Source organism: Acomys minous (assembly GCF_964271855.1).
Source record: "Acomys minous genome assembly, chromosome: 8".
NCBI classification, from domain to species: Eukaryota; Metazoa; Chordata; class Mammalia; order Rodentia; family Muridae; genus Acomys; species Acomys minous.
Window position 1 is genome coordinate 115,239,478 of NC_140489.1, and position 71,871 is coordinate 115,311,348.

The window sequence follows — 71,871 nt, forward strand, 5'->3', positions numbered from 1 at the left end:
GAGTTTTCCGGAACTATTTAGGTCCTCTCTCTAGAGTGTTTTCTCTTTCCAGCCTCCCAAGTCAGACAGTCTGGAGTCACAGGTCTTCCTCCAACTTGAAAGTAGAAGTCGGACAAACCCTCCTGCCTTCCCCAAGCTTCAGTCTCTGTCTTAGTTAGGGTTTCACTGCTGTGAAGAGACACCAGGGCCACAGCAGCTCTTACAAGGGGAAGCGTTTAGTTGGGCCTCGCTCACAGTTTAGAGGTTTAGTCCGTTGTCTTTATGGCAGAAGAACGGCAGGATGCAGATAGACATGGTGCTGGAGACGTACCTGAGAGTTCCACATCTGGGTTGGCAGACAGCAGATGTGGCTTGAGTTTATAAGACCTTAAAGCCCGCCCTCAGTGACATACTTTCTCCATCCAACACCAGACCTACTCCAACAAGGCCACACCTCTTATGGTACAGCTCCCTATGGGCCAATGGGGGCCATTTTTCAAACCGTTACACTCTTCTTGGGTGATAATCATAGAACTTCCCTCTTAGATAGTCATAAAGAGTGAACAGCAAGGGCTGGAGAGATGGCTCAGAGGTTAAGAGCACTGGCTGCTCTTCCAAAGGTCCTGAGTTCAATTCCCAGCAACCACATGGTGGCTCACAACCATCTGTAATGAAATCTGGTGCCCTCTTCTGTAATGCAAGTGTACATGCAGGCAGAACACTGTATATGTGATAAATAAATAAATCTTAAAAAAAAAAAAAAAAAAGAGGGAACAGCAAAGCTCTGGCACAGATCCAGCTCATGGCACTTTTGTTAGAGCGCATGCATACAAGGGGCTTATCTTCTATAGAAGGCCTTGGACTGCATTTTCAATGATTCACAAGTAACTGGGGAGAAAGGCCAGTCAGCTGCTTGTTTTGCCTCACAAAAGCAAACGGTCAGTTAAGAGCATTGGCTGTTCACCCAGAGGTCCTGAGTTCAATTCACAATAACAACACAGTGGCTCACAACCATCTACAATGGGATCGGATGCCCTCTTCTGCCATGCAGGCATACATGCAGATAGAGTACTCATATACATAAATAGATAGTCATAAAAGAAGAAGAAAAAAAAAGCCAAAGAAGAAGCTGCTGATAGCCCAGCGTGGTGACAACCCACATGGAGTCCTAATACTCAATGGGCTGAAACAAGAGAGACAGAGGTTCAGGGTTCCTCTGAGCTACATAGTAAGAGCCTGCAGAGGTGGCAAGGGAGGCGGGGCAGGCCCTATCACCACATATGTAATCTGTAGAATCACCGTGTGAGAAGGCCGTGCTCCCCTCCTATAGATGAGAAAATTAAGGCCAGGGAATCCCAGCACAATTGCCCCCATAACAAGAAGAAAGCAGCAGCCAGCGGAGGCAGAACAGAGACAGTGCTCCCAGCTGGAGCCTCCAACCCACCATGTGGCACTTCCTGGTTGTCACTAGCTCCCCCTGATCGCAAACCTGTCCATAGGGATCCTAAACACAGGCCACATGGAAAAGCGCCTTCCCAAGGCTTTCAGCAGCTCACATCTGGAAAACAGCCTGTCCTTTCCAAAACGCTTTCCCATTTTTTTTCCCTCCCTGGGTCCTAGGGAGCAGAGTAGCTGCCTATGCACGGGTCATCCTTACCTTCAGGCAAAGGCTGTGGCCTGGGCTCTGTGGGCTGTGTGGCTTATCAACAAGACCGTGTTGTGATTGTGTTTCATGGATCGGTGGCTCGCTGCCTGGGAGGGCAACACCGGCTTGGCATCCAGTAGAACGTTCTAGGAGGAAACAGCCTCGTCAGTATGCAGGTAACGCACTCTCAATTCCAGAGCCTGGTTTTAAGCCACACATCTGCAGTGGGCATATGTACTCGGGGAGATGAAAACAGAAATGGTTTTCCCGTGTATCTGTATTATTAGATTTGACCTCCCATCGAAACAGCAAAGAAAGAGTGGAAAATTAAAGGTGATTTGATATTAGCCTCCCATTCATATTAGAAAAAGTAACTGCTCTTGCGGTTTTCCCCACAGAGGTGTCTTTATTCATTTGACACGCCTTTAATAACTAATGCTGGTTGTCTGGTTGCCAAGAAAGATTTCCTACGGGCTGACTTGAAAGTGACTCGGAACTCTTTGCATGCCCGGCTTCAAATGATCCCAGAACAGCAAACATTCAGCTTGCCTCCAGACTTCTAAAGTGTGGGAGTAACATGAAAGACTGGCTAGGGATCGGTCTGCAGGCTGCACATGCTGGGAAAGAGCCGTCTGGCAGAGGCCGGCGTTCCATGGACCAGGCATAGTTAGATTTGGAAATAATCTCATGAATTTGATCTGTGGAGTTGGCCAAACCAAATGATTTATTTCAAGAAAATAAATCTACTTTGAGGCCAGAACAATCCAGGCCAGCCATAAATGGACTGTGTTTTCCCTCTGTGTAGACCCGGGGAGGAGAGAGGAAAACACACGGAAAGCCGCTGAAGAGCTCTCAGAGGGTTGCAGGCAGATAGAACACAACACGAAGGTCTGGGCAGTGATACTCAGCTATGAACGCCACGCTGAGCAGATGGCACACTGATCCCATTCGGCCCTCACAACAACCTAATCATTGAGGTGACAATGCCTTTGTTCCCATTCCATGGATGAGAAAACAGCCTTTGAGAGTGTCAAGTCGCTGTTCTGCAGACAGGTTTCTTGAGGCAGCCGTCTGGTTCACCAGGTAATTAATTCTCTCTTCTTCCTGGGCACATGGCAAGAGGGCATTTCCTAGGCTTCCCTGCAGTTATGTGCAGCCAGGAGAGTCAATGACGCTCAAAAGATGGATGGAAATGACATCTTCCTGAAACCTCCCTACCCACAATTCTCTTCTCCTGGTCAGTGGCCAAATGGAGGGGGCTTCCGAGAGCCAAAGAGAAGCGAGACTCCCAATATGGAAGAACACGGGATGTTTTGGAACTATCTTGAGCAGGGCGCTCCTTTACGAACCTGTATCTGATGACGGCTTGCGTCAAAAATATTCTTGCCCTGCGTGAAGAGCCCTGAAACGCGATTGTTGTTTCCAGCTGAAAGCTAAACTCACAAAAAATGTAAAAGCTATTTCTGAACACAGGATTGCAAGTCCGCGCTTCTCCTTGGCCCGGTTTGCTTTAGCTCTCTTTACCAGCTGCGTAGACACATTTCCCACGGTCAAGCCGCCCTGTGAGAGATAAGGCCCTGTAGCGCTGTCTCTTGCGTAGCCTCACCAAATCAGCGACTACTGTCTCCTCCTTGACCTCCTCTTCCTCAGCTAGTGCTCTGGTCTATGGTTCATTATCTCTAGCCCTATTTTCCCATAATACCTTTCAAATCCTTTGTCCCTGCCTGCCCTCTATGTCCTTGCCTTCCAAAGCACCTCCCTAAAGTAAGCCTCGTCCCAGCGTCCTCTCCTCTACATTCTTCCTTAGGAAGTCCAACAGCAGCAAACGTACAAATATCCTTTGACAAGCAATTTCATGTCTATGAATGTATGGATTTCTTTTTGGCACAAAACAATTTACACACAATGATACTCGCCACACCATAAGCAGAATTTTACGAAATGAACTCTGGAGCTCAACAGATTATAGTTGGGACATCTAATGTCTGCAGTTAAGAAAGTTGGGTGGGGTGCAGTAATGTATGAAACACACTAATAGCATGAAAAGTATTGAGGTCACACAGTCGCACACATGTTTGCAAAGACTGACTCTCTCCACATGAACGCACAAGAAACCGGGGACAGCAGATGCTTCTGGGAGGGGAGGTGGGTGCCCTGGGATCAGAGAACTATTGTTTGAAGATTTCACCATATGCGTGTTACGACTTTAAAACATTAACATAAAACCCTGCTTCCTAGTGCTTACTTGATAAAAACCCAAATCCCGTAGAATGAAAAGCTCTCCACATTCTGGCTCCAACATGTTTATCCTGCTGCTCTCTCAGTCAACCGCACCATTCTCCGGAACATTCCTCCTGCTCCCTCACCTCTGAGCCTTTGTGTAGGTCGCTCCCACCCCTAGAAAGTCCCATTCCTCATCAGCAGAAACTAACACCACCCCACCCCACCCCGCCCACCACCTTACCTCTTTGCTTTCTTTATAAGCCATGTTGCAGCTCTTCATCCTGGGTTTCTCTGCCTGAAGAGTAGTGCCTTTCTAGCCTACAAGACAGCATGAGGTCTCACAGAGACCGGTCCAAAAATACCCGCAGCTTGAGGCGATTATAACCCTACATGACTCCGCAATGGTTTCTGGCGGTGGCTAGAAAGGAACAGAGAGAGAGAAAGGCAAGTGCTTTTCTCTGGGAAAGGAACAGGATTGCCGCCAATCTATCCCATCAGGGTGGAGGTTTGACACACACCTCGGCTTGGGACATCTTGCGAGAGCAGGCATCCCTCCTGTGCTCCACTTGCCAGGCCACCTACCCACTTGTAGCCAAAGACCCAGCAAGTCAGTGATGCTTATCCCACTAAACACAGAGCATAGATGCTTGTGGAGTCAGGTGGACTGCCTGGTGCTTCCTGGGAAGAAAGACATCCATTGCCCTGGACCACAGTCTAGGGTTTAAACTCAGTTGTCACAATTATTTGAAGCCTATTAAGTTTATTTATGTTCCAAAGCAGGTCCACTAGAGAAGGACCATCACAGTCGTAAATATCAGGCCTGCTGTTCTCCAGACACAGCTGGCCTAGGGCCCCTCCCCTTCCCCTTCCCTTTCCCCTTCCCCTTCCCAGCTCTGCAGGCTTTTGCTAAGGGGCAGGAGTCCTGCACTCTGAACCAACAGAGGATCGTTCCTACCAGCCCAGCCTATGGAGCACACGCTTCTACACTGTTGTGTGCTGAGAGTGAGTTTGAGTGAGGCATTCAGCCCATGTCATGGAACTGTGGCTTTCAGGCTTTCTCCTCAGCGTTCCCTGGTGTCCTACGGCTGGCCGTCGGGTCCTACAGAGCTGGTGTACTTTTCAGCCCAGGACTAGCCACCCCGGTTCTGTGTCGGCTGAAGATGCCCTTGGAGTTCTTGGCTGGATGCTGCCTCATGGTTTTACTCATCCTCGCAGGTTGGAAAACACCGCCTTGTCCTAAAAGTAGCATTTTCCAAAGCATACCCCTCTTGTGACAACTTTGAGGAAGTGAAGCAGATTCTATGATTCAAAAATTTGCAAAGCACTCACTCCTAGGCTATCCTCTGAGCATATTCAAAATTCACATTTGCATATCAAAGGCCCTGAATCCTACAGTGAAGAGACTTGTTCCCAGCTTTCTCAAACATGTTTTTTTTTTCCTTTTAAAGTGACATTTACAAACATCTCTTGGCAGGAGTGTTACCTGGGACCCATTTGGACAAAAGCTGCCTTTAGAAGCCTGTGTGTCCCCACCATGCTGCCTGAGGCCTGACAACACAGGGGTGGGGAGTTGGGGGGACAGTTCTCTGTCTCCTCCCCAGCACATATACCTTCTAATTCTCAAGTGATGGGCGCGCTCTCTCCCTCTCTCTCTCTCTCTCTCTCTCTCTCTCTCTCTCTCTCTCTCTCTCTCACTCTCACTCACTCTCTTGCTTTCTCGCTCTCTCTCCTCTTTCCTTCTCTACTTCATCCCCAGAAGCGAGCAGAAAAGGGGACTAGCAGCTTCAACATTGTCCCTTCCAGCCCGTCTCCTACCTACCTGCCTGGAGTTTGGCCCTCTCACTCTCTAACCACTGAACCCTTTAATTCTTACTGTCTGTTCTGGCTAGCTTTATGTCAACAAGCTAAAGTCATCTGAGAGGAGAGAACCTTAATTTAGCAAGCATGTAGGGCATTTTGTTAATTAGTGATGGGTGAGGGAAGGCCCAGCCCATTGTGGGTAAGAAAGCAGCCTGAGCAGTCAGTAAGCATCACTCCTCCCGGCCTCTGCACCAGCTCCTGCCTCCAGGTTCCTGCCCTGTTTGAGTTCCTGTCCTGACTGCCTTTGACGATGGACTACGTTGTGGTCGTGTAAGCCAAATAAACCCTTTCCTCCCCAACTTGCTTTTGGTTCTGGTGTTTCGTCACCACAACAGAAACCCTAACCCAGACACTGTCCCTCATATCATTTTTAAGAAATAAGATGGGACAGTGGCTGTACTTCCTGCTTCCCCTTTTCTACCTCCAGGAAGCCCTTCTCAATAACACGAGCATCACTGTTGGCTCAGGATAGTGGTTGTCACTGGGGGTCCAGAATCAGCAGCAGCAGCTGAGAACTTGCTAGAGCTACAAATTCTCAGACCCCTTTCTGTATTGGATGCTCTGAGGGGAGGGGCCTGGCCACACCCACCCGAGCAGCTCCCAGGCCCACTCCCTAAGTTCTTAGCTTTCTCTGAACACGTTCCTTTACACCCAACTCACAGTTTCTTACTTATATCACAGTCGGTTCTTTAAAACTGTGGACAGGCAATACCACAACACCCAGATGCTTGTGCGGTTAATAAAGGGTGTTAAGAAAGTGTCCTTGCTCCAACATCTTCAAGGCTCCCCTATCTATAACTTCTCCGGGTTCCCAAGAGGTCCTCCTTGACCATCTCCAAATACCCACCTCCTTCTCTGCTTTGCTTTTCTCCTTGGTGCTTATTACCATGTGGCTCCCATGCCATTTCCAAGTTCTGGTGTTTGTTTTCTCTCTGCCCCCACTCCCCCATGTATTTGATGAAAGCATGAGCTTTACTGCGAGAAGGCAAGCCTATTGCTATGATGAAACAAGTTCCCTTCTGAGCATCTTAGAAGGCAGAGATATGAAAGCTTCTTTATTTAACAGTGGGGGATCAGACACTCCACCTGGAATTGGCAGAGTCCTCCCTTTTGCCTGAGAGGCCTCTCTTATAGAGGTGAGAGGGAGGAACGTAGGTCCAGACTTTGGGCTAAGGTCAGAGCAGCCCCGGAATCCTGTGTCGTGTGCCATTCCCACTGATCCCAAGCCAGGAAGTACCTCTTCGCCAGTGAGAAATCAGCAGACTACTGCCTACACAAATTATGGGAAAATGTCTGTTTATTTGCAGCTTGGGTATAATCTATGGAATCTGTATACATGGATTCAACTGATGTGGACCAAAAATCTCTGCGTGTGTTGGGGGGAGGGAAATGTGTCTGTGCTGAACATGTACAGACCTTCGTTCTTGTCCCAAACAATGCAGTATGGCAGTTACTCATTCTGTATTTACTTTGTGCCAGGAATTATAAGCAATCTAGAGTTGATTTAAAGTGTATGCCAGGATCCGTATAGGTCATACAAACACAATGGTTTACAAAAAAAGACACTGCACATCTGTAGATTTGGGTATCTGGAGTCTTCTGGAGCCAGTGCCCCTGGATACTGAGGAACACCAACACTCTGCTTGGTAGTGGATATGCAACGAGATATGAGAAAAGATGTGGACAAGCACTCTACCACGTTGGTATTTTGTTCAACTGCTTGGAAGGGTGGCCCCTCCCTTCGGAGAACATATCCAGCATTGATAAATTTATAAAGTATTTGACCTTTAATCAATCCTAATATTTTCAATCCACAGAGCCTGCTTAAACGCCTCCAGTCCTGCCCCTGGACCCCTATTCATCACAATTACTGCTCCAACTGTCGGAGGCAGGGCATGAAACAGCGCACACTGACGTCCAATATTTTATCACTAATAAAGAGAAACATCCCAAGTATTTGCACAGTTCTGATACTTTCCAGCCTTGAGCCCAGGAAAAGGGGGGGGGGGATGCTGATTTATGCTCACTGCCCGGCATTGTTAATTGGCCTTCTCAGCCAGGGGCTTTTCTTTGACTTCTAGTCACAGGCGACAGTGTGCAGAAAGCAGTTCGTGTGGGAGGCAGAAGGGCCCTCAGAGCACCCAGTAGGACTTTCATCCACATCTGGGAAGTGGTGTGAGGCACTACAAAGGACGGTTTTTCATGATCAAGACTTGGCAAGTGCTCGCCTACACTGGTGGCTTCATAAACAGTCGCAATGTTTCTGAGAAATTGTGTTCCAGTTGTTGCCAAGGCTACAATCCTTCCAGAGTTCCCAGCCTTCTAACCACTCCCCGCCCCCACCTCATCCCCAGGCAGTCCCACTTCTTTCTCAGTTCAAAGTCCCTCCCTCTCTGCCTTCCAAGTCCAAGAAGAAAACTTGATTTCCAGACAGGGTATTCAGAAGACCCACACATACACTGGATCAACACGGCACCCAAACATCTGGATGGAATAAACATACTGAATAAGCAGATGTTTCTCCTTCAGGACAGCAGGTAGCTTGGCAGAGCCTTGGGTCTCAAGCCAGATGAGAAGGGCTCCTTCTCTGATCCTAGAAAAGACATTCTACCAAGACCTTTAATTTCATCGTGACAAAGGCCTCCTCACTCACCTTCCAAGGGGTAGACACTGTCCCAGGGAATAAGGTCTACACAAGCCTACTGCTTAGCCACGGACCTAATACCCAAGGGGAACTGGGTTGTCGGGGAAACGTGACAACTTGGCACGCTAAAAACAACACCCAATCCCCTCTCCCACCCCATCTTTTGCCCAGCAGGGACCAGGGAGTGGTGTGTCCCGTCGCATCCATAAAGGTAGGTTGAGATCCCCATGAAAGGTGTGGGGCCAGGAGACTATGACGGCCAAGAGGGACAAGAACCACAGAGACCAGAGGCAAAGAAAGATTACTTAGCCTCACCCATCATCCTTTCGTCCTTTCCACCCTCTCTAAACAATCTCTGTGTTCCACTAACATTTTCCCCAGTGCCTTGGCATAAGAGCGAGCGAACACACTGCCCCAGCCTGCCGTGTGACACTCAACACATCCCTTCAGATCTCTCTTCTGCTCTTCAAGCACACAGACACATTCTCCAATGCTGCCCTTACCTTTCCCCAGGCCCTGATGTGAAACGTAACACGAACCCAGTTCTCCTCACCACTTCCTCACTCTGTGTGTAACACAAAACACATTCCCCAAGTTTTTCTTTAAATCACATTTATTTGTTTATTTATTGGGGACAGGTGGATTACACACCAAGGCACATGTGGCTGTCAGAAGACAACTTTCTGGGGTCCTGTGGGCCTCAGGGATTAAACTGAGATCTTCGGTCTTGTGGGTGTAACACTGAAAGTGCTCCCTCAGGTCCCCTCCCTCAGCCCCCAGTCCCTGAGTACAGTACCAAACTTGCTCCTCAGTCCTGTCTTCAAGTTCCTTAGCTTCCAACGATAAGGTGAAACACAGATCGCCAGCCCTATACCCTGTTCCTCCAGCCCTGAGTGTAACACTAAACACACACCCACTCCTCTCCCCAGCTAAACACTGTGCTTTGCACAGTCCTGTGCCCCCACTCCTCCTATCCCAAACTCAGCACTGCACGCATCCTCCTGACTCTCATCTCTGCCCAGTAATGGCTACAACGCCAGCACCCCCCCCCCGAGAGTCCTGCACTCCCCTCCCCTGTTCATTCTCCCACTCTTGGGGTGAAACACTGTAGTACAAGGCCTTGGCTCCCCCATAGTCTGTCATAGCAAACACATTTCTCGGGGCCTCCTTCCTGGGGAGCAGCTTTTTCCATGTACTATCTCCAGAAGATTCTTGGCCTCCTGCAGTGATCTTTTGCACAAACAAGTATAGGGTGGGAAATGGATTGAGGAGGAAAATAGGGATGGCAACAGTGGGCTGTCCACTGATCTTTGGAGTTGATGGCCATGGTGCGCGTTTTCCTTTGACCCCAGAGCTTCTGTCTGTGAACCTGAACTGCAAGCTGGTACCAAGTGCCCATGGGAAAAGGTGTGATTTCTGTGACAACTGAGAAATCAAGACCCGGGCGGCGTTAGGACCGAGGGCATGGCTCGGTAAGTACAGTGCTTGCCTGGCAACGATGAAGACTTCAGTTTGGACCCTCAGAGTCCACCTAAAAGGTTAAGTTTGTTAGCATCCATTTGTAAACCTAGCGATGGCAAGATGGGAGGCAGAGCCAGGCAGATTCCTGGGAGCTCTCTGGCCAGCTAGTCTAGTCGGCTTGGTAAAGTTCCAGGCCAATGAAAGACCATCTTACACAAAAGATACAAGGCAGAAGGGTGACACGGGGCTCATGATGCCCAAGGCTATCCTCTGACGGCTGCACATATGGATGCACAAACAACCATGACCACAATATAAAAAGGATCTATCCTTTGGTATTGAACTTGGGTTTGGTTTTTTTTTTGTTTGTTTGGTTGGTTTGGTTTCGTTTTTGTTTTCTTGCCTTTTTAGGAAACTTGAAGTGTTAAGCAATGCCCCTATGACCCTGAGTTTTCCACAAGAAGAATTTCAGTCCTGAAACCACACAGCAGCCCCAGGCAGGAGTGAAGGCTTCCTTTCAGATTGGAGGTTTGAAGGGAAGGGTAGGATTCAGATACCCAGGACTGAAGTCCAGGAGAGCCAGTCCTCCGTCCCTCAGGTCGCCCAGCATTTTAGCTCCGTGGGTTAGAAGTTTATAGAGATTCTGGATCCGTGGTTTCCTAGGTCGCTTTTACAGATCTTGTTAATTTATTACCCGTGGTTACACTTTTAATGGAAATCATGAAGAAATGGCAAAGGAAACATGAGCTAATTTTTTTCCAGTGACACATTTCACTGCTATTTAAATAGCCGTTTTGCCAAACCAAACACAGCGCTTACAGCCAGCAGTGACACATAAAGGGGATCACTGTGGTCGACTGGGTCTGTGGCCTCCAGAGCAGGCCAGACTTTCTCTCAGCTTCCCCCGGGGGACAGATGCCAAAGGGGGTGGAGTGGGAGGAGATGTAGCCCAGAGTTGGTGACCACTGCTCCCACCCTCCTCAGACAAGGTTTAGTGTCTACGCCCCATCCTCTGAGAGGTTCTGGGGTGACCAGGCCCCCTCTTCAGCCTCGATAAACCCTCCCCCATGGACTGTGACTGCACAACCCTCACTGCAGCATGATTTGCTCACGCCTATAACTGGGGACATTACTGGGTTGTATAAAACCAGAGAGAGACGTTGGGGAAACCCAGGCCAGCTTCATTCCAGTTCTGTGGTGGCAGCAACAGCGTTGCTGTGACCGCACTTGCACAGGGCTCCTTTGTTGGGCAAGCCCGGAGCCTCTGACTTCTACTTAAAACAACTTCCAGCTCAGGCTTCTGATACTCTCCCACCCCAGTTTAGGGGAGTGGGTGTGGGGGCTGTGATGTCATCAAGCATTTATTAACTTTTCAAGAAACCAGTTGAGATCATGTTACTTAGTGAGAGAGATTCTAGGACTTGGGGTACTGGAACAGGGACAACAGATCCATAGGGTTTCTGCCCATGGCTCGTTAGAAGAAGAAGAGGAAGAGGAAGAGGAAGAGGAAGAGGAAGAGGAAGAAGAAGAAGAGGTGGTGATGGGGTCAGATGCGCTAAAAGCAACCAGTTATGACCTCCCCAGATTGAAAAATGCAGAGGGATTAAGAGAAGCCAAAGGTGCTGGTACCATGCTTTGGTCATGCTTGAGCCAGTTACCTCACTTCAGGGGTTCTGGCAGAACCCAGTGACACCTCCATTCTCTCCATTGGCAAAAGGGGCTCCAAGAAGGGGACATAGAATAAGCCAACAACTTTCTGGAGGGAGGCGTCCAAGCCAGCAGAATCCTGAGTGGATTTCTGCCCCACTCGGCCTGCAGAACAAGGCTGGCTGTTTCTTGGAGGTGTTCTGTGCCTCTGCCGCCTGCTGGGTATTCAGGTGGGCAGAGCAGAGAGCAGCTATGCCAGGATGTGGGCAGCAGGCATGCAGGCACATCAGGGGGAGCTAGTCTCCCTCCTCCACTTTTCAAGGAGAACCCCACTTCATCGAGACTCGAGAGAAGTTAACTGTCAATCCCTCCTTGCCAAAAATATATTAAATCCACTGACCACATTTTTCCAAACCAAACTGCCGAGGACATTAGATCAATGCGCAGTCTTGGGCTCTAGTATGCCGGGCACCCCACACATTTCATTTTGCATTATTAATATTTAAACCAAAGCAGCTGTGCTCAGCGCTCTTGGAGCCCAGAGCCTGCCCAAGGCCCCCATGGTGACTTTTCTCTGGGGCCAAATGCACCAGCTAGTAAGCCCACTGCTGACCCTCATGCCTTTGGCCTTTTGGAGTGAATTTCCCCAGTAGCCAGCTATTCCTTGATGGCATTTCTTGGATTTATCGGGTCACGGGGCTGGTGGTGGATCCTGATCAGGCTTGGCTAAAAGTCCTCAAGGGAACAAGTAGGTAAGAGTATCTCTTTGTCACTGAGTTTGCCTCCTTCATAACAAGAGTAACTCTCATGCCACGGCAGGCATCTGTACCTTGGAGCCCAGGGTTCTCCTTGAAGACATTTGCAAGTTCGAACCTCATCTCTATTTGTGGCTCCTAGACACTTGCTAGCATCTCTACACTGCAAATTGATTTGAGACAGAGGGAGGGAGGGAGGGAGGGAGGGAGGGAGGAAAGGAGGAAAGGAGGGAAGGAGGGAAGGAAGGAGAGACAGAGACAGAGAGAAAAGAGAGGGTGGGGAAAGAGAGAGAGGAGGTAGGGGGGCGGTGAGTGGAGGAGGAGGAGGAGGAGGAGGAGGAGGGTATGCCTTTGCAGTTTGCCTCAATACATCCAACTCTGCCTAGAGTTCTCCAGAACTGTGCTGCAGACATGAGGGCGCTGTCTATCCCAGACACAATTCTCCCATAAGCCCTTTGCTATTTTTCTTTGCCTTTGCAGACCCGGGATGTATCACTCTGTAACCCACAAGCCAATTGCACATCTTTCTTTCTTAAGCACTTTATGGACTGATTGTGTGTGTCTCATTTATATTACAAACCTTTGATCCATATCAAACAATATTTATTGTGTGCTCTCTGTGTGTGCAGTGTTTTAAGTATCATATAGCATGCAATTCTCCAGCAACCCTCTGAGGTGAGAAATATAATCATCTCCATTCCACAGGGACAAAACTGACACGTGCAGACGATGAATAGTTTGTGTCTTGATTAACGTTTCTATTGTTATGGTCAAACACCATGCCCAAAGCAACTTGGAAGGAAAGGGTCGTTTCAGTTTGCAGTTTACAGTCCCTCACTGAGGGAAGCCAGGGCAGGAACTCAAGCCGGGCAGGAACCTGGAGGCAGGAGCTGATACAGAGGCTGTGAAGGGTGCTGTTTACTCTCTTGCTGCCCATGGCTTGCTCAGCCTCCTTTCTTCCAGAACCCAGAACCACCAGCCCAGGGCTGGTACCACCACCCACAATAGTCTAAGCTCACTCTATTCAAGCACTAATTAAGAAAATGCCCCCTGGTGGCACTCAGAGGAAGGATGGCAGGCTACCAAGAAGAGACTTGATACCCTATGAGCATATACAGGGGGAGGAGGTCTCCCTCGGTCACAGACATGGGGGTGGGGAGTAAGGGGAAAGTGGGAGGGAGGGAGGAATGGGAGGACACAAGGGATGGGATAACAGTTGAGATGTAATATGAATGAATGAATGAATAAATGAATGAATGAATGAATACAAAAGAAAGAAAGAAAGAAAATGCCATACATCTAGAATTTATGCAGGTATCTTCTCGATTGGGGTTCCCTCCTCTTAGAGGACTCTAGCTTCTGTCAAGTTGACAGCTGGCTAGCACAGTTTGTCAAATGTTTTGCAGCCAGAAACTGTATATTTTCCCCAGTAATCCAGGTCTAGATTCAAACTCCAGTGTTAGCAGAATTGAACTTTCCTGTGATTCTCAGCCCCCCTCCCCCATTTTCAAATTTGAAAAAATAATAGCACTGACCTTAATTTCATTTTTCAAATACGCAATTTAATCCTGCCTGAGCCGGAGTAGAAGTGGGCAACGGTTAGGGTGTAAAGGGAAAGTTGAAAATGCTAAACAGAAGAAGAAGGTGTCTAACCCAGCCCCCGCTGCATTTACAGACACCTGTGCACTGGTGCCTGGGACACTGGGTGCTGTAACAGCAGTGAGGATGACATGTGGTGGGCCTCGTGGGACTCCAAGCACCACCTCGTGGCTATCCCATTCAGCCCTCAGAGCTATTCATAAGCCAAGTGTTGCTATCATGGCCCTGTTTGGTATATCCAGAGTTATACAACAGACCACTGCACAACCTAATGACGTAGGACAATAACAAAAGGTATTTATTTTGTTTATAAATTCATGGCTGGAGTTGGGTAAACACTCCTCCCGGCTCCCTTCTGCTCTTTCAGCAATGGCCAAGCCACCGCTGAAGACTGACCACACCCTCCTCCCAAGGCATCCACCTGTCGGCTCACTGGGATCCTCAGACGGACCCAATACAGACTCTACTGCACGGGCTGGGCTTCCTCATGGTCTGGTGGCCAAATTCTGATAAGCGAGGGGGAAAAAGAGTGTACCACCAGAAGCCTGCTATGCCCTAGTCTATGCAGTCCCTCAATGCTGTTTCTAGCACATTCTATGTGTTGATGTCCTCTACTAAGACCTGCCTAGATTCAAGGGGAGGTTGGATTTCTCAGTGGAAGATGGCCAGGCTCTGGAGGAATACATAGCACCACGCATTCTGCTGTAGTCTGCTTTGAAAAATATACCCACAAGAATGTTGAGGCAGCCGGGCATGGTGGCACATGCCTTTAATCCCAGCACTCGGGAGGCAGAGGCAGGCGGATCGCTGTGAGTTCGAGGCCAGCCTGGTCTACAAAGCGAGTCCAGGACAGCCAAGGCTAACACAGAGAGACCCTGTCTCGAAAAAAAAAAAAAAAAAAAAAGAATGTTGAGGCTGGGGAGGCTGTGTGCCTGACATGTGAGATTCTGGCTCCCCTGAGTGTCCAAGCTGGAGCTCAGACCCGGGTGGTCCTCTCTCCTCTCCATACATGAAGATTCCTAACTGTCCTGATTGGTGGGTGCTGCAGAAAGGCCCAGCCTCGCTCCCAAAGGAAGAGTCGGGTGCTACTTTTGTGTTATTACTCATGCCAAGCTGAGCTAGGAACTGAGGGCTGCCAGGGGTCAGAGCTGGGAAGCCCTGATGTGCAGGGACACGGTGAAAGGGAATGGCAACACGCGACTCTTGGGATGTGTAATCGCGGATGACGGCAAGAGCCGAGAGGACTATGGGTAACGGGGAGGGGGTGTTGAGAAAATGTCAGTGTTACATCAGCCCCAGGGAAAGAAAGAAGAATATTTGTGGGAAGGGAAGAGGGAAGTCCTAGGGAGCAAGACAGGAGAGAGTGAGGGTGTCCAGTTGGAATGGAAGCATTCGTTCTAGAGACCTGAACACTGAGGTCCATCAAGCCCTCTGGTCATTGCAGGCAAATCGCATCCATGGAATTCAAACCCACGCTTCTGAGCCCCAATTCAGTCCCAGGAGATGGAAGGATCCTAATTTCTGCCTAGACTACTGAGCAGCCAAGCACACAACTGCCTTTCACCAGGCCAGAGCCAGAGCAAACGGCCCTGAGAGATCCCTACACAGGTCCAGGAGCAAGAAGGAAGGCGCTGTGGAGGTTGGACTTCAGGCCATGCGACATGTGACCCTCAAGAGTCTAGTCTATCTGTGGGTGTGCACTGATGACCTATCTATTGGGCTCCATCCAAATCACATCCCAGTCTTCGCACACTAAGGCAGCTGGCGACCACCAGGGCAAGCCAGTTGTTAGGACAGCACCAGGTCTCAACACTTGTGGACACTGGCACCTCTGCTCCATCACCCACAGCTGTATGCTTTGGAGCAGCCACGGATCCTCACAAAAACTGTTTCCTCATCTCTGATGAGGGCACAGAGGCTGCATGAGCCTTCCATAAGACTGTGTCTTGGGGCCTGGCACATATGGAACCATAAAGGATCATTTGTACTCTCTCTCCCCTAGTTCTCTCCTCCTCCTCTTCCTCCTCCTCCTCCTCTTCTTTTGTTATTTTTGGTTCTGTTCTGTTCTGTTCTGTTTTGTTTTTTGAGACAGTTTCTCTGTGTAGCCCTGGCTGTCCTGGACTCACTTTGTAGACCAGGCTGGCCTCAAACTCTTCCTCTGTGTCCTGAATGCAGGGATTAAAGGTGTGTGGCTCTTCCCCTTCCCCCATCCCTCCTCCCTCCTCCTCTCCCTCCTCCCTCCCCTTCTGTATAAACCCTGAAGCACAATTCAACCTTCCATCACTTTAACATTTCTTTGGTGCAATCCAGACCAAGAGAGGTAAAAGTGATAGAAGGTTGGGGAAGATCCGGGGACAAGACACACTTATCTTTTGTCACCCAGTGCATATGAGAATTGGACAGTGATATACAGTGGCCTCACAGGCTCTGCTTTTCCATCAGTTCTTAAGTTTTGTCCTTGTTCCTTCTCTGGGTCTCACAGAGAAGCCATGCTTGGCACAGGGAAACCCTGGCCTGAGCCTATCCGCTTTCTCTGGAATCCCCCTTCATCCCAGTGTCTCGTCTCTGAACTAGGATTAGTGTTTGCATGGAGGAGACCATACATAGTCCAGGCTTTCCTGCAGGATTTTTTTTTCTCGCCCTATTTTTCTGTGGTCTCTGGAAGGTCTCCCACTACCTCCCGTGCTTCCCACGTCAGACATGCTTTCCCTGCAGCCGTAAGGAGGGTGAAAACAACCAGCCTCAAATCTCTGTGGCTTCCCTTCACGAACCGGAGTGGCCTGACCAGGGTGGTTTCTTTATCCCCTCCTTTCCTGGCAGCACAAGCATCCTCCAGCTCAGTCCTGCCTAGACCGGATTGGGGAAGAGGAAGGTCGGGTCCATGAAAGTCATAACCCTGAGCTTTATAGGGTTTGCAAGGCCAGGTGCAGAGCCTGGACCCGCCCTTTCTTAACAAGAGCCAGAGACAGGAAATGGGGGCAAGGAGGAAGTGAAGGGGGTTAGAAGACAAAAGGAAAGATGGGGGAGGGCACTGTAGTGGGAGCAGGTCCAGATGAGAAAGGATGTGAAGACACAGTGTGGTCATGTCATAACCAGTCAGTGACAGGAGACAGGAAGTGTCCATGGATCGTAGAGTTCTGGCAAGTGTTAGGAGAACTGGGTTGCATTTGCAAAGGCATGATAGCCACCTACCAGGAGAGACCCAGCTCGCAATCCCAGAAAGCTCCCTGTCAGGACCTTCCCTTGGGAAACCCATTCTTGCCTTCGTCAACCTCAGCCCTGTTCCAGAGAGGGGGCCTCTGGGCAGCAGGAGCCAAGCACGCCCTCTGCTCTTCCAGTCCCAACATTTATCCTTTGGGTTATTTTCACTCCTGAGAACAAAGATGCTTTCTATTCAGCAAGTGGCAGGGACCCACACCTCTGACAAGCCATAGATCACCCTCAGGGAGGGCAGGAGGAGTGGGTTCGGCACGTGGGCCTGCGGTCTGTTTCTTCTTCCCACCGAGACTTTCAGAGGCAGTGTCTGGCTTGTGGCTTGTGGCAGGATCCCAGGCAGAAAGCAGAAATTGTGAACAACACGCTGGTTCTAATCACTGGGCACCAAAATGGATAGAAAGATGGGGAATGGGTGACAGCCAAGTTCCAGAGAGGGAGAACCGTAAAGGCCTGAGCGATCCCTTCTTGGGACCAGACTCTCTAGGTGCAGTTTTCTCCCAGGAGACACATGATGGCCATATGATCACTGAGCTTCAAAGAAAGCATGCAAAAGTCACCAGTACAGGAAAGACACACCCTAAACTCATCACCCCCCTGGAAAAGCACTATAGCTGAATTTACTTTCTTCAACAAATGCATTTGAATGCACTAGGGTGTGTGTGTGTGTGTGTGTGTGTGTGTGTGTGTGTGGTGTGCATTCACAAGTGTGCTTATACACACACATTTATATACCTATAGCTGCACACAAAGGGACATGTAAAGATATATATGTAAAGATAAAATGTATAAAATTTCTTTTTATACATTTGGTAGGAAATTAAACACATTGATCTACTTATACTTAGGTATATAATTTATAAATCATTCTTCATTTGTAAACATAGAAAATTCACCTTCCTACTGACTGGTCCATTAGATGGCTATTAACAGGTATGTGAGTAATTTTCCATCTTTTCTTCTTCTTCTTCTTCTTCTTCTTCTTCTTCTTCTTCTTCTTCTTCTTCTTCTTCTTTTTGCAGCACATAGTCACATAACTTACTCTTTTGTGAATATTTATGAATGTTGGTAGGGTTATTCCTACAAGAACTGCCAGGCAGTTTGAGAGTAACATGGACAGTTTCTTTGATGAATATTGGTAAATTACTCTTTATTAAAAGGGCTGCATGTATTTACACAGACTCGAATGATGTAGTAAAGGACCAGCCCCTCCACATCTTGGCTAATACAGTGTGCTAGACAAGTCCACACTGAGAGATGAGAACAGCAATACTTCTGTGTGGTTACATGTTGTATTTCATGCATCACAAATAAGGCAGAGAAACTTCTCAGGCAGTTAAAGTCCATTTATGCTTAAGGAAGCTTTGAAAATACACAGATCCCTGGGCCCCAAACTTTAAAAAATCTGATTCAACAAACCTCCAAATTAGTACTTTCAAAAAATACTCATTGGGGTAGACAAATATTTCATAAGCAGAACATGAAGTATATAATCTATAAAGGAGACAACTGATAAAATGTATTTTGACTAAGAAGTTAAATATTGGCTCATTATAAGAGTGTGAAAACAAGCAATAAACTAGGAGAAGATATTTATTTGGTTATAAGGACAAAGAACTTAGGACCAGAACATGCTGTGAATGCCTACCCATCAACAAGGGAACGGGAAAAATTAACAACCTAATTTTTTTAGACAGAACCAAAACATAAAGAGATGTTTGCTAACAAAGATAGATGAATAGCTGGTACCCATATGAAAAGATGTTTATTTCACAACTTTTCAATAAGAGGCAAATTAAAACCATAATAATTTAAAAGAAAGAAAGAAAATACCAGGAGTACACTGGTAAATGTTTAACAACTGACTCTCCGGGGGAAAAATATATATTTTTTTAAAGCCCTAATTTGAAGTACTTATTCATCACAATATCTCCTGACACCAATGTGACACCACTGAATGCAGAATGTGGGAATAAATGTATGATAGTGATGCTCAGAAGACACACCATCTGGCTGCAGCGTGAACAGAAACGCCACACACCCGTGAGAGCTGAAATGAAAGGCCGGCCATGCCAAGTGCTGGCAAGAGTGCAAAGTTGCTGCCGGGAGTGCAATTTGGTACAGATTGGAAAAGCAACATCCCGAACACATCTGTTCTGACGGTGCTAGGTGCCCTGAGGAAATGAGTGCATGTATGACTTAACGTCAGCTGGACCACGGGGTGCCTAGACATTGGATCAAGCAGGATTCTGGGTGTGTCTATGAGGGGATTTCTGGAACATATTAATATTTGTATTGGTAAACTGAGTTAAGCAGATCTGGACGGGCCTCGTCGGATCAGCTGAAGGCCTGAACAGGACAGAGAGCCTGAGTTAAGGAAGACTCCTCCTAGTGCTCTTCCTCTAACCTGGAGCTGAGCAGCATCCCTTCCTATTCATGGACCACAACCCTCCCCCACCCCACTGAAATATCATCTCTTTCTGGCCTGTGAGCGTGCTAGAGCTACACAGCCAGAGTTCCTGGATCTGCTTGCCAGCTGCAGAGGGCAGAGCTTACCAGCCTTCTCCCTGCGCAGTTACAGGGTCCAGCTTCATATATAGAAATAGATATGCCATTGGCTCTCTCTGTGGAGAACTCTAGTGTGGTATGTGTCTACCAAGACCCGGGCAAGTGAATATGCACATGAAACAGCAGTTTTATTTGTGACAGTCAAAAATTAGAAACAACACAAATGTCCCTCTAGAGGAATGTGAATAAAATACACAGGGCTGGATTTCTGCCAAGGAGCACCGCATCGTAATACAAAGAATAAACTGCAAATAGCACATAACGGCACGGATGAAGCTCACAACGTATTGGCAAAGGTGAGTCAGGTCAAGGCTCTCCCTCCTGGCCCCCCCGAACATCATACATTCTTCTCTCTTCTCATATGTATATTTCTCTCTCTCTCTCTCTCTACACACACACACACACACACACACACACACACACACACACACACACACACGTTTAAAACAGACAAAACTGATCTTATGAGGCATCCAAATAAATAGCAGTAACCATTCCCTTTGGGCAACGAGGCTGACAGTATCTAGAACAACACTTAAGGAAAGAGACTGCACACTGGAAATAGGTTCTATTTGGATGTAGATGTAGTTATAAGAACTTAGGAAGCCAGTTACACACAAGGTTTCATGTGCTGGAAACTTACTTCTAGGTCTCATCAAAGAAGAAGAAGTTTCCCATGGGATAAATGTGTGAGCATGTCTGAGCACTAAGGGCAAAATGTAGTCATTCAGTATCTTGTCTTTAAAGACCAGGGAGAGTGGGAACTGCATGGAGTCAGTAAATGAGAATATCTGGCCAGGGGCTAGGGCGACAGTTCAGACATGTGCCTATCAGGACCTGAACTGGGCAGACAGTATAAACAGGCAGAGAACGGGCCATGGCTGGATGGTGTCAACAGACTGACAAAGGGCATTTCAGCCCTAGGCTGGTGAGTCTACCTGCTTGTTTGGTGAATTGCTTGTGCCTAGAATAGCAAAGAGCAACCCATAATCGTCTTCTGTGAAAACCAAAAACAATACCTGCTGGGTTTAAAATATAGGTTGGCTCAAGAAGAGAATTCAGTGGGAAAGAGTTTAGAGAGAAGAAGTGATGGGAACAAGAGCTGTAGCTCAGTTGGTCGAGTGCTTGCCTGGCCTGTGTGAGGTCCTGGGTTCGATCCTTAGCATAGTACAGAGCCAGAATGCTGGTGTACACCTGTGATCTCAGCACAAGGTGGGAGCAGAAGAACCAGAGTTCAAGGTCATCCTTAGCTACACAGAACACTCGATGCCAACCTGTACTACGTGAGACTCCATCTTCAAACTTAAAACTGAGAGTTAGACTGAAGTGGAGGGGATCCAGGCATCCTAGTCAAGCACAAAGCCTGACAAAGCTCTTCTAGATGTTTCCACTGGTATGAAAATGGTGGCAATCCCATGAAGGGCTGATGTAGCAGAATCGAGTAAGAGAACAGAGCCCTCACAACACAAAACAAAGCCACAGTTACCTCCAGGAAGGCCTCCGAGGATGCTGCAAGCTAATGTGGATGTGGCCAAAGGAGCACAGGAGAATGCAGGTTTGAGGAACAGAAAGAGTCAAGCTAATGAGCAAGATGCTCCATAAAGCCGAGACGCAATCAAGAACATCATGGAGGGAAGGGTTTCAACTCGGAGGAGCCAGATTTTATGCCTGAGGTCTGATGTTAACATAAATTGTGTATGAGGTTAAGGAAGGTATCTTAGTTAGGGTCTCTATTGCTGTGAAGAGACACCATGACCACAGCAACTCTTATTCAGGAAAATATTTACTTGGGGCTGGCTTACAGTTCAAAAGAAACATGGCAGCGTGCAGGCAGACCTGTTGCTGGGGAGGAAGTTGAGAGTTCTACATCTGGCTCCAGATGCAGCAGAGAACTAACTTGAGTTTCTGAGATCTGAAAGCCTGCCCCACAGTGACACACTTCCTCCAGGAAGGCCACACCTACTCCAACAAGGCCACACCTCCTAATAGTGCTGCTCCCTATGAGCCACACACTAAAGCACATGAGTCTATGGGGGGGTTCTTCCTGTTCAAACTAACATAGAGGGGGCCTGTGGAAAAGAAGCAAATTTGTAACTAGAAAGTTAGATATGAAATATGCAACGATCAAGTTTAAGACCCACCAGACATGAAAGTCAGAAGGTGTTTAAGTTCTGTGTATAACTTGGTGCAACGTCTGCGTGTAACCTATGCATTTCCTCTAGTGTGCTGTGGGCAGCTTCCTGCTAAGGCAGCCACCTGCTGTGTGTGGCAGGTGCTGTATGACCTGGGACCTATTGTTTAGGGAATGGTGACAAGGGCAGGGAGTCTGTGTAGTCACACAGATGCGGCTCCCTTCCGGCCTGGGGTACATAGTGAGACCCTGAATCAAAAAAGTTGCTTTTAATATTGATCATTTTTTTCTTCCTTTTTAAATTTTATCAACTCTGTGTGCATGTATGTACTGTGTAGGTTCATGTGCTCCACACCACGCATGTGGAAGTCAGAGGGCAACTAGTAGGAACCGGTTCTCTCTTTCCACCTCATAGGTCTCGGAAGTAAGGGCCGTTACCTGCTTGAGCCATCTTGCCAGCTCCAGAAACTTTCCTTTCGGCTTCATGACTTTGTATTGGTAACGGCACATAAATGTTGATTAAGATTCCGTGGTGAAGCCACCATCAAGTCCCTTTCTTGGATAAGCTGCAGTATTTAGGGGTGCATTGGGTTTGTTGGCACAGTCACTCATCTTAAATAATCTTTGAATTGACGATAGTCAGCAAGCAATCTGTTGACGTTGTCATGGCTTATGAGCTTTGAAGTATGTCACCACTGTCAGTATTTTGTGTCCAATAAGCTAAAACCGCATTCTTCTTATGTCTTGATGATAAGTTGGCAATCATGAACACATGACTTTATAGACAAATGTTTTATGTGTGGAGAGTTGCTGCCAATTTGTGCCATATAATTGGAGGGATTCTGATTAAATCTCTTTTCACATAAAATGAAGAAATGTGTGATGTGTTATGATGGAGCATACTCCTGGCCAGGAGAAGCTTTCTGTTTTGATATGGTATTAATTAGAACCAAATTCTTCTTACTTACAGTTTATTGATACCAGCAATGATTTCTATACTAGCTCATGGTGCTGTAATGAGTTCACATTCCAAATCCCAAACCTGTGAATCTTTGCTGACAGAGCCAAATTAATGATTCTAATATCATCAGTATCGGCTGGGTATGGTGACTCATACTTTAATCCCAGCACTCACGCGGCAAAGACAGGCTGACCTCTCTGAGTTTGAAGCCAGCGTGGTCTGCATGGTGAGTCTCATGCCAGCCAGGGCTGCACCGAGAGACCCTGTCTCAAAGAACAAAAACCAAAAGGATCATCTGGGTCATTTAGATGAGGCCCAAACCCAATGACAAGAAGCCAAACGCGGCACGGGCACAAATACAGCACAAGTCTGGGGTTACACAGGCCCAGGCCAAGGAACAGCCCGTACCACTTAGAGATGAGAGATCAAGAGGATTTTCCCTGAGAGTGTTGTGAAAAGAGAACTCTCAACACCCAGGTTTCAGACTTGTGGACTCCAAAGCTGTAAGCTATTTTAAGCAGCCAGCTTGGGGCCATCTGTTACAGTAGCTGTAGGGAAGACGCTAACACAACACACCCCAAACTTAGCTTCTTCTCCATTGCCCAAACACTGAGGAAATAAGGGTACAATAGACACACAATTTCAACTACCCTCTGGCCGTGCAGCTCGTCTTGCCACCGAGTGTGCAGAAGTCTCTGGAAGCTGTTCCCCACACACAGATGGCCAGCAGCAAACTACACACAAAAGGACCTGAGAGCCATACGGGAATGAAATGTCTTATTGGGGCCTGGACTGTGTGGACAAAGTGCTTGCCCTGCAGGAGTGAGGGCTGGAGTGCTCAGCCCCTGGATCAGTGGTTCTCAACCTGTGGGTGGGGACCCCTTGGGAGGCTCAATGACCCTTTCATAGGAGTCACTTAAAACTATCAAATACAGATTTTTATGTTACAATTCATAACAGCAGCAAAATTGCATTTATGAAGTAGTAACAAAAATAATTTCACCGTTGGGGGTGGGCGCTGGTCACTACAGCACGAGGAACAGTATTAACAGGAAGGTTGAGAGCCAGTGCCCTGAAACCATGCAAATGTTGGGTGGGTATGCTTGCACACCTGTGATTCCAGGACTTAGAAGGCACAGAGGATCCTGAGTAAGACAACTTGCTACACTAGTCTGTATCTGCAAGACCTTGCCGTGTGAATCAGATCAAAGGGAATAAGGAAAACTCTGCTCTCCACACTCATGTGCACACACATGCACATGCATACGTGATCCTTACACACACACACACACACACACACACACACACACACAGAGAGAGAGAGAGAGAGAGAGAGAGAGAGAGAGAGAGAGAGAGAGAGAGAGGAGAGATCGCAGCATGGTAGAAATGTCCAGGCAAAAACAGAGTGGTAAAAGACGGGACGATCTTTCTCAAAAGACCTGGTTTGTTTTACCAGCCACATCACCCCAGGGTGTGCTACTAGGGTCCCTAACTCAGGTCCTTGGAAGAAGAAAGTGTGAGCACAGGGACTCTGAGTTTAAGCTCTTGGGCTGCACATAACTCATCAATGGATCTGTCTCCGCTTGTCTCTCCCTGAGATCTACAAGGGGGCTACCCAGAAGGCATTGCACTGAGTCCTGGTTCTAAAAGGTAAACAATATTGACTGTAGGACTAGTCCCAGAGAGACAAGGACAGGGTGTCTCACACAGGGAAGGATGTGACAAGGAAAAATAAATCCTTAGCAAGCACAAAGGGCCCTCTAATTACACTGAGGACAGGAAGGAGGAAAGTGTGGCCTCATCCTGAGGGCTGTCTAGGGCGAGAGTCCCACAAAGATCCAGAAGAAATGTGAGTACACCAGTTAGAGCCTACTTTGCCGTCCAAAGCAAGGTTTTCAAATCAGAAAGAACGAACATTGACAAGTCAAGCTAGAAGCTAGTCAGGAAGAAAAGAGAGCTTTCTCCCACCTCAGGCTCTCTGTATACGGAAGTCTCTTGACTCATGTTTTCCATACATACAGGGACTCAGAGAAATTTGAGGGTGAAGTGGATCAGTAAAACCAAGGCTGAAAAGGTCAGGAAAGATGCTGGGATACTGTAGCTGAACAGACATGGTTAGGACCTTCCTTGGAAGCCAGTTGTGGTTGTGAACCCTTTAATCCCAGCACAGAGGCAGAGGCATATAGGATCTCTGTGAGTTCGAGGCCAGGCTGGTCTACAGAGCGAGTTCCAGGACAGTCTGGGCTACATAGAGAAGCCCTGTCTCAGAAAAAAGGAAGGAAGGAAGGAAAGAAGGAAAAGAAAGAAAGAAAGAAAGAAAGAAAGAAAGAAAGAAAGAGTGAGATAGTGGGAGAAAGAAAGAGAAAAAGAAAGAAAAAGAAAAAAGAGAGAAAGAAGAGGATGTCTTCTGTCCTGCTTCTGTGGGATGCTGTCTTCTGAGGCTGGCATTGGTGCCTTAATGCTGCTGTGGTTGCCGGGAGTGATCCCCTCAGGATCAGGCCTCTGTTGACTTTATGTCATTGGGTGGGGGGTGGGGGTGGGGACATTAGCCCCTCATCAGAGATTTCACCACTTGCTCATTCACCCTCCTGCCCTAGCTACACATGGTCTACTGGGGGTGGGTGGAGGGGGGTGGGGAGGTGCTGGGCCCCAGGGGCACAGTCTCATCGCTGTTCGTTCGTTGTGCCTCAAGCAGTTTCTGGTCCTCTTTTCTGGTCCTTGGGACAAGGGCACTGGCTCCTCCTCCTGGCCCTCACATCCCTACTGAGCCTCTATGATCTCAGCCTAGGCACTGCTCTCTTGGGAAATGGACCTGATTTCTCATTAGTGTTTTCTCACAGCTCTTTGCTAAGACAATTTTAAATGTTAAAGAGTTTGCTTCCCTGTATGTGGTGTTTAGTGCCATATGACCACACTGCACAGTGAGCTCCTGGGCGGCAGGCTAGGCTCTGTTGGTGGATATATCCCTTGAGACTGCTGTCAAAAACTTGCACCATGTACCAACTGAGAACTCTGTAAAAATTAGGTGTCCTCTCTGGCCTCTGTTTCCTGATGTGTACAATGGAGTAATGGTAGTGCCTATTCATTCCATGAGGTGCTGAGAGAGGACCAAACAAGTTAAACATATAACAAAAGGGTGGGGACAGTTTCTAGTTGTACCGAGGACACAATAAATATCAGCTATTTTCAAAAGTATGTATTTATTTGTTGTTGCGTACGTGTATGATGGCAAGGGGCAGGTGGCACACTGCCCAACATGGACTGCTGAGGTCCTTCCTAGGTTTGCCAGACTTGGACAGTGAGCGCTTTTGCCTAGTGAGCCAACTCACTGGCCTCAAGTGTTAGCGCTTTAAAAGTAAACACAAGCAGGCTGGGGGCAGCTCTGTAGAGTCCTTGCTAGCATACACAAAGCCCCCGCTTTAACCCTCACACTGCAAAAACCAGGTATGGCGGCACATACCTGTAATCTCAGACCTTGGGAGCTGGAGGCAGGAGAATCAGGCGTTCAAGGCCATCTTTGGCTACATAGTGAGTTCAAAGCTAGCCTAGGCTACCTGAGATCCTGTCAAGAAATGAATGAAAAAAAAAATTATAGAAGTCAGTTTTTGCCTGAAAATAAAGTGTACTGGTGGGAGAAATAAGCGTGATTTTCTCTCTGTGTGCTCCGTTTGCCTGTGACACGAGGTATTTTAACCTCCTGTTGCACAGCTGCGCCGTGCTGGGAAATGCTGCAAATGCTTGTTAGATTTCTTGAAGCCAAAGCAAATGAAGAAACTAGGAAGTGGATCAAGTAAATCATAGGGCAGTGTTTGAAGCCCAGCAGGGTTGGGGGGTCCCTGTAGATCAGACAAAAGCTTAATAAAAACGGCTAGGAATTTCTGATATGAAGAACATGCCGTCCCTGTGTTAATATGTGTAAGAACAGCACCCAGGCTAGTGCGTAGGGTGGGACCGTTACGACTGGAAGGTGGGTGCAGAGGACTTGGCGAGAGCGAAGACTGACAGGCAGCACTCAGACTCGGCCCTCACACTGACACCCCCAGCAGCCACACACAAAACCTAGCCCTTCATGGAACCACAGTCCAACCCACGCTCCAATCCCAGCCCTTAGCAGAGCGTTCAGAATGCATTTCCAGTGCCAACAGTGAATACATGCTAAGCTAACTCAAACACGAGCTCCAGCTTCCAAAGACTCCTTCCTACAATGGCTCTCAGTTCCACCTTCAACTCCATGTCCAAATTCATCCCATGTCAAAGAAAATACGAAAGAGAATCACCAGCGTCGCACGGTAGCCTTGCGGGACAGCTGTCTGCAATCTGTATGCTGCCGTTTTTTGTTTGTAGTTTGTTTCTGTTTGCCTTTGCTTTGTTGTGAGACCCGGGTCTCATTATGCAAACTTCTCCCCCCCCCCCCCGCCCACCCCACCCCCAGCCTGGCCTTGAACTCACAATCCCCTGGCTCCTCTGGTGTCTGCTGAGTGTTAAGATGACAGTCATGCGCTACCACATTCAGTTTGCAATCTGTAACTTGCAACATGCCTCGGCTTATTGTCTTTTGGGACCTATGCCATTAGTGAAAGAGTTAGGACTCAGAACTCTTGGAAAGCTCCAGACATTTGGGAAGCCATGGCCAAGAAACGGGAGCTTTTAGTTATTTCCTCTGTGAATAGCATAATAGGACAGACATTCCTAAGAAACTCCTCTACAGGCCCGTGGTCTGCAGGAGTCATCAGGAAGTGAGATTATCCTCAATTTGTAAATGGTGAGTGACTGCCAGACTCTAGGAAAGGAGCACTACAGAAAGAAGCAGCCCGGGCAGTTGCTGGGTTTTTAAGGAGACCTCAGCATGTTTGACACTTACTGCTCAGCCTCCTACAGAGCCTCAAAGGCTGACTGTGGGTGCCAGGTCTGTGACCCACAGAGCAGAGGACCAAATGTGAGGTTGCTAAGCAGGCTTTCCCATGTGTCTGACTCAGAACAAGAGGCCTTAGGGCAAGTCCCAGAGATGGGCTCCTTCGAAGCCGGTGAGGTCAGTCTGGGAATGTGACTCCAAAACGGGCTGTCAATCAAAGAAATCAAGACAAATAACAGTCCCAGACACAGAGCCCAGAGGCAGAGAGGAACGGAGAGCAGAGAGGGTCAGGAGGAGAAACAGCCCGTTGGAGTAAGGGAGTGAGCGATGGGGACTGAAGCAGGAGGCAGGCAGACTGAATTAATCTTAGGGCCTGGAGGCCTACACCCCAAGCAGCTTTTTACATGCACACATCTTTTTTTTTTTTTTTTAGAGAGAAGTCAATTTCCGTTTTTAAATAATCTTTTTCCAGATTAAAATAAAAATGGAGGAAAACTTAGAAAGTACAAAACTGGACATAAGCAAATTAAAATGGGCTTTGACCCTTGACCATAAGTCATGGTCTTTCTATAAACAGGGCATTACCAGCACTTAATAATTTCAAGGATGTATTCCTTTACCCTCTAACTTTATTGAATAACACCTAAGAGAGGGGGAGAAAAACAAGACAGACAAACACACAAAACAAATAAAACCCTTTGGCTCCTGTCCTTTGTCTCAGAGGACAGAGCCTCCCTGAAAGAAGGGAAGGCCACAGCTCAGGGTGACACTTCCTGCTTCTCACACCTCAGTGGCAGCAGCAGGACCTTCAGGGGAGGGCTCTGAGTCCTCGGTCACTGCACTGCGGGTGCCATTCCTGGCACTCACGCCTGTGGCAAAGGCTGCATATCTTTATCCTGTATGCAGGTTAACCTGCTGGCACACACATGCAGCATACCCCTATATCATGCTGTCACACATAGAGTCACATGCACACACACACACACACACACACACACACACACACACACACACACACACGCACTTCAGTTATCTGCTCCTTATATGCCTCCTTCCCCCCCCCACAAACCCCACCCCAGCTCTTAGTGTAAAGCCTGCTATGGCATTTACTGGGCACAAACAGTGCCCATCAATCTGTCTGATTGCCAAGCATACATATGCATTAGAGATGTCTAAATGGCAGACTCAAGGCTCAGCTAACACTGCATCAGACTCTCCTTACTTCTCTTTGTTTGTTTGTTTGTTTATTTTGGTTTTGTTGTTGTTTTTGGTTTTTGGTTTTTTGTTTTGTTTAGTTTTGTTTTGTTTTGTTTTGTTTTGAGACAGGGTTTCTCTGTGTAGCCTTGGCTGTCCTGGACTCACTTTGTAGACCAGGCTGGCCTCGAACTCACAGCGACCCACCTGCCTCTGCCTCCCGAGTGCTGGGATTAAAGGCATGTGCCACTACGCCCGGCTCCTTACTTGTCTTTTAATTCCTGATAAACTTTTTTTGGGGGGAGGTAGGTGTGTTCAAGATAGGGTTTCTCTGTGTAGCCCAGGCTGCCCTCAAACTCACAGAGATCCACCTGCCTTGCCTCCCTGACTGCTGGGATTACAGACGTGTGCCACTGAGCCTGGCTTCCAGATAAGCTCTTACATGCCAAGCTCCAAAGGAGGAGGAGTAATAATGGAAGGAAGTGGGTGTCCAAATGGCTGCCACTTCACAGTGTGTGCCCACCAGTGAGAAGCCAAAAGGACTACACCGGCCCTCAGCTTCTAGATCTAGGCATCAGATTCCTGAGTTCTGGAAGGCAGCACAAATGCCCAGAGGCTGAAATGCACTCAGCAATTTCATGAGCAATGTGGGTAAACTCCGGCAGCTGATAAAGCTCCTGAGAAGGAGAGGAGAAAAAAAAAAGGGAGGGGGGTAGAAAAATTGAAACCCCAGATGAACCGTCAAACAATCACTTCAAGTTCCAACATTTGTGGAACTGACAGAAGTCCCTGAGGCTGCTAAAATGCCACAGTCACCAGCATCTTCCTCCTACTAGGTCAGGAGATAGGCCAGGGCCAGAGCCAACATCAGCAAAGCTTCAGAAATGAGCGCTCCTTCGCCCGTTACAATGGCTTTATCAGTATCCTGGCTTCTGTGCCAGGGCTGTAGCAGGCACCTTCATCCCAAAGACATCTCACCGCACAATAAACACAGCCTTAGTGCAAGTCTCAGGATGCTCAGGGTCCGCATGCCATTCTACCATCACGTGTAGGGGCTGACTCCAAGTTCAGCTTGGAGCGATGACTGTGACAGCCACTTCCCCCAGCCATCAATACTGACCCCTCTTCTCTCCTAGTAGATGACAACTTCAGATAAGTCTTCTAGTCTTGGGTGAACACACACACACACACACACACACACACACACACACACACACACACACACACACCCCAGGCTTGAATCTGCAACCCACCTCCGGGTTCCATTAGCATTTTCACGGTTCTTATTCTTATACACATCCTGTGCTGGGATTGTCCTCTTCCTTGAGGCATTAGCACCTTCCACAGGCCTTTTATCACCCCAGCCTCTCCGGCCTGAGGTCAGCTTTCAATCCACAAGTGTCTCTGGAGAAGAGTCGGGAAGCCCAGTCACACTTCCCTGACACAGCCTGTCTTTTCCTGTCGGAGGCACGTCCTGACGTCTGGAGCCCCTTCCCACACCTTCTCCCTCCCCCAGAGGTGTTCCCCTAATCAGTAGGCATCAGTCGGCTCTAATCAACCCCCTGTTTTGACTATTTTAGCAGCAATAAAAGGGCCATAAAGAGCAAGTCAGTGGGCCTCCAGCAGCACAGAGCTCCGTCTCTGTGATATAATGAAAAACACCAAGTGCTTCCTCGGAGCCCTAAGTGACAGCTCTGGCAGCAGAGCTATTGGAGGAAGCCTAATTATGCTATAAATTAAAGGGCTTTTTTTTAACCCAACATTATGACCTTTAATAAGATTGTTTTTACAACCGGCTGTCAATAAATCATCCAGGAGCGCCAGCACTAAGCATTCTCCTAGAACTTCTGTGAATTTCATTAGCTGCAGTTTATTTGAGTTTTGGTGCTCTATGGTGTTTTTTAAAAATCTCAAATTAAAGGCTCTGAACCATAAAAGCTAATTCAGAAAAATTCCAGTTTCGGCCTCTGAAAACATGCCCCCACCCCGCCTCCACTCCAGCCTAGCCACCCACCATTGGAGAAATTAGCTGAGGTGGGGCCAAGCTAGAAGGTCATTAGCTGGGAAAGAATGACAAGTGGCTGAGGCGGGCGACACCAGTCCTGGCAGCTGGGAGTACCCAAAGCACCTGAAGGTGACAGGCCCAGAGTGGACAGCTGACCCGACAGTGGCCAGACATGGGAAGTGGGGACAACGGGAGGCAGCTGGCCACAAGAGAAACAGACTAGCTCGCAGACAGACCAGAAGAGGATGACCCTGCCACCTAAACCAGTGTCTTTGACCAGAGAAGAGCCCTCTGTGGGTACAGTTCTTAACTTGATCAGAAAGATCATGACACTACCTAAGTAGTATAAGATACTCATAAGGAGACAGATGAAGAATAAAAAGCATCCCTTTTTTCCCCCTTTGGTTTTTTTCAAGACAGTGTTTCGTTGTGTAGCCCTGGCTGTCCCCGGAAGTTGCTCTGTTAACCAGGCTGGCCTCAAACTCACAGAGATCCGTCGCCTCTGCCTCTGCCTCTCGAGTGCTGGCCACCACCACCTAGCTCCTTATCCTGCTCCTATTAGTTTGTTTGTGCAAGGGGGGGTTATAAACTGTGGCACAAGTGTTAAGGTCAGAAAATGACTTAAAGAGTGCGGTTTCTCTTCATTATGAAGCCCGGGGATCAGACTCAGGTAGCCAGGCTCGGCAGCAAATGCTAGTACAGGCTGAGCCATCTCTCTGGGCCCCAAGAACAACAGGTAAAAGCGTAGAGGTAACTGCTACAGCAACAGATGATACACTCCGAAGAGATGGTTAAACAAACGCAGAGCAAGATGAGAGATTAAAGAGACGGCTCAGTAGGTGAAGTGCTTGCTATGCAATTGTGCAAGCATAAGGACCTAAATTTAATCCCCAACGGCTCACCTAAGGTGTGGCTTCTCATACTTGCAATCTCAGAACTGGCGGAATCTCTGTGTGCTCTGAGTAGCCAGTGGCTGATGGTTTGGCTGTGGTTTCCTTTCGATCCTGTCCCCCCCTCACCCCCACCCCAAGGTTCCTGTGTTGAAATTTAATCTCCACTGCAAGATCCTAAGAGGGTGGCAATTGAATGCCATTGGGTTTTGTTTTAGTTAGGGGCTTTATTGCTGTGGAGAGACACCATGACCATGACAACTCTTATAAAGGAAAACATTTCCCTGGGGCTGGCTCACAGTTCATAAATTTAGCCTATTATCATCATGGCGGGAAGCATGGCGGCATGCAGGCAGACGTGGTGCTGGGAAAGGAGCTGAGAGCTCTACATCTTAATCTGCAGGCAGCAGGAAGTGATAGTGAACCCCTAGACCTGGCTTGAGCTTCTGAGACCTCAAAGCCCACCCCCTGGTGACACATTTCCTCCAGCAAGGCCACACCTCCTCTCCCCAGACCTATATTTCTTAGTAAAGTTACCCAATATCAGTCATTTTAGTACAATGGTAGAAACAAACTATCATAGCTAGTAAAAAAAAAAAAAAAAAAGACAGCAGTAAAAGGAAGTCATATTTACCCCTCTGACTCTCATATCTAAAAATAAAAAATAAAAAATAAACAGTAGGACTAAATAGTTTCCAAAGCCACCTCTGTCACTATACAAAAGCAACTCTCTGAGACGTGAGCCCCTTGCCAAAGCCCACAAAACAAAACCTAGGCTCTCAGGAAAATGTCCATCTGTCTGGGTCTCCATCTACCCCTGTAGGCCCACCTCTTGCCAGTCACCTTAACACAGTTCGCCTGAGCCCCAGCACACAGTCTCACCTGGCCAAATCCTGCTCTTTCTTCACCTAAGCACCACTTTCTCTAGGATTCCACCCAGGTCCCTTCACCCATCTGTCTGCTCCGGCAGACACCCCTGTAATACTGTGATAAAGCACCGTGAAAAAGGCAATGTACGCAAGAGAGAGCTTAACTGGGCTTCCGGGTCCAGAGGGTTAGCATCCAGGATGGCAGAGCACAAAGGACAGTGGTGCACCAGCTGAGACCTCACATCTCCACCCACAAAAGGGGGGGCCAGGGAGCAGAGAGTGCTAACTCAAAGTGGTACCAGACTTTGAAACTCAAAGTCCGCCCCCACTGACATGCTTCCTCAACAAGGTGGTACGTGCTAATCCCCCCCAAACGGCCACCAACTGAGGACCAAGTCATCAAGTGCCTGGAACCTGTTAGAGACTTCTCACTCCAACCACCACACCGATGCGCCTGCTGCTAACAGAGACCGCGGCACCTTGACATCACTGATTCCTCTGCCCTTCTGCTATGTTGTCAAGGTGGGTGGCAGAGAGCCCATCAGTTTCAGCCCCTTTGAATCTCCAATATCTAATGTCATCAAACTTGTGTTGTGGTCTTAAAATATGTATTTGCCAAAGGTATGTCAAATTACACAGCACTGAGAGACATAATGCATAGAGAAAGTACATATAGAAATAGAGCTGTTTAGTAAATAGATAGTTGATTATGTTTTAACTGAGAGTCAGGCATCTCTAATGAGATGATTCCATTGGGAGGGTACCAGAAATAAAATGATTTACCGTATTTTTTGGACCATAAGATGCACCCAGTTTTTAGAGCAGTAAAACAAGAAAAACAATAAAAACAGCAATCAGACCATAAGGCGCACCATAATCTCCCCTCCTCTTTTGGGTGGCGGCAAAAAGTGCATCTTATGGTCCAAAAAAATACAATACACCCTGTCATGACTTGCAGTCTGATTTTCCTCTCCTTTTTTTTTTTTTCCCCCTTAGAGAAAGATGAAAAAGGAGAAATTAAAGAAGGGTTTAAATAAGAAAAGATAAATAAGAGAAATAATGATTTGGGGGCAAGAGAACTGAGGCCCGGACACAATAGTGTCCCCTCCTGCAACTCCTTGCTTCTTCAGCCTCCATTCTCCCATCTGCCAACTCAGCCAGACCTAGGAGTCCTTCCTCCTAGGGCAGAAACAACAGGGGTCCTAAAATTTCAGAATGAAAACCATCCGTGAAGTTGTGCATGGGAAATGAAATGCCAGCGCCCAGGCGTCCGTGACTGTGAGGAAAGCAGGGCACCCCGGCTCACCTGGGATCGCCTGGGCTTGCCTCATTAATCAGATCCTCCGGTCATCGGGTGCGTCTTGCCTCAGGCTCACAGGTCTGGTTTTTGTATAATACACATTTCCCATCAGTTTTTATTTCATCTGTTTTTTTCAAGCAGCTTTTCCGTTATTTCTGAACATTTTAGTTCTTTTTTTTTTTTTAATGTAAATTACAGACGCCTGTGGATTGACGTCATCCAAAAAGAAGGCGACTGTTTCCCTCCTTCCAAACAGAGAATGCAGCTCTTGAAACTAATAAACCCCTTAAAGTTCATGAGGCCATGTCAACCTTTTTAAATGGCTCGTTTCTAAAGAGAAAAGGAAGAAGAGGCAAGGAGGCAAGTGTGTGAGAAGCTGTTTCACTGCAGGATCGAGGAACCATTTACTCAGGGGGGCATGGCGCTATACCTCCCCTTGCAAAGGTCCAAGGTCGCAGTCACGACCCCAGCAGAAGAAAGACCCCAGTCTGGTCACCTGCCCCCTGACTGAGTGTGCTGGAGGAAGGGACATGGTGAAAGGGGTTAGGTTCTGAGGGAGGTGAGAGTACGAGGATCAAAAGGGAAATAGGGCTGGGCGAGCTGGATTCTGACGAAACAGCCCGGAGACCGAAAGGAAACGCAGAGGATGGGACCTTCTTGGGACCGGACATCAGCCTGGTCTGCTTTCTCTAGAAGCGTAAATTGAATGTGGAGGGAACCTTCTAGATGGTTGGGGGAGCTTAAAGGGTGCCACGAAGGGCACAGCAAAAGATAAGAATCAGGCGTGAGGGCCGGTCGGCGATGGCGCACGCCTTCCTTTAATCCCAGCATTTGGGAGGAAGAGGCAGGTGGATCTCCGTGAGTTCGAGGCCAGCCTAGACTACAGAAGGAGTTCCAGGACAGCCAGAGCTGTTGTTACATAGAGAAACCCTGTCTCGAAAAACCGAAAGGGGAGGGGGTGGTGGGAGAGAATCAAGTGTAACCCAGCGGCCAACGCGTGAAGACTTTTCTGGTTTTGGACATCCGCACAGAAGGAGATTCCACCCAGTAACTTTTAGGGTAGAGTCAATCATCTCTGTCTTGTCCCCAGAGGGCTCTGGCTGGTCATCAGTCCATGCATTCGGTTCTCTCTGCCTCCAGCTTTGAGCCAACATCCGGCAAAGAAATGCATAGAAAGTATAGAATGGGACCTATAAAGTGAGTAAACGGACGGATGAATGAGCTAATACGTGAGTGGGTGCGTGAGTGGGTGGAAGGAACACTTCTAAATCTCTCTAGTGCTTCAGGAAATATAGGTGCCTCTTCTCCTCAGACACCAAGGCCCTACACTCCAGAGAACCAGGGCTGCCTGCAACGTACAGTTGCATGGATACAAGGGATCCAGGTGAATCTTCACTTCCAAAATGGCACATCCCCCAGGAAGCAGATCATTCTCTCTCTCTCTCTCTCTCTCTCTCTCTCTCTCTCTCTCTCTCTCTCTCTCTCTTGATTAAGATTTGAGAATTACAGAAGGCCAAAGAAATCCCCTCAAGCCAGGCGGTGGTGGCATTCGTCTTTAATCCCAGCACTGGGAGGCAAAGGCTGGCGGATCTCTATGAGTTTGAGGCCAGCCTGGTCTACAGAGTGATTCCAGGACAGCCAGGGCTATCTTGGAAAAAAAACACAGAGAGAAAGAGAAAGAGAGAGAGACTCTCAGAATTAGCTAAAGCTCCCACTTCTGTTTCAGTCTGGCTTGAAAATAATGCCTCCCATGCCTCGACTTCATGGCTCATAGGAGGCTTTGATATTTAGCAAATTTAGCCCTTCCTTGCCACATCATGCCCAAAGAGAGTGCTAGGGACCTCCAGAGGCAATGACTTCCTGTCCCTGCGAGGTCTACTTCCTTCTCGGTGGAATGGCAGGAATTGGAGATCATCATGAGAGCAGAAAGAGCAGCTGTCCATCAATTCCTTCTTGGTCAAACCTCAAAGTAAAACCACTTAAAACCCCACAACAGCTTACCAATTCTATTCACCTCCTATTTAGATGTAAAAAGAAAAATAAATGCCTCAGAGGGTGGTATCCAAGTAGAGGCAGAATTTATAGAGTATTTCCCACAACATTGCTCGCTGGTTTGTCCTCAGAGAAAGGAAGTCCAGGGTGTCCACTCTGTAGCTCCGGAGGTGAGGCAGGGGGATGGGGGTGGGGGTGGGGGTAGGTGGAATCTAAACCAGAGTTTGGCCTCTTGAGAACTTCATACTGCCAGAGTGGGTTGGAGAGCCGTCAGTGAGCAGGAAAAAAATCACACATCTGGAGCATGCCTCGTTCTGGCTCTGGCTGGGGTAACTCGGCAAGTTACATCAGCTCTTCTCTCTTTCCTATTCGTCTTTTGTTTTGACAGCCGACATTCATCTACCGCCTACTTATTTCTTAAAGTCCAAAGTGGCTATCGTTGCTAAGTCCTATCCTGTCGTATCTGTGCAAATTGAAAGCCGTATTTCACGGGTGAACAGATGCTGCGCTTGCCGTAAATGTAAAAACAACAGTAATAATAATAATGGTGATGACAATAGCAATTTTTTTTTCTCTTTAAAGTTGACAGGGCCACTGGGTGGTAGCAGTGGCACACACATTTAATCCCAGCACTCGTGAGGCGGAGGCAGGCAGATCTCTGTGAGTTCAAGGCCAGCCTGGTCTACAAAGCAAGTTCCAGGACAACCAGTGCTACCCAGAAAAACCCTGTCTTGGGAAAAATAAACTTGCCAAGGCCTAAAACCTAATTATCCAACTCACTCAAAAGACACTAAGAGAAATGATAATTGATATTTCTTCATCCAAGCTCTCTCCCTTTGTGCCTTTATAAAATCCGAGTCTAGAAAAGTCGAGCCAAGATGCTCATGTTGAACATCGACTTTCAGATTGCTTTAGGCAGTCTTCTTCCAAGTGTGGCAACAAGAAAATATTACAGGCCCTTTGTCCAGCAAGTGAATGGTATATAAAACTGATAGAGCCATCTTAACTTCCAAGGAGATTTGAGAAGAAAGTGAGTGAATCCTTCTGGAGGCAGAGACTGCTTGCATGGGTTCGGTGGTGACATTGCCAATTTCAGTTGTAAAGGAAGGTCTTTCCCAGGGAAGTACAAGCCTGGTATTTGCTGCTAAGTTAAAAGCAAGTGCAATGTAATAAACATTTGGTAACAACCGCCCCCCACACACACACACAAACTTGGATTTATTGACTAGTTAAATCTTCAATGGTTAAAAAACAAAACCTTTTATTTCAACCTCCTGGTGATTGGCACAGCTAGAATGTTGTCCTTTAATAAATTCACATTGTAACAGACAAGTCAAAGTGACCAGGTCGTTTGCTGGTCCCCAAAGTGATAGGAAGGTAGCAGCAGATACATCCCTGCATCTGGGATCTCTCCTTACTCCAAGTGCAGAGAGCAAAGAGGAAGCATAGGGGAGCACACTGTCTGGGCTAGCTCAGGCTCTCACCACCACCCTCCATTATGAGAAATTAAGGAGTGACCACCTCCTTGGGGTCACATTATGTGGGCCATACCTGCCTGGCATGGTTTGGTCTAGAAAGGTTATTTACAGCAGCCCTGCCCAAGGGACTGAGAACTGATTCTCTGAGAATTGACGGTGTAATGAAGGGCAAAATAAAAGACATCGCAGAAGAATGGGATGTCCTGGCTAGTCTTATGTCCACTTGACACAAGCTAGAGTCATCCAGAGAGGAAGGAACCTCAATTAAGAAAATGCCTTCATAAGATTAGGCTATAGGCAGGCCTGTAGGACATTTGCTTAATTAGTGATTGATGGGGGAGGGCCTAGTCCATCGCTGGTGGTGCCACATATGGGTTGGTGGTACTGTGTTCTCTAAGAAAGCAGGCTGAGCAAACCATGGGGAACAAGTTAGTAAGCAGCACCCCGTCCATGGCCTCTGCATCAGCTCCTGCCCTCCAGGTTCCTGGCCTGTTTGAGTTCCTGTCCTGACTTCCTTTAGTGATGGACAGCAATATGGAAGTGAAAGTCGAATAAACACTTTCTTCCCAAGGTGCTTTTGGTCATGGTGTGGAAGTGATGAAAGGGATTGCTGAGGATATTGAACCAAATGTTTACTTTGTGCCAGATTGTTTCAGATTGCTTTACATGAACGATTTCCTGGATTCTCTTACTTGCTGCTATTTTGCTAATTTTTTTTTCTTAGAGATAAGTAAGCCGAAGTGGGGCTGGAGAGATGGCTCAGAGGTTAAGAGCACTTTGCTCTTGCAGAAGATGTAGATTTGGTTCCCAGGACCCATATGGTAGGTCATGACCATCTATAACACCATTTCCAGAAGATCCAACAGGTACATCTATGCGTTCAGGCAAACCATTCATATACACAAAGTAAAATACATAATTGTTTTTAAAATTGGGCTGGGGTGGGAAAGAGAACTGAAGGGCAAGGCTAGAAAGAGAAGGGCCCAGGCAAAGTGACTGGACAGCCTAAGTGTCACTGAGGGCTCCCAGGGGCAACGTGAGAATACTGGAGACCTTTTCACTGAGTCACCGGCAAAGTCAAACCTGCAAGGATGCCACTTTTAGGAAATCATGCTGCCCACAAACAAGTGATTCTTTGGGTACCTGAAGACACAAACCACACCCTGACAAAAGGTATTTTCTGCAGTCATTCACTCATTTCACAGGCGTAAGCTTCAGAGAGGCACCATGAGGTGGATGCTTCCACACAGTCGGCACCAAGATTCATACTCACATCTTCTACTACCACGCATGGGCACGTGCACATGTACACGTAAACATGCACACACAAACACATGAATACGTGAGCGCGCACACCCCGGAACACATACGGGGACACATCTAATACAGTTCCCTCTTGATGGTTCTTTAGAACTCATCCATGACCTTGTCTCTCAAAGACTGGCTCATGGCCTGTGGCTGTCTGCTATGAGTCCTGTTGATAATGGTCCACGTGGTCATGGTAAAAAACAAAAACAAAACAAAACAACAAAAAAAAACAATGCAAAGGCTCCCAAGACAGAAGAAATAAATAGGATCTTTCACTCATCACTTCCAGTCTTCTATCCTAAGAGCCCCGGGCTCTCATCCTTTTCAGGATGAAAAGATGACCAACTCACCCTCTGCCAGTGACCTTTGACAGTTCAAGGTTAAAGGTCAAACATGGGTCTTTGGTTACCAATAGCTATCTCAGCTTGCAGGATGAAGGCTACAGACTTCAGGGGGTTGAGTTGTTTTCACTAAGGGAACTTGATTGCTAAGTCCAGAGAGAGGCTACTTGATGAAACATCCTAGGCTCAAGGTGAATTTTCTTACTCTTCAGCACTAATATTTCTCATAAGGAGGCTCAGGGACATTCACAAGGTTTTCAGTTTCAAGGCCATTTTGCTCTTTTATGGAGTTTGATGTTCTCTGCACTAACAGGAGTTTAATAATTGACAGAGGGCCAAGCTGCCCACTGTGGCACCTGGAGGGTCTGTGCAGCCGGACAGCCAGGCCGCTCAGCTCACATCACCCACAAAGCCATACATTCTATCCCCTGGCACGAGAGGCCTTGCCAACTGCAGGAAGTTGCGAAATAAAAGAAATTTTTCAAATAAAAAGATGTCAATTTAACAGTCAGGGACCTGGAAACAGATGTTTCTCCCCTAGACCAAGAGCCGCCCACCCGCCCACCCATCCGTCCTCCGGGTTTTCAAAGTCAGTTCTTGTCAGGTGCCCTGGTTAAGAGGGAGAATTAATGAGCTGTGCTCCATTTTATGGCTGCGGTCTGATGTGGGAGCTGTGTGTGGAGGGCTTCACGGACAGGCCGGCCCGGCCCCCAGCCCTTCCTCTACCAGCTCAATCCTGATCAAAGCAGAGAGCAGCTCGGCTTTTATAGCAAAATGATTAAAACCATGTGGGGCTTGTTTCCTCACACGTGACCTCCCTACAAAGGGCACTGGGTACAGAGGAAAGGTGAACGTAGGGGTCTGTAGGCCTAGGGGGGGGCAGGGCCCAAGGGGCAAAGAAGATAGAGAAACACACACATACACACACACAAACACACAACTTTACATGGGCTAGCATGGACATATACTTCCACTTAAATAAATGCCTTTCCCCTGAAAGTCGAAACAGCCGCAGCGTGAGCAGCCAGAGGGCCTAATTAGCCAGGATGGCTCAGCCCACATTGCTATATGGATAAATAAATAGTTCCTAGTTACTTGATCACGCAAAGTTCTTATAGAAAGCACAGCTGGATCGTGCTCCTGAAATGGTGGCTCTGCTCTGTGCAGTGGTGGATTCCTCAGCCGCCTCTAGTCCTGGGCAACCTCACTGTACCTGAAAACAAGAAGTCCTACATGGAGTGACTTGCATCTGTCGGGCTGGTTGAAACCCTTCCATCCATGTGTCATGTTCCCGCCCCTCCCCATGCCCCCCAGACCAGGACTGGACTTAGTGACTTATTTCTAGTGAATAAAATGAAACAGAGACGATGTCACATTGTGTCACCAAGACCAGAGCCTGTGTTCTGGCTCTGACAGGAGCCAGCTGCCACACGAGGAACTGGAGCACAATTATGTCCGCAAGGCAAAGACTAGAGAGACCCAAGAGACTCCCGTGAACCGTTGGAGCAGCCTCCGCCTCCCTCTCCAACCCAAACCATCCGGTGATGGTTGCCGCCTTCTTAAACCTAAGCTGTGCCTGAACCCTGACCCACAAGAACACTGAGATGACCAGATTGCTGTTTTCACTGCTAACTTCAGGAGTAAGCTGCTTGGCAGCCGTCACTAGCTAACACACCAACTCCTCTTCCACAGCAGAAAGTCACGGTTCTTCAGCCTCCTCCTCCTCAGTCTGACTCCTTATCTTTGCTGTTCTGAGGCACTGCAGCAAAGTCCTATAGCATACTGGAAAGTCCAAAGGTCATGGCAGGAGTTGATTCGGTGTCTGGTAAGGGCCCATGCTCTGCTTCATAGAAGGAACATTTAATCTGGGTCTTAACACAACCAAAGACACCTAGCATCTCCCTGGAGCCTCTCTTAGATGAGCATCAATTACTTTCATGAGGGAAGCACCTCCTGACGTCATCACCTCCTTCCCAACACCACGTCCATGAGGGCGGCAGGATTTTAATATCTGAGCCTGGGGCTGGGGAACAGAAACATCCGGATTGCAATAGTGGATTACCATAGAGAGCTGCTTTCTGGACCTCTACTATTAAACTCTGTCACCACTGTCATTAATCCCCCAAGATAGCTCTCCAGAGTTGGCATTAGTGATGCTCATTTTACAGAATGTAAAAACCTCATGCGAAGTAAGAACTACACTATTCAAAGTCTGCAGCTAACACTAGCACAGCTGTTCTGCCCTACCCTACTGACCTGGATGCCTCTTTGCAGTTAACATTCAACACACTGTTACCAGCTCATCTTCACAGCAACCCTGGAGAGGACTGTAATTATCTTCTCTGTCTTGACAGCCGTAGAATCCGAGCTCACGGAGATAAAGGCATTTGCTAGAGGCTGAAGAGCCAGCATTTCTTCAGTTCATTAAAGAGACTTTTGCTGAGCAGCATCCAGGCTCGGTGACTACCAGGGTGTGGCCCCCTCCAGTCCCCCGATCTCCACTCTCCCCCCAGATATTCCTACATGTTAACTGGTGGCAGCTAGGCATGGGCAAGCTCAAGGAAGATACAGTCGAGTGATGGTGGAGTCACTGAGAAAGAAAAAAAATCATGTCAGACAGACCTTTGAAAAATTCCCTTTTATCCTCGAACCTCACCTCCATCCTCTACCCCACGACTATCCCATAGGCTCAATATGTATCATGTTTGTGTGCTTTTGAAAAAAAATAATATTGTAATTGATATAAATAATAGTATGTGGTGTATCTCCTTCTGTCTTTTCCTGTCTCCAAATGTTGCTGCTACATCTTCCCCGTATACGCTCCAGAACAGCACCCAGGTGCACACACCCTCTAGTCAACACCAGCTTGGGATGCTGCTGGTGCACAAGCCAGGCCTTGTCCCCTTTGTGTGAGGAGGAAAACTAGCTCATCCTATTTCCATAGTCTCTTCTTCCTCTGCTCCGAAGCATGCTCCCTGAAGCGGTGCCCGCGCACTTTCATGCTGCGGTGTACCTGCTGGCGTTTTCCGTCCTTGGCACCCAGTCTAACAGCTGTAAGCTTATTTCCTTAACTTACGTTTTTCTGGTTCTTTGGGAATCAGAGAACTCTTCGTAGACTTTGTAGGCTCCTGGGTTCTCTAGAGTTCACTAATCAGATTTGGAGCAGAAGAGAAGCTCGCCCTTTAGCTGACCTGGAGCCTCGAAGACCCGCCTGCAACAACAAATGCTTGCCTTGCTCTACTTAGCAAGCAGAGCATGCCAGGAAATAACCAGCATGTCCAACGTGAGACTTCAGCGCTGGTGGAGCAGGAGTGCCTTAAATGGAGCAAGGGTCTAATTAAGAAACAGGTTCTGCTGTCGATTTTATTGCCCTCACACCTCTTGCAGCCAAGTGAGCTGGCATCTCTAAAAGCAAAGTGATTCGCCTAAGGCCTCCGGTAGCAAACATGACGGAGCTGGAGTCAGTTCCCAGGTCTGCTGGTCCAGGGATCTTCCATGCCACACTGCTTCCTTTGTCTGCTCCAGCAGCGTTCAGAGGAGGCTTTGCAGGGAGCAGCAAATTTCACTGGAGGCTGGGAGACCTAGTCATTCACAAGAGCAGACAAGGGAGGGAGCCAGACTTGGACCACAGCAGAATTCCTAGATCCAGAGCTCAGGTTTGATCGGGATCTCAGGGAAGTTGTTGAAAAGGGGACCATTGGAGGGACTTTTGGAAGAGGGGCGGGCAGAAAGAGCAGCCAGGCTAATAGAGATTAGCTCCTGGACAGTGCTCTCTTGCTCTTTTCATTAAGACCCGGCAGCCCCTCTCCCCTACGGCTCTCTATGTCCCCAGATTTATTTTGCTTTCTTTCGCTAAATCAAACTTTATCAGACAGTTTTACTGTCAGCCGTTAAACCAAAATGTGTTTGTGCAACAGTAAACACCTTGTTACTTCAGGGAAGGATTACATAAACAACATCGGATGAGGCCGATTTGCTGTGTCCCGGGAGGCGGCTGCCCATGTGCGGATAAAGGAGGGCACCTCAGGGCCATTCCATAGCCAGGAAGCAAGAAGACCGCGCTCATTGTGGCCTGGGTTTCTGCTGTAAAATGGGAAGATGGGTAGGCTGTCCTCCAATCAGGACAGTGCTGTCCTCTAGACATGACAGACCAGGACCAATCAGAGTCCTGGGGGAGAATGTAGAGAGAATGGCATAGGGAGGGGACTTTGCAGGCAGGGAAAGGCCAGGAAGAGGAGGACCTGAGTGGTACCTCGGACACTAGCTCATATTTGACTCTCACAACCACACTTTAGACCAAAAATCTTTTTTGTTGGTGGTGGTGTTTTGGTTTTTTGTTTGTTTGTTTTTGTCTGTTTATTTGTTGTTGTTGTTGTTGTTGTTGTTGTTGTTTGGACAGGGTTTCTCTGTGTAGCCTTGGCTGGAACTCACTCTGTAGACCAGGCTGGCCTTGAACTCACAGAGCTGTCACCTGTCTTGACCTCCCAGTGCTGGCCACCATGCCCAGCTCAGACCAGAAATCTTAACCCCATATACTACATTTTCTGCTCACACTTATCATTATTTTATTTAACATTTACTCAATGGCAAGTACTCCGGCTATATTATTTTGTTAAGCCTTATAACCAGTTTATGAGTCAGGTAGTTTTATTATTCCCATTATTATTATTATTATTATTATTATTATTATTATTATTATTATTATTAATTATTCACTTTACATCCCAGTCATAGCCCCCTCCCACCTCTCCTTCTGGTCCTACCCTCCTTCCCTGTTCCCCTACCCTCTCCCCTACTCTTCAGAGAAGGGGAGCCCCCCAATCCACTCACCCCAGCATATCAAGTCACATCAGGACTAAGCACATCCCCTTCCCCTGGGGCCTGGCAAGGTAGCCCAGCCAGGGGAAAGAGATCGAAAAGCAGGCAACAGAGTCCATGTCAGATGTAACTGATGAGCTGCTCATCGGTTATATCTGTGTAGGGGGTCTAGGTCCAGTCCATGCATGGTCCTTGATTGGACCTTCAGTCTCCACGAGCCCTCCTGGGCCCTGCTTAGTTGGAGATGACAGTCTTCTTATGGAGCTCTTGTACCCTCTGAGTCTTTCTATGCCAGCCCCATAACTCTCTTGGGGATAGGTCTCTGCATTTGTTTCCATCAGCTGCTGAGTGTAGCCTCTCAGAGGACAGCTATGCTAGTCTCCTGTCTGCAAGCATAGCGGAGTATCGTTAATAGTGTCAAGGGTTCGCTGTCTCCCATGGGGTGGGTCTCAGGTTGAGCCAGGCATTGGATGGACATCTCCTCAGCCTCTGCTTTATTTTTGTCCATGCACACCTTGTAGGCAGCGTAAAATTTGGGGTCGAAGTTCTTGTGGGTGGGTGTTCTCTTCTTTCCACTAGAAGTCCTGTCTAGGTAGAGGGTAGCCTCTTCTGTCCCTGCTACTAGGAGTCTCAGCTAAATTCACCCTCATATCCTGTAAGTCTCCAGCTTGTCACAGAGAAGCCCTGCCCAAGGTTTCTCTTCTTTCTGCAAGCCTTCTGTCATGCCGCCCCGGCTCTCCCCAGGTCTGATATCAACCCTCATTACTCCCATGTTCCCTCTCTTTAACACTTCTGTTGTCTGTCCTATTTCCACTTCTAGGTGAGAATTGAGCATCCTCCCTTGGGTCCTCCCTCTTACTTAGCTTCTTTGGGTCTGTATATTGTAGTATGGTTATCCTGTACTATATAGCTAATATCCACTTATAAGTGAGTACATACCATTTGTGTCTTTCTGGGTCTGGGTTACCTCACTCAAGATGATCTTTTCTAGTTCCATCCATTTGCCTGCAAATTGCATGATTTCCTTGTTTTTAATAGCTGAGTAGTATTCCATTGTGTAAATGTACCACAGTTTCTCTTTCCATTCTTCGGTTGAGGGACATCTGTGTTGTTTCTAGTTTCTGGCTATTACAAATAAGAACATAGTTGAACAAATGTCCTTATTGTATGGTGGAGAATCTTTTGGGCATATGCCCAGGAGTGGTATAGTTAGGTCTTGAGGTAGAACTATTCCCAATTTCCTGAGAAAGTACCAGATTGATTCCAGAGTGCTTGTACAAGTTTGCACTCCCACCAACAATAGAGGAGTATTCCCCTTTCTCCACATCCTCGACAGTATGTGCTGTCCCTTGTTTGTTTGTTTGTTTGATCTTAGCCATTCCAATGGACGTAAAATGAAATATCGGAGTCAGTTGGATTTCCATTTCCCTGATGACTAAGGAGTTGAACATCCCATTAAGTACTTCTGGGCCATTCCACGTTCCTCTGTGAAGCATCTGTTTAGCTCCATACCTCATTATTCCCCTTTATAAGTGAGGAAACCAAGATTCAGGCAAGTAACTTGGCTTTGGTCACACTGCCACTCTGAGCCAGAACTCCTGCTGAGTTTCTCTAATACCAAAATCTGTGTTCCTCCTGGATGAGTCTAGACTAACAGAGGGTCTGAAGAAGGGACAGGGATATGAGATGAGGAGCAAGGAGAGTGGTGGCCCCCCCACACAGAGAGATTTGACCTGACACAAAGCAAGCAAGTCTTCATTGAAGAAGAGAGAGAGCAGATGCCAACTTCACTGACGACCAAAGGAGTTGGGGAGTTCCTGTGCTGGCATAGCCCTCAAAGCTTCCTCAGATACCAGGAACTCCTCGCCAGAGCCCTGGAAGCCACTGGCAGTTCTAGTCTGTGGCTATCGCTCCGTCTTTCTCAAAGCCCAGATGCCAAGAGTCTGCCAGCCCAGCCACTGGCCTTCTGGGCTTCCCCAGACACTTGTCTTCTCCTCATCCCCACCTCAATTACTCCACCCACCCCACAAACTTTGCCACAGAGCTTAGCCGTCAGACAACAGCACCCGAGGCTAGCCAGACCTCAGCGTCTGAGATCACTGAGGCTGCCAGACCTCAGGTGGCCACAGTCACTCCTCTTGCCTCCTGAACACACCAGCCCCTGACTTCACTGACAATCTAATCCCTTAAAGGAACCAAGGGACCAGACAGGTGTGGATGCTTCGGTCTGGATTAGTACCCACAAATGGCCACAAATCTCAGCCCCTCCATCAAACAAAGTTATAAGGTAAGATTCAAGAGGCAGACGTAAGATCTCATACTCAAAAGGGCTCCGTGGTGTGTGGATGAGAATGCCGCCCCCCCCCCCAATAGGCTCACATGTTTGAATGCTTGATCCTCAGTTGACAGAAGCACTGTTTGGGTGAGTTCAGGAGGTGTGGCCTTGTGAGAGGAAGTATATCACAGGAAATGTTCAAAGCCACTCACCATTGCCAGTTTTCACTCTCTGCCTCCTACTGTGTAGCTCAAGCTATGAGCTCTTTTGGCTTCATTTCCTGCCTGCCATGCCTGTGACCTGCTGTAATCACTGACTTTTAAACCCTCCGGCACCGTAAACCCAAACAAACCCTTCCTTCTATAAGTTGCCTCGATCGTGGTGTTTTGTCACAGCAATAGGAAATAGAGACATTGGTACGGGGAGTGGGCTATGCTGTGCCAGACCCAACCGGGCTGGGTTTTGGAGGACTTTGGAACTATGGACTAGAAAATCCATTGAATGCTGTCAGCAGAGCTTAATAAGCCCTCCTAGAAGGAGCTTGGAAGAGAGTGGGGGACTGAGAGTTTTACAGACTGGAGGCCCAAATCAAGAGGTCCCAGAGGAGAGCAATATAGCAACTGAGCTAGAGACCTTTTTTGGGTATTTTGGCAAAGAATGTGGCTACTTTCTCTGCTTGTCCTAAGAACTTGTCTAGACTAAATTTAAAAGTAACAGGCAGCTGGATGGTACTGGCTCACATGTTTTAATCCCAGCAGAGGCAGGAAGATCTCTGAGTTCAAGGCCAGCCTGGTCTAAAGAATGAGTTCCAGGACAGCCAAGGCTTCATAGAGAAACCCTTTTCAAAAAAAAAAAAACACATTAGATAGATGGGTAGATAGACAGATAGACAGACAGACAGATAGATAGATGGATAGAGATAGATGTAACGGTCAAATTTTTTGATAGAGAAAATTTCAAAACAGCCTAATATTAACTCTGTCACATGCTTGTTAGTAATCACTTTTATGCAGGTCTATAATGAAATGGGCAAACAGGGCAGAAAGCAATAGAGAAACAACAATTTGAAGAGGAAAAGGACACCAGCAAGCTTGATGTCACAGTCAAATGAATGTGCTGCCAGAGAGGCTGTAATTGCAAAGGAGAATGGTGCCATTAGGGAAAGCCCTGATCTGTAGTGGAACAAAGGGAAGGGTGTCCTAGAGGCAAGACTAAACTTCTACCTTGTGAAAAGAAAAGGCTTATAAGGCAACAACAACCAGAAGCTGTTGTTAGTGTGGTCCAAGTGGTCCAGGGTCCATCCCAACCTGGCATCTGAACTTAGAAGTGTCAGGGGCAAAGATGTACAAGTAACAAGGCCATGGAATCTTCTGTGCTTTCAGAGAGTTGCAGAGGCCAGATAACATTGTCAGGGGAGGCCCTGCATGGAGGCCTTCAGAGGCCAGTATGTAAAACTATGGGCGTGAAACCTGGTTTCCTTAGAGCTCCCAAGATGCTGTAGGTGCCAGTTCAGTAAGCTCTCTGCCAAGGAGAGTTGTGCACAGGGAGTGAGAATCAGCCTAAGAGAGAGATGAACATTTCAGGCAGCAAAGCTGGAAGGGTAGAGCCATCTAAGCCTTTGGACATTGTACATGGAACTGTAAAATCTAGAGTTTGTCCTGCTGGGTTTCAATCTTGCTTTGGTCCAATATTTCCTCACTGTGCCCCCATTCCTCCCCTTTTGAATGGTAATGTATATTGTGTGCTGAGAGTATGTAATTTGCTTTTGATTTTACATGGGGTTATAATTAAGAGATTGCCTGGAGTCTCAGAAAAGACTTTGGACTTTTAGATAGTTTTGAGACTATGAAAGGCTACAGGGGCTTTTGAATTTGGATTAAAATGCATTCTGTATTATAATATGGTTACAGTTCTAAGGGGGCCAGGGAGTGGAATGTGGTAGTTTGAATAAGAACCCCTTCCCCTAAGGCTTCGATTTTTGGATATTTGGTAACCAGTTGGTGGCGATATTTTAGAAGGATAAGAGGGTGTGGCCTCTCTGGAGGAGTTGTATCTCTGAGGGTGGGCTTTAAGGTGTAAAAGTCACGTGCCATTCCCAGGGAGTCTTCTCTGGCCCCTGTTTGCAGCCCGTGGTGTGAGCTCACAGCTTGTTTCTGCCATTTATTGCCATGAAGGACATCTAAACCCTCTGGAACCATTGGCTCAAATAAACCTTTTCTTCTGTAAGTTGCCTTGGTCATGGTGTCTTGTCACAGCATTAGAAAAGTAACTAATACAAGCCTACGGCTGGGTAAATGGTCTGTTATCATAACATTAAATTCTTACTTTTGTTTTTTCAAGGAGGCTGCAGTTTTCTTTTATGCTTAGTCATGAAACCTGCATCCTCAGTCCTGCTCAACAAGATGGCTGCACCTGTGACCTGGAGTTGCTTCTTGGGACCCCAGAAGCAGGGACAGATCTAGGAGAGTCGATGTGAACAGAAACCTTCACTGCTACCCAGTATTCTCCTGCACGCATACACCAATGCTGAACAAGATGGCCCAAAAGGCAAGTCGTGGCTGGTTCAGGGACAGCTACAGCTAGACAGCTGCCTGGGCATCAACATGGGGCAATCTAGGACCAGAGGAAGAAGAGAATGAGACTGACATTTGGAGATGCATGAGGGAAGGAAGAACTATTGCTTCCCAGGAGCTGCAGCCAGGAGAACTTCATAAATCACAACAATGGAACCAGAAAAGACCCCCCCGCCCCCCCCCCCCCGGCCCCGATCCACCATCTCACCAAGTACCAAGTCCCGGCATAGCCGTCTGTGTGCCTAAGGCAGTATATCAAAGAGACGGGGCACTTGGGCTGAGGATCGATGGTTAGAATTCAAGTCCTGCCCTGTCACTCAATAGGGGTGTGTGTGTGTGTGTGTGTGTGTGTGTGTGTGTGTGTGTGTATGTGTGTATGTGTGTGTGTATGTGTGTGTGTGTGTGTGTGTGTGTGTGTGTGTGTGTGTGTGTGTGTGTGATCTTGCTTTTAAAAAAAGTTTGGAGGCTGGAGAGATGGCTCAGCTAGTAAGAGCTTTGGCACATGCCACCCACATGGCAGCTCACACCTGTCTATAACTCCTGTTCCAGGGGCTCCAACACCCTCCCGCAGACACACACGCAGGCAAAACACTAATGCATATAGATATGAATAAATTATTTAAAGCTCTGTTTTGGTTTCCTTATTCTCAAAATTAAAATATCACTCACAGTGCAGAACGAAAAATCAAAGATAAGGTAAAGTACAACTCCTTCAAGCACGTGCAGGCATGGTACCGGATGGAGAGCTCTGAGGAGCATCATTTAAGCCTCAGCTTTGTTCTGTGAGGTAGAGACTGAGGTTTCAGGGCAGGAAAGAAGCCGGGCTACGTGATCCGAACCTCTGGGTGCCACTGGCCAGGCCTGGCTGGCAGAGTGGTCGTCGGCTGGTGGAGGGCTATTCAGTCTCCTGGAGGAATTTGTCAGTAAATGACATCAAGGAGGTTCTGTCATGGACTATCATTTACAGTCCTTTGGTGGGGGTATTTCATTTTCTAAAAGAGAAAGATAATTAGAGACCACCGTGTCTCCCTGGAGCCTGCCCCTTGTTCCCACCATCCACCACCCAGGGTGAGACAGAATAGAGTGGAGGCTGCCATCATGTCTGGAGTGAAGGGTGCTGGGATGCCTGCCAGCAACCCAGTCTCTCCCTCAAACCTTTGCACTTACTTTTTATAATGCTTTTGGCAGTGTAATTAACATAATGAAAGTGCCCAATTTGTTGCATATGCCGCTTGATAAATTTTCACAATCGAATGTACTCTGTGGTGTGTTCTGTTCAAAGGAGAGAATGGTCCCAGAATTCCCAGTCTCTCTCTGCTGCTTCTTTCCACATCCCCACAAAGGGCTGGCTTTCAAAACCACTGATCAGCTTTACCTGTTTTAAAGCTGTTTAGAAATAGAATCGGGCTATATGTGCTGGTGTCTAGCTTTTTGTTCATTTTTTCTTCATTCTCTTACAGGTGTAGAATCACCTAGATTTTCGCAGGTAAACAGTGGCCGTTCGCCCATATTGCAGAATAGTAGTATTCCTCTGTGTGAACCCAGGATGGGTTGCTGATCTGGGTCTGTACATAGTTTCCAATAACTGCCGGTTTTCAATCTTTTGTGATTTTGAATAACTCAGGAACAAGATCTCCAAAGGGCTCTTTGAACTTCAGCTTGTGACTCATTGTAAATGGACATTTTAAGCAAAGGCAAAGATTTGCTTTTTCTTAAGTTGAAGGACTACATTCAATTGAGGTGCTATTTTTTGCCTCAAGTGGATGTCCTAGAGAGAGAGAAACTTTAAAAGTCACTTTGTGCGGGCTGACAAGATGGCTCAGAGCACTAGGCAGTGGTGGCACACACCTTTAATTCCAGCGCGTGGGAGACAGAGGCAGGCAAATCTCTGAGTTCAAGGCCAGTCTGGTCTACAAATCTAGTAGTTGGAGGACAGCCAAGACTACACAGAGAAGCCCTGTCTCAAAAACAAAAACAAAAACAAAAACAAGCAAGATGGCTCAACAGTTAAGAGTACCGGCTGCTCTTGCAGAGAACCAAGGTTTGACTTTGAACCCCAGGACCTACATGGAGGCTCACACTATTTGTTAAGTTCAGTTCCGGGACATCTGGTGTTCTCTTCTAACCTCTGCAGACACGAGGCACGCGTGTGGTACACATGCACATACTTAAGCACGTACACACATGTACATAAAATAAAATACATTTTTAAGTCACTTTAGAGGTAGGAATACAGCTCAGTGGAAAGAATGCTTGTCCGGAGTGCGTGAAGCCTTGTATCCAATCGCTAGTGCTACATAAAAACTGGGTATGGTGGTGCATAACTAGAATTCCAAAATAGGAGAGGTTGAGGCAGGGTAATCGGAAGTTAAATTTCATCCTCAGCTACAAGGCCAGCCTAAGCCAGAAAAGAGAAAAAACAAGAAAGAAAGAAAGAAAAAGCAAAGCAGTATCTATACATATTATATATTTATATAGTACATATGTAAATATTAATAATGTGTGTGTCTGTGTGTGTGCTTACAAAAGAATAAATAGAGAACGTGAGACTTGTGCCTGTTGGAGGACAAAAAGAAATCACTTTGAACAAATCCATCCACGGGGAAACTACAGCATCTCCCTTACTCTGTTTGAGCCGCTGCAACAAAGCACCACCACCTTGGTGATTTGTAAACAGAAATGTTAATTTCCACAGTTCTGGAGGCTAGGAAGCTAGGTCGCACACCTTTAATCTCAGCACTCAGGAAGGCAGAGGCAGGTAGAACTCTGTGAGTCTGAGGACAGCCTGGTCTACTTAGCGAGTTTCAGGTCAGCCAGAGCTATGTAGTGAGACCTTATCAATAACAACAACAACAACAATAATAATAATAAAGTAATCCGTGTGTGATACGAGCTCTTTCTTGCTCTGGCTCATAGGCAACGCCTGCTCCCCCATCCTTCCATGATAAAGGGGGCACAACTGCTCACTAGAGTCCTTTTTCATTAGGGCACTTCCCACCTTCTCACACCATCACTTCAGAGTTAGTTCGATGTTTGAATGGACAGTGGGGGAGAGAGAGATTCAGATCCAACGGTCCCCACCAAGTCTTCCCTTAGGACCAGTCAGTTTCAAGCAAAGTCCCTGCCTGTCCTGTTAGCAAATCACTGTGAGCCGGGACACAAGGGCACGGCACAGGCGAGGAAAGGCTACATTAAGCAATCCTCCTCCAGAAGAGGCAGGAAAAATCGGTCCTTTTAACAAATGTTTGTCTTTTCCTTTCTTTCCTCCCCCAAATTTGGAGGCAACGAATGTAAGTGACTTAAATGGCTGAAAACACTTTCCTCTCCTATTTCGCAGTCACAAGAAAAGGAGGAGGAGGAGAGCGTGAGTGACATGCATAACCATGGTAAATTAGTAATTTCCCTTACCCTGAATTTCTCAGTTACCATAATGAAAGCACTTATGTTACAGAAAATGCCTGAGGACTCATTTGACCCCAAAGCATCAGGAGCGCCGTAATAGTTGCTCCATTCTTCTTTTTCCTTCTCCTCTTTCCTAAGCTAACCCTTCTCTGCTGAGGCCAACACCTTTTAATTGCATTAAAGACTCATTGAGAGCACTAAAGACAATGATCACAAATTTCGCTGGGACCACGTGTGGGAAAAGTTGTCCTTGCGGGGTTCCTGCACAGAGGAAGAAGATGGTGGGCATCCTCACCAGCCCTCTTCACTTCTCAAAGTTGTGTCCTCATTACAAAACTGAGGACAATAATGACCATTCTTCTGGGATTGTATATTAATTAAATGAGTTAAAATACGTGAAAAGCTCTTTAGCTAGTCTGTAGTGGCCATTAACTCCACAATAGGTGTGGAGAAAAGTAGCAAAGGGCAGAGGGGAGATTCTATTTATACTCAGAACGTGAGCTAAGCCAATCAAATATCACCTTGTGTCATTGCACCCTATCATCTACTGTGTTCCTGAGGGCTTAGTCTCAGAAAGTTCTAGAAACCCTTCTGGGGGTGGATAGAGGAGCTGGAGGGATGACTCAGTGGTTAAGAGCACTTGCTGTTCTTGCGGATGAGCCAGGTTTGGTTCCTGGCACCCACATGGCATCTCACAACCATCCATAATCCCAGTTCCAGGGAATCCAATGCCTCTTCTGATTTCGATAGGCACCAGGCATCCAAGTGGTCCACAGACATACATACAGGCAAAATGCTCATATACATATAATAAATCTAAATTTTACATATAATTGGATGGGTGTGAAAATGACTATACCAATGAGTTTGTTACTCAACTTTCTGAACATGTAAATGTCACTCAACAATCATTTATGAAGCATTCCAATTGGCCTTTTTCTTGAGTCTAGTTGTGTTGAAAGCCAGTAAACAAGAAAATAAGCAATAAAGATGATCACAGTATGACAAATTACAACAGGCTCCATGAAGAAAGTAATCAGGGTGCAAGCAAGAGACCATAATAGACAGAATTTCTACATCAAATTGCTGGCCAAGGCGCTGGAGAGATGGCTCAGCGGTTAAGAGCACTGGTTGCTCTTCCAAAGGACCAGAGTTCAAATCCCAGCACCCACAAGACAGTTCACAAATGTCTGTAATTGCAATTCCAGGGGCTTTAACAGCCTCACACAGACAGAAGTGAAGGCAGAACACCAACATAAATAAAATCATTGCTGGCAGAGCCTCAGCAGAGGACATTTAAGATGAAACAAGATTCTGCCAGGTAAGAATGAAGGGACAGGGTCCCCAAAGAGATATCCTAGGAATTGAAAGGAACTAAGAAACAAAGGGGGCTCACTTGGTGGCTGGAGCATGAAGATCCAGGAGAGCAGATAGAGAAGGGGGAGGGGAAGGTAGAAAGGAGGAAGAAGGGGAAAAGGACAAAGAGCAGGGGAAGGAAGTGAGAGCAGGTACGTGGCCCATGACTTGGGTTTTGCAAACTTTGTAAGCCATGTAAGGAGCTTAGATAGTCTTTCTACTGTGACTCCACATAGATTTCTGCATTTTCAAAAGATCTCACACGTAAAATTCCCAGATGCATTTTAAAAGTCTTCAAATTGGGTTATCAAACAAAACTTCATCTGCCAATTGCTACTCTAACATGAATTTTCAGCGTAAACTTAAAACGCTCTTCTTGCAAGCTTGCCACAGAAGAGCCTGGGCTAGTATTGAATTTTCTCTAATCATTCATAACAACATCCAAGCTGATGCCACTGGGGACAGCCAAAAAACCCTTGAATGTTTTTTAACGACATCCACTGACTCAGTGCCTAGTTCCGATTTTAAACATCTAGAGCAAATAGCGTGAAGACAGTAGACAACAACGTTAACGAGGAGTGTGATCTGCTGAGACATTCACTTCAATGCCATCTAGGCAATCCGACAGCACACTGAAAACGGGGAGACTCAGTGGCTAAGAGCAAGTGCTGCTCTTCCAGAGGACCTGAGTTCCCTTTCCAACATCCATGTGCGACGGCTCATAACTGCCTGTAACTCCAGCTCCTCTGTGCAAATAGACGCACCTACACATAATTTAAATGATGGAAATAAATAAATAAAACCTAAGAAAGCCAACCTTTGCCACGTGTTTTTTTATCACACAGGGCAATATGGAAATATACGTTCCACAACAGCTTCAAAATTACAGGCATTTGCAAGCAGTCAAGACATAGAATTTGCAAAGCATGTACTTTTCTCCCATGTGAAACCTTTCTTGAGGGGGGTGGGGCAGGCGGCTTCTGGAAATTTTTCTCTACAAAAGGGCTACATTGAAGGAGCGAACCTTGCCCTATACTTTTTGCAGGTTTTAGGTTCTACTTACATCTGGGAGTAGACATTTTTTCCCCACAAGAATATTTAAAACACAAGTATGGAGTTGTGGTCACGGGCATACATTAAAGCACACTGAGCTTGCAGCCAACAGAAGGGAGCGACAACTAGAGAGAGTCTAATCCAGCGGTCCTCAGCCTTCCTAACTCTGCGACCCTCTAATAAAGTTCCTCACATTGTGGTGACCCCCCCCACCATAAAATTATTTTTATTGCCACTTCATAACTGCAATCTTGCTAACGTTATGAATTATAATGTAAATAAATATGTTTTCCGATGGTCTAGGGAACCCCTGTGAAGAAGTGATTGACGCCACCCCCGAAAGGTTTCTACCCACAGGCTGAGAACCGCTGGCCTGTTCCTTTCATAGCAGATTGGATATTCTTTGTTTGTTTGAGGCCCTAAATATAACTTAACTGAGGATGACCTTGAACTTCTGAGCCTTCAGCCTTTCTATCCTGAGAGCTGTAATTATAGGCCCGAGGCACCACACAGCTTATCGGAGCATCAAACCCAGGCTCTGCGTGTGCTAGTCATGAGCGCTACCAACTGGACTACATCCCAAGCTCTTGGATATTCTTCTAAGGCTCTTGACTTAGGCTGCAAAAAAAAAAAAATCACAGAAGCAGCTATGGAAGCAGGAGCTCCGACATGTTAAAGTAATGTGGGATTGACTCCCTCTCTGTCTTACTTAAGTCCCCAAAGAAAACAACCAACTGGCGTGTGAACACAGGACATGCGAGAGCCGGAAACCCAGTCAGTCTCTGAAACAACCTTCTCAACTATGAATGTGACCTCAGGCAAGCTAACTAACCACCCTAAGACTCAACCCATCGTCTGTGCAATCTGAGCCGTAATAGCAACCTGTGCCATTGACCATTGTGCTGATCAAATGAGATAACACGTGTAAAGGACTTAGTAGACCGCCCTCCATTGCTGCTAAAGTGCTTAAAAAGCACTCTCTATTGTTGAATTCTACTTGGTAAGCAAAATCTAAACAAATGGCCCTTGAGAAGACAGCCTCCTCCTCCTGCCACAGCGATGAGCCTCCCTGGCCATCAGGCCATCTTTGCATTTCACAGCTGCATTCCCCCTTGCCCTGCCAGACTGGAGAAGCTAGCCCTTGCCATCTTGCTGCCCTGGACCACTTCCCCTGTGCAAATCACCTCTTCTCAGCCCATTTTTCTCTTTCTGTTTAAAGCACAGCATCTTCCCACAGCGCTTATAAGACAGCATCCTATCTCCTCTGCAGCCCCACCCAGTTTGGTGCTGATTCAATTAGAACTACATTCCAAGCTGGGCTAAGGCACCCAAGGTCAGAGGCAAGTGCACAAATCAAATTACCTTCACTGTGAGTCACGCGGCCTATCATTTCATGTTTGTGTCAGCAAGCCCTTTCAGTGAGAGCGACACACGCAATCTAGCCACGAAGATCTCGCCGTTTTGTTTTGTGTTCCTTCAGGGCACGTGTGATTTTACTGTAGCCTCTATGACTTTGTTTCTCACAATGGGAACTATATGGCTGCATCCTTCTCCCCGCCTCCCACACACACACACACACACACAAGAGGTAGTGTCTGTTGTCTCCGCTGATCTCAGTCTCCTTGCTTAGCTGAAACCCAACCATTTCTACTCTGACCATGATGGTTTAGAGGACTAGCTTTGGAAACCTCCTGGCCTGGGCATATGGCTCATAGCTTCACATTCTCCCTCCCAGTTCCTGTATTTAATATGTCTAAGACCAAAGTCGTAGTCTTTTCCCCCAAACTAGGTCTTTCTCCATGGCAGCCTTATCTGAGTAATGGTACCTCCATGACCTGTGCACCTCAACAAGCCTGGAGCCTAGGGATTAGTCTCAAAACCTTCTCTCCTGGCCTGCTACATGCATGGCATCTCTAACATCCAAGCTCCCGAGCATCCCCTGAATCCATCACTTCTTTCCATCGTCAATGTCTTAATATTAGTCCAAGCCACCTCAGCTTCTGAGCAAGACCAGGACGCCAATCTCAAGGGTGGGTTCCCCCCCCCCCCCGCCACCTTCCTAGAATTCCCCAACCTCTTACTGACCACTATCCAAGAAAGACACATGTTCTGTTTTCCAAATATCCTAGTTATGGCTTCTAACCCTGTTGTGCACTGGATCCGCAGGTCTCTCTGTTCAATTCAGAATCCATTTGTAGAAGTTTTAATTCACTAGGTTTAAGAGGAATTCCAGAGACTGCTTAATTGAGTATCTCAAAATGACCCTGGAGCAGCTGGTCCTCAAATTATCACCTGAAAGCCACTGGTTGTCTCTCAGAAGCACCGTCTTTGGCCCATTTTAGAGATCCACAGGTCACTGAATCTCCCCTATGCACCAGGCCATTCGGGCAGAAGGGAGACAGTGATACATAAAGCCACAAGAGTCCTGGACTTCAGGGAGCTGCTGACAGTCTCACAGTCAAAGAGACAGAGGAAACAAAAGCTAGAAGGAAATGTTGATGGAGAAAAGCAAGCTGAAAACTGGAAGACGGAGCTATGGGAGGAGAGACGGCTTGTAAGGGGGAGGGCCAGGAAGACCTCACTGGAGAGCTAGAAATTAAGTAACGACTCAAAAGTGGGGAGAAGAATGAGCCTGGGGGTGACTCAGAGGACTTCCCATGGTGAATTCTAGCAGCGGCAAACAAGCTCTTCTTCTGGAATTTTCTTAAAGAAAAATAGTCTACAAATCCCATGGTCACACTCTTAGCCCTCAAACCTAGAGACGATCTTCCCAATAGAATGTGGCATTCCCCCATGTTGTCACTGTTCAAAGTCATCCTTCTTCCTGGGATCCTGCCCTGGCCCTCCACCTGAGAGCCTCACTGCTCGGCCCTCTTACAAGCGCCATGTCTGCAGGAGCTTCTACCCTAGGCGTGTGAGGGCTCAGTGAGGGCACTGAGCTTCCTGGTTGATACGTTTGCCCCCATGGCGAAGACCAGGTCCAAACTGTCTACATTGTTCTTATCCATTATCATACCCCGAGTGCACAGCAAAGTGTTGGGCCAGAATAGATTGGTTTTTGTTGTTGTTGTTGTTGTTGTTGTTGTTGTTGTTGTTGTTGTTTGGTTTGTTTTTTGAGACAGGGCTTCTCTGGGTAGCCTTGGCTGTCCTGGACTCACTTTGTAGACCAGGCTGGCCTCGAACTCACAGCCATCTGCCTGCCTCTGCCTCCCAAGTGTTGGGATTCGAGTAGATTCTCACCAAGGGTAAATCTGAAAACCCAGAGCTCTTGCTGGCCAGTCCTACGGGCTGTGAGGCCCTCATCCCACCATCCTTCAGGAGCACCTGTGAGATGCTCTGCAGGCTCAGGGAGGTGGTCATAAGCTACAGTAGTAAGAATAATCAGCCATCTACAGGTTTCTCTTCTGGCTCCTCTGGACTCTCCTTCCTCTTCCTCCTTTCTATTTTTTTTTCTTAACTTGCATTTTACATCGGGGGTATGGAGATGTCCAGATTTTTAGAGACATTGCATCTCCTCAGAAATCCAGAAGCTCTTCTGCACCAGGTCTCCCTAAAGCAAAGGAAAACACTTTAGAATTGTCTGAGGTAATCTGGAGGAGGGAGGCAGCTAGACTTGGAACTGGATTGAACAGGAATGAAAAAAACAGAAAGGTTTCTAAGAGAGACATGTCTGCTAGGTTGGCCCCAAATTGCCTTGGGGCCATTAGTTCCTCTGGTCTCACTGTTGCATCATTGTTCAAGTCTGCCCTTGGCCAGCCCAGTGCCACTTGGCTCCAGGCACACTCCTGTGCTACAAGCAGGAACTTCCTGGCACTGGGTCACAAGGACCGAAGGAACAGTATTTGGTCCCTGTGTGCATAGAATTCCTTCTCGTTTATTGTGCAAAGCCCTTCCTTACGGCGGCCATCGGTCTCTTCAGCTCACCTTCTTCCCATCTGTCCTTCACCAAGAGAACAAACATTCCTTCCAGAGGATTTTCTACCATCCGAAGATCAAAATTTCAACACAGGGAAGGGCAACTGGGCTATAGAGCTCTGTGTAGAGAGGGTGGGGAAGACATGAAAAGGATGAAATGGAGAGAAATAAAGGGCCCATCCAGTTAGAGCCCAATCTGGGAGCTCTACAGAAACCGGACACCAAGGCCAGGTTCTGCCAGGGTGGGGGAGGAGGGGGGAGCAAACCATCTTCCCGGAGCAGGAAGTGAGGGAGAGCTGCAGAGAGAGCTGGAGAAGCCTCTGTTTTCTTTGGCCTCCTTCAGCCCTGGAGGGAACTGGGAGAGAGGGGAAAGAGGCTGCAAAGAGGAGAGATCCGGCTTTTGTGTCCTCCCCTCCCCCAGGAGACAAGATTGGGAAAAAATGGGGGGGGGGTTAGGGGGCAGGGAGATGAGAGGGCCACCCAGGCCAGGCCGAGATTTCCTCCCTGCTGCTCCCTGTGACATGAAGGGAGCTGGGAACACAAAGTCCTAGAATCAGAGGCCAGACAAGAGAAAGCACAGCTGCGTGCAGCAGAGATTGGATGGGCTGGAAGTGGGAGGCAAGGCAGGCTAAGTGTGGGAGGGCTGGAATTACCCTAAAATTCAAGCATTCTGGGCAGTGAGTGCCCGATAATCCCTCGCGTGTTGATCTGGTGTGCCCTCCCAGCCCTGCTCTGCTCAACGGAGGCCTTAAGCCTGTGCAATGTTCTTGCCACCAGAAAAACACCAAATAGGTGGGAGGGTCATCCTGGGAAGCCTGCCAGCCTTGGGCAGACAAGGAAGGACACCCCTCAGGAAGCTGTGCTTCAGCCTGCCAGTGTCTCCTGAGCCTATGCTAAGACATAGCCGGATGTGGTTTCTCATCCTCAAAACCAACTCTTCCATTGACCTCTACCCAAAATGTCACCCCAGCCTCAGACCCAATCCTAACCTCCACCCCTTACGGTCTGAAAAAAAAAAACCCAAAATGGTCTCAACCCAGACTCAGGTGAAGAGAGCTAATAGAAGGTCTGCCTCCCCATCCCACAAGGCCTCAATTGGAAGGACACTGGCTTGCAAAGTTCCACAGAGATCACAGGCCTGGGACAGACTGGAAGAAAACTACTCCCTTTCTAGAGCTCTGTCTCTCCTGGGTCAGGCTCTGGGTCAGGGACTTTATTTTTTTTCCCCCGGAGTGTCTGTTCAACCGTGAAAGACCATGTCAAGAAGTGCTCAGCGTACCCCCACGCTTTGGCCATCTAACCCTTGATCCTCGTGTGACTTGTCGACATCACCCATAGCCTTTCTTTCTCTCTTAGGCAAGCCTAGGAACTCACTCCTAAGACAACCCGGAGAGACCAGCCTCAGCCGCCAGGGACCAGGTCCATCTTGTTCCTCTTCTACCTCCAGTATCCAACCTGAGTGTTCTTCCACAGCTATGTGCATTTGCCTTATGTACACCCCAGGTCAGTGACCACAAACAGGGTAGCCAGCTCCTAGAACAGAAAGACTGATGTAGTAGGCACAGTAGCACCGGGGAGATGTGAGACCTCTGGCACACTCCATCCCTAGCTGTCTCTGACATGAAACTTTAGAGCCAAGAACCCATGAGAGAAGAGGTGAGAGCTTGGTGACATGCCTCCCTCCCCAACCCCAACTCCACCAAGCCCCTCCCTAGAAACTGGGGACCCACCATCTACAGATCCCCTCTAGTTTCCACAGATGAAGTTAAAAGTCAAAATAGAACCGAAGCAGCATTGAGGTGGGTTGGATAGATGTGGCCATCAGAGCCCCAGATGTGGCTCAGCCATGGCTGCTAGGGCTGCTGTGCCTCTGGACAGGAATGTAGACCCAGATGTGGACCGGGATGGAGATGGGGGCTGGAAGAGGGAACAGGACTGCTTCTGGGCTCCAGGAGGGGCACAGCTCTGAGGAAGAAAGAGCTTTAGTGTTTGGCTTCTCAAAAAAAAAAAAAAAAAGAAAGAAAGAAAGAAAAAGAAAAAGAAAAACGTTCAGCCTGTTCCTTGGGGGAAAAGGTTTGTGCAAATAAACATCCCACCCTGCCCTGCATCGCAAGCCTCATCACTCCATCCTAACACTTCTGCAAGTCCCGATTCTCAGTTTGACCCCTGCCTCACTGGTACTCTTGCTGTTGGGTACCTCCTGCCACACAGGGGAGGGCAGTGGCAGCTGCCTCTGTCTCTGAAACAAGGAGGGGAAAAAAACATCACCTTTAGCCAAGCAGGTCAACATCTTTCTTGAGCTTCACAAACACCCAGCATTCCAGGCACCTCAGAGATGAGGAAGGGGCCCACGGCCCTGCTCAGTTCCTCCGGCTACCCACCCCCCCCACACACACACATACATAAACACTGCAGTGATAAAGCTTCCTGCCCTATTGCTCACAAGGCCCATTTACTTCCCACTTTGTGTTGAATTTTCATCTTGGGAGAAATTTGCAGATCACTAACAGCAGGAACTTTCCAGAAGCGGCAGAATGTACTCAGTGTGTTCTCAGCCTTGCAACTTGCAGACATACCTTCTCAGAGAGTGTCCTCTGAGGGAGCAGAGGAAACCCGAGTCTCAAGGTGGCGGGCTGCCCACCGTGGAAGAAGCCACGCAGGGCTGTCTGCCCAGCCTCCACTGCGCTTAACCTGTCCCCATCCTGTGTGTAAAAATACAGACAGCAGCCCACACCCGACTCTTCCAGGAGGACTGGCTACCTCTCAGAATGTCTCTCCTGGGCACAGAGTTCTTTAAATAGAACCTGAGCCCCTCCCATCACCGAAGCAGCCACTTCCTCTGGTTGGTCAGGCCTTAGGAGAGGGGATATGGAGAGAGACAGCTGTCGTTTCTTTTACTGAAAGCCAGAGACACAGTTCCGGAACTATCAAGCCCCAGCCTTTACTGCTCTCTTACCTGCCACACAGACCTGCTCTGGCATCTACTCAGCTGAGTGCGCCTTCAGTGTCAGTCACCCTAAGGACCTCGAAGGACACTTACCCAGTTGAGCCTTTCCCTCCAGTCTCCTACAAAGAGCCATCCAAACACTCAATAGAGTATGCTGCGTGTGCCACATGCTTTAGCAAATCTAATTCCACGTTGGCACTTACAGGAATGCCACCAGTGTATTCAAGGAGAGGAGCGAAAACCACAGCTCAGGCAGCATGGTTAATGCTGACTGTGTCAGGACTGAGCAGAAGCCTACTTCCTCCACTTGTGTTTTCTTCTCAAGTACCACTGAGAAGACAGCTCAGTCCAACAGTCACTGGGTGGCAGAGGAGCACGTCCAGCACCCGCTGGTCCCCTCTGAGGTGACTTTCCTGGTTGACACAGGCACTGGGGTGGAACCTGCCCTCACACCTTCGGACAACCCAGTCCCAGGGGTCGCAGTAGCCAAGCGCATTCTTCTCCACCAGAGGAGGATGGATTTCTTTTAGAGTCCCATCTGGATTTACAGGTTTATAGGGATTATTCATATCAGATGAGCTTAAATAAAATAAACAAGAAGCAAACACACAAACAAAAATAAGCAGGGTGGTGGTGGCACACACTTTTAATCCCAGCACCTGGGATACAGAGGCAGGCAGAGCTCTGTGAGTTTGAGGCCAGCCTGGTCTGTGGAGCTAGTAGTTGCAAGACAGCCAAGACTTCACAAAGAAACCCTGTCTCAAAAAAAAAAAAAAAAAAAAAAAAAAAAAGGAAATAAACAAACAAAAACCACAGATGGGCTTAAATCAAGAAAGACACCCAGGAAGAGCAGCTGTCATGGCCAGTTTGACATAAATGTAGAACTCCGACAACAAGGGAAGAGAACAGAGAAGGTAGAGAGCAAGGCTTGGAGCAGTGGGCTCACTGCCATGTTATGCAAAGGAGGTGGGGAACCCAGGATGGACACACAATACACAGGGCCCGGCCGGCTATCTGCAACTCTCCCATCCCAGAGTCCAGAATCTGGGTCCCCGAGGGGCCTGAACAGCCCTCTTCCTGCGGTCTGCTCCACATTCCTCACATTCTTTACACTCAATTAAGGAGAAATAATCAGGGGAGCAGGCAAGGCCACAGCAGCACAGCCATGCCCCCACACTGCCAGCAGCACATGTGTAGAAAAAGCTCCCTCCATAGAGGCAGGCAAGAGGGAGGAAGACCACACATGCCAGAGGGAAGAAGAAAGCAAGCATCATGGGCCCGGTGTCCCTCTGCTCTCCACAAGACAGAAGGTGGTAAAGAAAAGAAGGTGAGGGATCAAGAGAAGAAGGGAGCAGAAGAGACAAGTTCAGAGTGAGGGGAAGGCGGAAGGCCCCAGCTGCCCAGCTGTGTTCTTCTAAGCAGGCTGTTGCTTCACTAAGGTCACCGCCCACCAGCACACACACACCCCCACCAGCCCTTCTCACATGCTTACAGTGTTCCTCACCTTCACCCAGGGCTGTGGGGATGATGTCTGTGGTCCTCAGATCACACTGCAAAAGGATGCTGTCATTTGTGGCTTCGGTGGAGCATGCCTGTTATTTCTTCTCCTCTGGCCTGGTCAGCCAAAGCAAATCCCTCTCAAGTCCTAGACTGCCCCCCTCCCCCCTTTCCAGAAGCGCTCCCCAACAGCCTACAGGTCCAGGGTCTCTTTCTCTGATCTCCTTCATCTGCCACACAAAACCAGTACAGCTCTTAACCTGTGATTTCATTGTCTTAGGTGTGTATTTCTGCATCTCCTCCAGAATGAATGGGAACTAGGTGAAAAGATGGCTCTTGTTCTCCTGGACTCTTCTATATTGCAGGCACCTTGCTAGCCCCTACAATGATGACTTCATTTAATCCTTTTAACGTCCAGAAACCACCAGAATTCTTATGCCCAGTTTACCCATAAGCAAGACGAGGCTCAGAAAGACAATTTGACTGGGTCCAAGATGGCCCTGCCAGTAAATCAAGGAAGTGGGATCTTAACACAAGATGCTCAAATATCAAAGTTCGTGCTGTTAACCTGGCACTAAGATGTTTAAGGACCAAGTCTGCCTACATATCCCCAATACAAGACAAAAAATAAAGGTGTTCAGGGTAAGGTAGATAGAAGGAAGGACAGAATAGACAGATGAACAAGCAAATAGAAGGTTGGTATGGGTTTCACAGGTTCAGTCATAGAATTGAGAAAACAAAAACCTTCTTTCCCATCTTCATTGTAACCAATGGGTTAAACCATGGCCCCATTCGTTGCTTTTGTTGGCTCTCAGACCATGACTGCACCTGAGATAATATATGGCCACTTGGAGATTCAGGCTGTGATCATACAAGGGCTTCAGTTTGATGCACTATCAAGATCTGGATATGAAATGGCCCCCCAACACACACACACACAAACACAAAGGTCCCTGTGTTAAGGGCTGGTTGCCAGGCGCTAGGCCTTAGGAGGTTGGATCATGAGGGCTCTAATCACATCAGTGGATTAAGCTGCTGATGGAGTCACAACTTGATGGCAAATTTTTGGGAAGTAGAGCTAATTTAGAGGGAGTGGGTTACTGGAGTATGCCCTACAAGTCTGTCTGTCTGTCTGTCTGTCTGTCTGTCTGTCTGTCTGTCTCTCTCTCCCTCTTCCTCCTTCTCCTCCTCCTTTCCTGTCTCTCCCTCTCTTCTCTCTGTTCCTAGCCACTCTAAGGCGAGCAGCCTCCCCTACTGCACATCCCGTTGCCATGGTATCCCTTTTGCCTTGCCTCAGGCCCAAAGCAATGGAGCCAACTGACCACAGCCTGATACTACCAAGACTATGAGCCAAAATAAGTTGATGTGCTCAGGTATTTTTGCTGCACACGACAACAGAAAGTGAATAGCATGGTCACTTGAGGGATTGCAACTTGTACCTAGAATCATGAACCAGTTTATTATCAATGCGGGCTTGTGTTGATGATGAGCCTCCAACCAGTAGAAGCTGCAGGAAGAGGGCGTTCCTCCCGAACTGACTTTCAGATGAACAGAAAATGGACCAGCTTTCAACTCCAGTCCTGCAGTCGTAGGCATTGAGGGGTGAGAGCAGCTGGAAGAGTTTGGGCTGGGGTGCCTGGGGATGGGGACAAGGCTTGGAACCCACTAAGTATGTGCCACGTGTGCTCTGCAAATCCCACATACACGAGAGAGCAGGATACGGCACATGTGTGTGCTGTGTGTATTGGGGCAACCGGGGCAGGGTGTGGGAGAGACAAGCACACACCTGTAATAACATTGGCTTCAGACGCTAAGAGAGAGAGAAAAAGAAAAAAAAAAATCCCCCAACTGTTTTATCAGAGCCCAAGTTACCAAATTACGTTGTTGTTTTAAATTTGAGCTCCTCTGCCTGCAAATGGGGGGATCTCAGGTTCACGAGTTTAATGCTTGGCTGGGCCTGGGGCTCTGCTTCCCAACACAGCTCGCCTCCCAGACTCCCGGCCTGAGGAACAAAAGTCTTCTCTCTCAGGGCTTTGAAGTGGAAACACTAACTGTTCCCTTTAATTAGAAAGAAACCCCCCATTGTTCCTACTTTATTACTGATGGATGAAGACATAGCAGGAGGAGATTCTGAAGAGCAGGGTTGGGGAGGGGGAGGGTAAAGAGGGACCAAGAAACCTTGAATACAGAATCCCCCTGGCCTGTTCCCTGCTGCAAGCCAGAACTCTCTGCCACCTTCTCAACGAAGCTTCTCGGGTTTTGACTAGATGTGACAGTGAAGGGAGACGTGAGAGTTGACCCTAAATCAGTCCTGTTGATAAAAGGAAATATGAATATGGAGAGATCACCCCATCAAACAACCTGCAGTTCTAGGGGTGAGAACTGTGGACAAGCTGGGACCTGCAAGTCTAGAGAGCTGGCAAACAGACTAGAAGAAGGTGTCCCCAGGCCCTGCGGTGACCCATGCAAGGACACAGAGGTCAGAATGGGCTGGGGACGATTAGGAATTAAGTCTGGCTGTTGAGGGAAATACAGGTAAGAGACCTGGAAGGCAGAGCAGAGGACCAGGGGTTCGGGACATGTCAAGCATGCACAGAGGATGTGGCCTTGATTAGACTGTAGTGATTTAATAAAATGCTGCCCCCCCTCCCCAGGGAGCTGGCAGCCCTGTGAGGAAAGCATAGAGGGAAGGAAGCGTGAAACCAGAGAGAAATGTCGGGGTGCTCACACAGAAGCCAGGATAATGACGGTTTAGATAGAGGTGGTGGTGGTAAGACCAGGAAGAGAAGGGGAGTCTGGGATAGACTTCAAAGGAGGAAACAAGCCATGTTGACAGCACAGATATGAGGGGATAAAGGAATGACATGAGTCAGACACCTCCAGGTTCTGCAGCCGGGGAGACCGGAGGACAAATGAGGGAGAAAGGATGCTGATGCTGCCTTTTTTGGGAGGGTGGGGATATGGGGAAGATAAAGTATACAAAACCCTCCCAAATCCTCATTCTGTTCCCAGTGCCAAAAGATGTTCTGCATCAAGTCCTGTGGGGAGGGAAGGTTCGGTCCTGACATCTGTACCAGCAAAGCAAGTGACTTTTGCATACTTTCATGCGCAGCAGGTGTCAGTATCCCCATTTTTGTAGATGGAAAAACTGAGACTCAGAAAGGCCTGGTCATTTGCCCCCAAGTCACAGGAGCACTTTAGGGCACCCCTGGGAGCAGAAACCTTCAGACTTCCAGCTCAGAAGCCCTCCCCCTGACTGTTACCAGCTGGAGGGGGGCTGAGAAGGAGAGGGGGGCCACACATGCCCAAGTCACTACAGGGCAAGATGTCTAGGCAGGGCTCAGTGTGAAGATCCACTAGGATTTGAACCATACCCTCGGCCTCCTGCTCACATTCACATAGGGCGTAAGCCAGGAGCTCAGGGTTGGAAATGCCAAGTTCAATCAGACTTCACAGACCACAGATGGTTTGAATCAGCGCGCTACCTTGATAGGAATAATGGGGAATCCTGAAGACAGTCTCACGCCAGCTCCATCCATCTGGGCAGAGAGCTACATCTTCCAGGAGAATTTCCCTATCCAGGGTCTCACCCCCACCCCCCTCCAAACCCAGCAGCAGATCCTTCACAAGGAAATCCCAGGAAGCACCTGTTCCTTCCCCCAACCAGAAGAACCACACACGGGTTGCCAGAAACCTCTGGCCTCAGGTTCTGGTTTGACAAAATCTGACCATGACGTCTATTGAGGCCAAACACAGATCCTAGGGAAATGGAATAACCATGGGTGATGGGCCAGGGAGAGACCTGTGGGACAGTCAAGAAGGGCAGATGGACCTGGATACAAACAAATGAAGGCCAGACAGATGTTCCACCTACTTCCTGCCATAATGAGTGCCTTGTGGGGTTTTGTTATTGCTGTTGTTTGGTTTGTGTTTTGTTTTGTTTTGTTGACAGAGTCTCCAGCCACTAAGAGAACAACCACAGAGACAGTCTCACACAGTAGCCCAGGCTGGCCTAGAACTCACTACATATCCCAGGCTAGCCTCAAATTCACCAAAACCCTCCCTCTTCTTCAGCCTCTAGGGTGCTGGGACTGCAGACACCATAAGCCACCACACCCAGATTACCCCAGTGTTCATTAGTTCACCCATTCAAAGGGACAAGTGTCATTGTGATATTTCTTTTCATGAGACACTTAAACCTAGGCTGCCAACACCCAAAGAAGGCAGAAATTAATCAATGTGTAAGGCGGCATAGTCCCAAGGACAAAACCAGATTTGTTGCTCAAAGATCCGATCAGAGACGAGGCCCCAGAACAAAGCAGCCCCTTCCACAAGGAACGTGAACAACTGTGTCTTCAATCTTCCAAGCAGTCAACGTTTGGTCAGGGATCTATTTAATGAAAATTTGCCCCTTAACCCACCCCTCCTCCCCACCACACACACACCCCCACAAAGCTTGTTTTAGAGCTTAAAATACAATGAAGTTAATTTTTAAAAACCTTTCATTGAGTTCCATGAGGCCCCTATTAATTTTATTGTTTCAATAAAGCATTTATTTAATTGTCTCCAGAAGGGCCCTGTTAAATGCACAGATGTTACCTGAGTCAGGAAGGAGGGAGCTAGAAGCCTTTTCCCCCTCACCCTTTCCCATTAGCACATTAGCAGGATTCTGTTATTGGATTAACTGATTGTCACCTCAAAGTCACAGAGCAGAGCCCCCCGAGAAAAAGGGATATCACTTCGTTGAAGTCAGAACAACCACAAGTCACAGTTGCAGGGATTCAGGCTCAGTCAATAAGGAGGCCTGTTTGGGCTAAGACAAAAAAAAAAAAAAAAAAAAAAAAAAGAGCTTTCTGTGGTCGTTCTCTGAGTGACAGGAGACACTTGTTATTTAGCCAACAATGTATGACTGATGTCGCTCATCGAAGAGGAGACGTTATTAGATATATGGCATCCAGACTATAGAGGGAGATGCTTAGCAAAACACCTGACCATTGCCCGGAGCTTGAAACACTCAGTAGAGAACAAGATAAAGACTCACTCACCTTCAGCGTGCTTGCATTCCTACAAGGGGAAGCCGAAGGCAGAAAAGTAAAACTATGGCAGATGTAGCAAGATCATTACAGCAAACGCTGCCTTGAGAGCATGAAGAAGAGCAACATGATAGGCAGTGGCCAGAGGAGGCCACGGGCAGCCGGAGACAGAGAAGGAGCCCACTCTGCCCTGGGAAGGCCTGGGGGCCTCGGCAGAGCTCTTCGCGCAGAGGAAATGAGAGCGCAAGGATCCCAAGGCCCTGTTTTGAGAGGATGCTTACCAAACTACTAAGTAACCAGAAGGCAACAATACATGGGGGAGGCCCCAGGGTCCTCTTTTCATCAAGAATATTTGAGGCCGGAGAGATGACTCTGTGAGGAAAGCTCTTGTAGTGCAAGTACGAGAAGCCAAGTTTGAATAGAGTCTGACCAAGAAGCATACCAGGAGATGAGCAGCCGGGCCAAGAGAATGCCGGGGAGCTTGCTGGCCAGCTAGCCTGAGGACACACAGACCCTGTCTCAAACAAGATGGCCAGAGGCTGACACCCAGTGATGTCCTCTGATGTGTATACATGCACCGTGGCACATGCACCCCTCACAGTCACATATACAAACACACACACACACAGACACCACTACCACTACCACCACCACCACCACCACCACCACCACTCCACACATGAAAAGATTTTTTTTTAAAGCATATGTCAAGACAGGCTGGGTATGGTGGCACACTCCTGTAATGCCATCACTCAGAAGGCAGAGGCAAGGGGATGGCAAACTCAAGGCCAATCTCGGCTATACAGCAAGTTCTAAGCACATCTAGGCTACCAGGCAAGATCCGTCTCAAGAGAAAAGAAAACAGAACAAAAAGGGGATTACGTCAAGAAATACCACCGGACAGGGACTCCATCACTCAAAGGAGATTCTCAAGATGCAGGGCTGAGGGATGCAGGTGAACAGAGCGAGGAATGTTAAGTCCCATCGCTCTTAAATTCTACAAGGAGTTAAAGCAGAAAGAGAAAACAAAGTTCAGGTCCAGCCCTGGGTCATTGGTGGCAGAATATGGGGACTGATAAACTATAAGAGAGACAGGAGAAGAACTCCAAAGATCGGTGAAGCCACCAGCTGGGCTGCCACTCGGAGTCAGGAAATACTTGTACATACAAGAATCCAAGAGGTAGGTCGCGCCTGGCTGTAAGTGCCAGCTGACTAAATTACTCTGCAAATGATGGGGAATCATCAAAGATTTTCCAGCAGGAAAATGATGTGTTAGAAGCGGTGTTCTTGGCAGAGAAGGACCCAGACTCGAGAGAAAGGGAATAGAGAACAAAAAGGAACAAATCTGACCAACAGGGTCTGGTTGCTGTGGGGTTTTTTTGGTTTTGGTTTTCTTTGTTGTTTGTTTGGATTTGTTTTTGTTTTTGTTTGTTGGTTGGTTGTGTGTGTGTGTGTGTGTGTGTGTGTGTGTGTGTGTGTGTGTGTGTTTTGTGCTTCATGTTTTTTGTTTTTTGTTTTTTGTTTGTTTGTTTACAGCTCAGGACTGGGATTTGAGCTTGAAAACATCAAGAGTCCTGAGGTCTAACCCTGGAGCCTGGCCGCAAAGCACAGGGACCACTGGCCGGGGAGGAGCTGGTGGGTACGCAGGGCATCCAAGGGAGCCTTTACCTCCTCATGGGTCATGGAGGGTCACCTCTGCAAACGGGGCTGGGGGAGTAGGCCAGAGGTCTCTCGCATCTTACTAAAGATAATCTCCTTTAATGGAGGGATTTTGTGCCATTTTTTTTCTTCCCTTTTTTGTGCTTTTCTGAATTTTTCAAATAATTATTTTAATTCCACACAGACTCCTTAGATTCAAGTTAAGCCTTTGTAAACTATCATTTCTGACTAGTTCCCTTGGAAAAGGGGAGGGAAGGGGGAGGGATTTCAGGGCTCACGGAGGTTTCTGAAGTGCTGAACACAGAAGTTGAGTGAGTTTGGTTTCTACCTCTTCAATGTGTCTCTGTCTCCTTTATTTTGTCCCCACAGCTCCTCACTCCAGAGGGATTCAGCTCACCTCCATCCACTGAAGGCCTTAGCAGCACTGTGCACACTTATCTTTTAACCAATATGGAAGCACTGGGCTTGGAAAGACAATCCCTAGGATATTTGCTGCAGAAGTCAACTCCGCCCAGACAAATGGTGAGCCAACAGAGGGAATTCCCAGCAGATCCTCTACAGGGAGAGGCCTGGGCACCCAGGATTCAGGTCTGGCTCCTGTGGCAGTGAATCTACAGGCATCTTACCTCAGCTTTCCTATGTCAATTTTCTCATCATGAAAATTGGACATAATGATAGCATTTATCTTCTAGGTTGTTAAGTAGATTATATGATAATGGAAAGCATTTAATAAGTGTGCTCTATCATTAGTATTAACAAGAACAATAAAATAATAAATCTTTATAACCAAACCTTGTTACCCAGAGGCAAAAGTGACTTTAATGAACTTCTGTCTTGGCTTCCATTGGTGCCTTCCTCCCTGCCAGTTCCTTTAGCTAGATTCCACCCCCCTCCCCCCTGTGCCCCCTCCCAAAACAAAAAAACCTAATGAAAAGCTGACCCAGAATCTGGGTCAGAGTCACTACTGTCATGTATCACGGCTGCTTCAAAGGCTGGCCGTTCAACAGATCCTTCAAACCCTCAAGCCTTACTCAGTTCTTTTGTCCACAAAGTGGACAGTCATTCTGACCTTGTAGTATGTGTCAGGGGCACAGTCCTCCCCTGGTTCTGAGCATGCCCTCCTAACATGCTGACTCTCCATCAGGGTCAGGTAGCATGGCTCTTGCCCACCTTCCTTTCCTTTGCCCTGGACCTTCTCATATTGTCCTTTACTTAGGCCCTAAGAGTTTAGGGTGAATCTTCCCAATTACACCGTTTAAACTCCTCAGTGGAGCCGGAGAGCCAAGACTCGAGAGGCAGTGCCTTGTGTGTCCCCAGGATACAGAAGATGGCAGATGAGAGATAACTACCCACCTTCTATGAGTTTAGAGCCAGCTGGTCCACTCAGTGGCCCCATCTTGACCCCCCCCCCCACTACACTTCCCAAGCTGCAGCAAAGAGAATGAATGCATACAGCCGGGCAGTGGTGGCGCACGCCTTTAATCCCAGCACTCTGGAGACAGAGGCAGGTGGATCTCAAGTTCGAGGCCACCCTGGTCCACAGAGCTAGTTCTAGAACAACCAAAGCTACACAGAGAAGCCCTGTTGAAAGGAAGAAAGAAAGAAAAAGGAGGGAGGGAGGAGGGAGGAAAAAGGAGGGAGGGCGGGAGGAATGATTCTTTCTCCTTGATCATGGACAAGGAGAAACAGTCCTCCAACTACTCAGGGAGCCTTAATCTGAGAAGCTGTGACCTATTGTGACCTACTGTCTCCTAGTCACTACCTGCACACATGGCAAGTGGAAGACTGTTTCACTAGTCCCTGCCAGGCTCTGTCCATCACTACTTATGGATGGCCAGCTCTCTGGCTCTCTGCTTGCCACTCCATCTGCCCAGGATAGGGAGGAGGCCTGGGGGTTGGCCCTTGCTGTTTTTCCTTCCCACCTCCCCGCTTCTCCATTCAGTTCAGGGTCCTAGACCCAAAGTAAACCCCTCACACCTTCTCTCAGGTGGCAGATGGAGTCCAGTCACAACAGGCACAAGCCAGAAAATGGAGGGAAGGAGCCATCACTGTGACCAGGCATCCTGAGCAGTGGGCACAGCTGAGCAGAGAGAAGGCGGCTGGCAAGAACAAGCCTAGTCAAGAGTTTGAGTGGGAAGGCCCTGCAGTAAGGCCCTGGTGCTGCAGAGACAGTGTGAGCAGGCCAAGCCGTGGGAGCACCAGGAGGCCTCAGAACATTTTGGTTCCTTGGTTGAGAGTAGTAATGGAGCTGAAGGGGCACAAGATTCTAAGCAGAGCTACACCCAAGGGTGCTAAGCTCTCTTGGTCTCTCCTGAGCACAGGTGCCCCCATCTTTTTCTGACTACCTCCCTTGAGAGTCCAGGCTTTCATCTGCCCACATTTCTGCATCTTAGTCTATCTCTGTTCAGTCTAATTTCTCAACCCCCAT

The 71,871-nt window shown here is 47.8% G+C and overlaps 2 long non-coding RNA genes across 3 annotated transcripts; one reads left to right on the forward strand and one right to left on the reverse strand.

Moving 5' to 3' along the window:
- Positions 1 to 39,490: 39,490 nt before the first annotated feature.
- On the reverse strand, positions 39,491 to 42,627 carry LOC311604171. Of its 2 annotated transcripts, none has more exons than XR_014781388.1 (3): positions 41,992 to 42,627; positions 41,172 to 41,505; positions 39,491 to 40,128 (listed from the first exon to the last, which is right to left on the reverse strand). It is a non-coding gene; the product is annotated as an uncharacterized lncRNA (long non-coding RNA). The 2 variants fall into 2 exon arrangements; XR_014781389.1 differs by having other exon boundaries at positions 40,591 to 41,505.
- A 3,177-nt stretch (positions 42,628 to 45,804) lies between these two features.
- Positions 45,805 to 49,207, forward strand: LOC311604172. The gene is made up of 2 exons (XR_014781390.1): positions 45,805 to 46,020; positions 48,349 to 49,207. It is a non-coding gene; the product is annotated as an uncharacterized lncRNA (long non-coding RNA).
- The last annotated feature ends 22,664 nt before the right edge of the window (positions 49,208 to 71,871 follow it).